This window comes from Benincasa hispida, chromosome 12 (genome assembly GCF_009727055.1).
Source record: "Benincasa hispida cultivar B227 chromosome 12, ASM972705v1, whole genome shotgun sequence".
In the NCBI taxonomy this organism is placed as follows: Eukaryota; Viridiplantae; Streptophyta; class Magnoliopsida; order Cucurbitales; family Cucurbitaceae; genus Benincasa; species Benincasa hispida.
This window is the reverse complement of record NC_052360.1, coordinates 7,979,345-8,042,347: the sequence shown is the minus strand read 5'-3', so window position 1 is coordinate 8,042,347 and position 63,003 is coordinate 7,979,345. Positions and strand designations below refer to the sequence as shown.

General features: G+C 33.5%; 3 protein-coding genes and 1 pseudogene across 3 annotated transcripts; 3 read left to right on the top strand and 1 right to left on the bottom strand.

The window, feature by feature from the left end:
* Positions 1 to 25,107: 25,107 nt before the first annotated feature.
* LOC120067270 lies at positions 25,108 to 30,893 on the top strand. The gene is made up of 6 exons (XM_039018801.1): positions 25,108 to 25,407; positions 26,247 to 26,344; positions 27,323 to 28,829; positions 28,909 to 29,072; positions 29,810 to 29,999; positions 30,099 to 30,893. The coding sequence occupies exons 3-6, from the start codon at positions 27,404 to 27,406 to the stop codon at positions 30,680 to 30,682; spliced, it is 2,364 nt and encodes a 787-aa protein (XP_038874729.1). The 5' UTR covers positions 25,108 to 25,407; positions 26,247 to 26,344; positions 27,323 to 27,403; the 3' UTR covers positions 30,683 to 30,893.
* Positions 30,894 to 30,997: 104 nt separating this feature from the next.
* LOC120067374 lies at positions 30,998 to 34,252 on the top strand (annotated as a pseudogene).
* A 10,299-nt stretch (positions 34,253 to 44,551) lies between these two features.
* On the top strand, positions 44,552 to 48,270 carry LOC120068221 (GMP synthase [glutamine-hydrolyzing]). The gene is made up of 6 exons (XM_039019928.1): positions 44,552 to 45,229; positions 45,927 to 46,177; positions 46,538 to 46,913; positions 47,007 to 47,138; positions 47,228 to 47,403; positions 47,985 to 48,270. Exons 1-6 carry the CDS (start codon positions 44,684 to 44,686, stop codon positions 48,106 to 48,108), a joined length of 1,605 nt encoding a protein of 534 aa, XP_038875856.1. The 5' UTR covers positions 44,552 to 44,683; the 3' UTR covers positions 48,109 to 48,270.
* Positions 48,271 to 48,897: 627 nt separating this feature from the next.
* On the bottom strand, positions 48,898 to 52,918 carry LOC120092433 (tyrosine--tRNA ligase 1, cytoplasmic). The gene is made up of 10 exons (XM_039050520.1): positions 52,560 to 52,918; positions 52,307 to 52,454; positions 51,716 to 52,005; positions 51,516 to 51,612; positions 51,201 to 51,306; positions 51,026 to 51,108; positions 50,622 to 50,767; positions 50,377 to 50,482; positions 49,790 to 49,849; positions 48,898 to 49,289 (listed from the first exon to the last, which is right to left on the bottom strand). Exons 1-10 carry the CDS (start codon positions 52,664 to 52,666, stop codon positions 49,269 to 49,271), a joined length of 1,164 nt encoding a protein of 387 aa, XP_038906448.1. The 5' UTR covers positions 52,667 to 52,918; the 3' UTR covers positions 48,898 to 49,268.
* Between the last annotated feature and the right edge of the window lie 10,085 nt (positions 52,919 to 63,003).

Genomic DNA, 63,003 nt, shown 5'->3' with positions numbered 1-63,003 from the left:
TGGTTTGTGGTAAAGCAAATAAAACATCCAATGTTCAAAGACAATAAGTGAAGAAAATATCATATATTATACATCACAAGCGTTTGTTCAAAACTGTGTTTATAAATTACAGGACACGAGAGTTTAGGGCATCATCCACAACAAACACTATTTCAAAATCCCCGTTTACTACAGTATTTACTAGTTGCTATAGTTTTTACTTTTTTACATTCATCATTTTTTTATTCTTTACTATAATGTTTATCATTTTATTTTCAAACTAAAATAGTATACACTCAAACACATACTATTATAACCTAGACTAAAATAATCTATATCCCAAACACAAACTATTATAATCCAACTATAATAACCTAGGAATATAAAACCAACTCTTTACCCCAAATACCCCCTTAAATGTTCAAGATCGAGGTCGAGGCTCAACCTTACCGATGGAAAGTTGAGTTACTCAAAATCTAGAGATAGTCTAAGGTTGAGGTTAGGTCAAAAAACACCATTGAGACCAAAAGGTCAATTAGAACCTTGAAAGATGATGAGACTGAATGATGTGTGAACACCCGTGCAGAAGCGGATCGTGTTTTACTTTTTATACAGAAACGTAAAATTCAAAGGACATGAACAATTGATATGCATCTAAATTATTGCATGTTTATACAAGAACAACGAGAAGAGAAATAAGAGTTTGGAATTACTTACTCTTGAAGACTAGATTCTTCACGTAATTCCCCTTCGATCATGATCCCAATCTTCTCCTTGGAACACGAATAGGCAAGAAACACAATAACCCCAATAGACTCCACCACAATGAAACCTTGGTATTATTCTCTATAGGGTGAGAACCACGAGAGTGTGCAGGCTTCGAGATAATTTTGGTAGGGAGGGAGGGCAAAAATTTTAAAAGGAAAAATAATTCACATAACTTTTCTGTGTTTTAATGAGGAAAAAAAAACTTTAGAAGCAAGAAACTAGGAATCCTTTCTTATAGTTTATGATATTGCATATAATATACTTATAGTTTATTAATCACTCAAATAACCTATAGAATTAATATGAATCATATTCAAATTAATTTTAATCTATAGTTTTTTATATGAATCACATTCATATAATTAATATTTGAATCATATTCAAATATTTTTTTACTCTCAAATAAAACTTCATATTACAGTGTATCAAATAGATTATTAATTATATCATATATAATTAATTTCCTCAGTTAATTTGAATTATTCAAATTAATCTAAAATTAATTTGATTCTCATTAATTCCATTGAGCTAACGAGAGGACCTTATGAACCTATCGGTTGAAGCTTCAATGGTACTTGTTTAATTAATTAAACTCTTTAATTAAATTAGCCAACTTCCATTAATCGTTGGTCACTCTAGACTGACAACTGTACTCTTCGCACTATATATATATTTTTTGTGTTCATTGAATAAAACCAATCAACGGTGCGATGACCCTTCACAAATTACTCGTAAGTACAGTTGGGTCAAAAATATTGTGTTGCCCCTGTAGTTACATTTAACTCTTTAAGTACCACTAATCCTTCTAATGAACAATAAGTTATAGTCCAACTATGACCAAACCCTTCTCGAGCCAGGAGAGGTTGTGGCACTACATTGTTCAAGGTCCAAAAATAGCTCTTAAGGGAACAATTTCTCTACTTTCTCTAACAATAGGGAATGAGTGAATTCCTTCTTGTAAAGTTGGGTTCCCAGCTCCCCAGTCATATGGATCCCCAAAATGGAAGGCATATTGAGTCGGCAATACAAGCCACTCTCACCTATGTAAATCTAATGATCGCCTTTATAGGCAGGAGTTAACAACTTATGTAAGATTCAGGTCAAGTCACCTATGGTCATCGTGGTGAAATGTAAGTCCCTTCTATCAACAATGTTATATAGTGGGACTATTTATTTCATGGTCCGGTCTTATACAAACTCTTCGTATAGAACACCTCTACTCGCATGTCTCTACATGGATGATCAGAATCAGATCATTTATAGCACTTTACAACAATTGTAACAACTACAAAGCGGGTTGTATACATAGTGTCACCAAGATAAGGTACCCAACCTTATTAATTTACTACAGACTATTTAGGTTATCACTTAAACACGATCCATCTGTATGTCTTCATGTACATGTTTAAGTTACAGAAGATAACCTTGGATCTTAATTTATTGGTTTTGTGTGTTAATGCTACTAAATATCAAATAAAATGTTTTAGATTTTATTAGATAAATAAATTGTTTGTAGAGTACAATTACAAACTACAAGACCCACGAGATTTAGGGCATTAACCCTAACAGAGACAATCGAAGACACATATGTGAAGCTTAATTGAATAAAAGCCGCCATCCAAGGTTGATAGCTCGAATTGAGGCCGAGGCCAAGCCGACCAACCAAGTTTCAAGCCAAGCCCATCTTAGGAGAATTGTTTTCTTCAAGATATTGAAGTATCATACTCGATAAAAAAATTTCTTTAAGTAAAATGTTTCTTGAGTAAGGGGCTACAAATTGGATATGCTTCCCTATCAAATAAAAAGCAAACAGGAGATATGCTTCCCTATCAAACAAAAAGCAGATTTACAGGGGATATGCTTCCGTATCAAACAAAAAGAAAATTTACAAAGTATATGCTTCCCTATCAAACAAAAAGCAAGAGTCACAAGGAATATGCTTCCCTATTGAACAAGATATCCAAGTCTAGCATCAAATAATTTCATTAAACTTCAAATCCAACAAAAGTTGGGGGCTTCTAAGGCAAATAAGCTAAAGCCAATGCCATCCAAAGAATGATAAGTAGATGTAACGATAAGCCACTTGACCAATATATAGATAGTTAAGGTCAAGCTCAGTCGAGGTCAAGGCAAAGATTGATTCATCCTTTTTTAGAAGTTATACACACATCATGCATTCAAGTGTTTTGTTGTAGTCTGAAAGCTCATCCTTGACAAAGAATAACAAATCATGAGACAGACATTGAATTAAAGCCTAGGCACACATGTCGAGGCCAATTTTTTCTAGATTCTTCTATTGCTAGTATGCACCCACACATTTTCCCACGTTACATGATCATTGTGCATTCTCTTAATCAGGATCATTATGCCTTTTTCAGTCACAATCTAACACATGTTCAAGAGTATCCAGAAAAGTTACGCAAATTGTCAAACAGTTACAACTAGAGCAAATCCAAATAATCAATATTAGAAGATCTTTACAAACATTTCAAACAAAAAGCAGATTTACAGGGATATACTTCCCTATCAACAAAAAGTAGCTTTACAGGGGATATGCTTCTATATCAAACAAAATGTAGCTTTACAAGGGATATGCTTCCGTATAAAAAAATTAAAAAAAAAACAAAAACAAAAACAAAAAAATAGCTTTGTAGGAGATATACTTCCCTAGCAAACAAAAAGCAACTTTATAGGGGATATGTTTCCTTTAAACAAAAAGCATGTACAGGAAATATACTTCTCTATCAAGCTCTAGAGATAGCCATTTACTAACCACCTTACCTCTCAGAAATCGAGAAAGTCTCAAGCTCCAAAAATGATCATGTGTTGACCGCCTCACCACTCAAAAATTGTTATTTTATCTTTCTTGAGAAAGGTGCTCATAATCTTAAGGAAACCGATTTTCACCTTTCTGAAAAGATTCAATACAAGGCTAATTCCTCAAAAGAAGATTGGCTTCAAAATTATAGCACCTGGGGGAACCATAAATCTCAACCCTATTGACAAGGTGCCATGGCTCATCCCCAAAATAATCTAGGAACCACCCTGGAACACTGCCGAGGTAACTTCAGGGCTTAAAGCACTGTCCAATGAAGTACCTAATATCAATTTTAAAGGTTTGATAGGTCACTCTGTGAGCACCTCATTGGACACCCGTGAGAAGCTCAACCTTACTGAGAGCCAACTGATAGAGTCACAAAGTATTACAAGTTAGAATAAATTATACTCTTAAGTTAGGCCTAGAATGTGTAGCTCAAAACTGTAGGTAGACAAACCTCGAGATCCAACATGAGTGGGGGCTAATGTTATGGGTGATTTTGGACCGAAGGGTATAATTGCATTTAGGAATACCAGAGTCAAGAAGAAACATGGTATGGCTTGAAAGTGTCAACTAAAGACTAAAATTGTCTTAGAAAAATGGGGCTGGTTTGGCCCTGGCCTAAGCTAGTAACCTTGGCCTCGAGCTGAGACCGACCCTCTCTAAATACCTAATAGGGCATGTTTTACGTATGCCCTGATAAAAAAAAATAGCATTTTAGGTCCAAGATATAGTCTAAGGGAAATACTTGGCCTTGAGCCTGAGCCAAACATGAAACTGGATGCACTACTTGGCCCGATTAGTAATTATCATAACGCAATTGGAAACCCTAGATAACACCCTAGGTCAACTTCTCTATAAATACATCATTATAACTTCATATGAGGTAACTTGAGTCTGACTCTTAAACTTTGTAGTTTCCACATTTTTTCACTCTTTGACTTAAGCATTAGAGTGTCTGTGGCAAGCATCACATCGGTGTGTAGGTTTTCTCTTTTGCTGGCCACGTTCTTCTCCCCTTCAAACAAATTCACTGTTAGTGTTACATGAAGGTTAGATATGTTCACTCCTGTCCAAAATTTGGCATCAACAGATATAATTGTACTTTTGTGACTCATAATTTGTTTGGTATGCAATTTTAATTTTCTTTTCAACAAATATTTATTTGGAATTTTTTATTTTGAGAACTTTTGTTAGATTATGCATTTCAAATTGCAAAAAATCTGAAAAGAACATTTTAGATTTTATAATTTAATTATATTCAGATTTTAAATTCGAAATTTAAGAATATATATTTGCATTAGGGAAAAAAAAAACTAAAGTCTAATTTCAGATTAAGAACTTATCACACTTTTTCTTAAAATAAAAATAGGTAAAACATTATATATTATATATAATATTCTAAAAAAAATAACAGTACAAAGTTTTCATGTTTATAACATGAAAGATGTTTAATGCTTTAAGATCCAACCAAATATTTTAGTTACTAACTACAAGTACTTTTACTATTTTATAAGTATACTGTCAAAAACCTTATGGACAACTTTTAAAATTGAAATCTATCTTCAAATTTACTATTATACGCATTACTCAAAAACATTAAAAAAGAGAAACGAAAACAATTATGTTTTTTTTTTTTTTTATTGAAATTTTATTTTCAAATCACTAACCAAAATGCAGCCTTCAGAGTTGTTGGCATGCTGCTCTCATCCAAGTTGTCCGTCTTAGGGCAAAACTCCTTCAATTTGAGAAATTTGTCTAACTTGCCCTACAAGAAAATTCGAATGAGTGTGTTGCTATGTTGGAATACACTCTAATATTTAAATTAGTATACGAAGTCTTTGGTTCGACTAAACATTTATAATATTGTCTAGCACTTGAGGTAAGGAAATGAGACAATTTATGGAGCCTGTTGTTGACATCCACTTGGGATATATGCAATGTTAACGATGTCAACATAGTTCTAGTCCCTAGATGTTAGAGGATTCTAGCCAGTGAGCTCGGTTAGATTATTATCCTCTTGGTGATATGAAGCGAATTCGACAAGACCGATCCAAAACTTGAGGATTTGACTCTCTTTTGGGATGCACTGACTCCCAAAGTATCTTGCCAAATTAGAAGAAATAGCAAAATTGGGGGGTGCCTTTTGATTTTTGTCAATGGAAATAATAAGATTTTTGACAAAAACGTGTCAGGCACATGACATATATTCTTTTAATCCCCAAATTGCCCATGGTATGTTGATTAACAATTTTACGAGTATTGTGTAATTGTTATACCGTGTATAAATTCTCAATAGAAATACAGTATAAATGGAATCATCTGTTATGAGACCTGTATCAATTTTCAATAGAAATACAATGTAAATGGAATCATCGGTTATGAGACTTCAACCTAACGGATTCAACAGATAAATATGTCGGATTTTTATCCCATTTTAAAATTTAAATTGGCGGTTTTATATCTGTTTGATTTGATTAACCACTTTTCAAAAATATCTGAATCTTTAATTTGTTTATCACCATTTTGATTTTAATTTATAATATATATTTAGATTTTCCATTATTTTATTCGTTTTTTTTATTATTTTAAGTTTGGATTAATTTTTTTTTATCCTAATTAGGATTTTACTTCATATTTTATACATATTATCATCTAATGAGCGGTATATTTCATTTAAATTTTATCATTTTTTTGTATTTTTTTAATTACCTTTTATTCCTTATCATCTTATTATATTAGTATACCATTAATTTGTTTTTTTTTACAAACAAAGTATTCACTTTTACCATCTTACTGTTTTTGTTATGTCTCTACAGCAATTTAGGCTTTTTTAGTAAGATTTATGGTCGATGGAGTTATAAATACGATGTAACTATTAAAGCTTGAATGAAAATAGAATTATGAATACCCTATAATTATAAATATTCGAGCTCCCTTCTTTATTTTTCTCCTCGAATTATATTTGAATTTATATTTTATTATCAAATTAGATTTTATCTAACTATTTATCGAATTAATCACAATAAACAAAAATTTCTTGATTTTTCTCTCCAATTTATATTTGAATTTATCTTTTATTATCAAATTTGATTTTATCTAACTAACTTTCTATTTGTTTAGATGTTTGTTACAAATTCAACTATCAAAATACTTTTTTCATTGTTTTATACATGTTGTTATCAAATTAATTTGATTTTTTTTTTTTCATATTTTCGATGTTTTCAATTTTTCATATAGAAACATATAAAAATGTCTTGTGCTTAAAAAGAAACATATAATTGGGAATTAAATGTTTGAAACATGTGCGTATATATATATACATACTTGTTCAGTCTCATCTTGTTCATCTCCTTCACTTAGTTGCCCCAAAATCTCTTTTTCTCCTGACTAATCTCATGTCTACGATTGTTGGTTCAGCAACTCATTCTTGAATTCCATCGTCTTGGCTAGCTTTTGATGACCACCCTCGCTAGGTCGCTGACCTTTTTCACTCGCACAAATGTTTCCAACTTTTATTTCTACTTTGAACATCTTTTTCAACAATGACGTTCTAGGATTGATATGTTTAAAGTTGGTTTTCAAGATCCTATGAACAAATAATGGTCACATGAAATGAAGATGATGAAACTCCCTACAACTGGTTTGGTGAAACGCAATTATATTTCCAGTAGTCACATTGTGTTGAAGTTGCAATTCCTTCAAATACTCACTTGCCAACGACAACTTTACTGGTACGATCAACTTTGCTCTTTCTCACCTTGAAAGAAGTCCATCGTTGTAGACATCCATATATTTCTAATGATCCCCACCGCCTGGTCATCATCTTCCCTTGCATACACGCATCCTATAGGCAGCTGGAAGCTTTAAGGATAAGTAGAGTGTATTTGTGGTGTTTGAGTTATTTTTGAAGTAGTGTATCTTTGCATTCTTGTTTGTACTTAATTTTGTTGTTTTAGGGTAATTTTGTGATTTACTCATTATATCTCCTATTATATAAATTCTTTTTGTTATTTTTATAATTTTGAAACCTTTCTGCCATTTTTCTAAATGAAACTTTAAAATTTATTATTTCTGAATTCAAATATCTTTGAGTTTGAGCTACTTGTGGGCCTAACCTTACATTTGACTTCCTTTAACCAGAGTAATCACCCCAAAGTGTCGTGTTGGCAAATTGAAGTTGATGTTGAAGAATAACATGAGTTTGATTTTTTTTTTTTTTTTTTTTTTTTTTTTTTTTTTGGTAAAACAATGACATTATTATTCCATTGGTAAGATGGCAAAGGACCATTAGTATTAAATTAATTGCTATAGCAATCCCACCAAATGAAGTAAGCCCATTGAAGAAGGGGAATGGAATCTTGGACTATAAATTGTAAGCATTTATTTGGTCATTAAAGACCAACCATTGTACCAACTAACCTAACATTCCACATCTTTCCCATCTCCGCACGCCAAGGGACTCAACAACTATGCCCTTCGACCCACACACATCTACACTTTTTTTCTTTTTGGTTGAACCCATGTGCATTTGTCTTCAAATCTCATGTGAGTATGCAAATGGAGATTGAGACTTCTTTTCTTTTTCTTTTTTGTGGAGATGGAAAGATAAGAACTTCTTCGACAATTGAAGATTTTCTTCTTCGTAATGAAGTTCATTAGTTCATATCATTATTTTTTCAAAACTATATCATATAAGTATTCCAATGAGAACAATTTTTGTGGGGGAACAAATTTTCTTCGAGGGTCAATGCATCGTAAGTCGTAACAGATCGGTTGTGTAAAGCCCCAGTTAAGAAGAGATACATAAATGAACCGAAATCACATCAGAATAAGAGAGATCCTGAAAATATGAAAGTTTGGCTAAGAAATGTATAAAAAAAATTGAAAGTTACTATCAATACGAACAAGATGCACCTTCTTTTTTTGGTGGCTCAATCATATGAACTCCAAAGTTAAGCATGCTTAGCCTAGGTTGAGTGATCTCTCAGGAAATTTCCTAGGAAACATGTGAGTGAAGATGAAGCAGGTTGAAAACACTCATGTTGGTTTATAGGGATAATTTTTACTCCTGAAAGCAGTTTAAAAAATAGATAGTGTGGCCAGATCGCATGGGATGTAGCAGAATGTCATACTTAAAACTTGTTTCTTACATGACTTGATCAAGTATACTAAAATTGATTTATGAGAATAACTTTTTTTAAGGTCTCTTACCATCTTTGTCCCTCTCATGTTAGTATTTCTACTAAACGTACTAATTTATCTGAGTGTTACATTTTTTCTCTTCTTCGCATTAGGCGTGTGTTTTAAGGCATACATCACTTGTATGTATAGGATATGAAGTTCAAAAAATCTCATAAAACAATCGTGAGGTGATACATGAGTCAACTTGAACATAACTTTGTTGGTTAAAATATTATATCATTGATCAACGGGATAGAAGTTCGAATTTCCATCTCCACGTATTAAACTCAAAGACAAAAATAATTGTGATGGGATACATCTATCTAATTTTTAGTATATTAAATTGTATTGAGTTGGTTGAATAATAACTAGTAGAATGAGATCGAACAACTTTAACAAATCTACACGGATAAACCTATTCATTTGCATATGGCTATCTTAGGCTTTAAATAGGTTTTCCCCCCTCTTTTTGTACCTTTAAATATGTTTTCTTGCCTTAAATATTTGTGTTGAAATTTTGTATAATGATTCATTTGTATAATATATTTTCATATTTCTATTTTTTGGTCTTTGATTTAATCTAAATTTTGAGTACTTGTCCCATAAACCAGTTCCCACAATTATCTGGTTTAAAACCGCCTTATTTATAATATTTATATTTATATAATAATGTAATTTCATTGTCAAGTCAGTAATAAGACAAAACTTGTAACTAGGCCCATCTAAAGATTTTCAAAGATCATAATAAATAACAAAATGTTATAATAGAATGATTAGTAATTATTATAATATAAGCATAGTTTAAGGTATAAAACTTGTATTATCAATCTCAAGATCCAAACTTATTTATGTAATCGAATAAATAAGTTTATTCGGATAACGTTATAAATTATTAGTTGAGTACATGCCCAATGTGTGGTAAAAAGATACATTTTACACCAATCATACAATTTTATAAATAAAAAAAAGAAGAAGTTAAATTTACAAATTTAGTCCTTAAACATTTAAATCTCTGTCTAATTAGTTCTCAAACTTTGAAAAATATATAATATAGTCAAGTACAATAGGTCATCCAACTCTTAATTTGTGTCCAATAAATAATTAACAAATTCAATATTTTTTTTTAAAAAAAATTATTCTATGACATAAATTAAATTTTGTGGATAACAAATTATTAAATTGCAACCTAGATTAATGATCTATAAGACATAAAATTTAAAATTTAGGCCTTATTCGATAACTATTTGGTATTTTATTTTTAGTTTTTAAAAATTAAGTCTATTAACATCAATAGGTTTTTATATTTTGAAAACTGAAAAAAAAAATTATAAACATGTTTTTTTAAAAAAATTGATTAAAAATTCAAATGTTTACATAATCAGGAGTAAAAAAATGTAAAAAATAAGTATAATTTTGAAAATTTGGACTAAACTTTATTTAACTAAAAATAATAATAATACAATTTAAAGTGCCATATGATTGTATTTATTTATGATTTATGGATGTGACATGTCGACCAATGTAGGTAGAGGGGCAATAACATGCTACTGGTTCCACTTTTCGTGCATGGGTTAGTAGTGAGATCGTGACCAATTTGAATTTAGCATTATATGTATCTTCTAAGCCTTTTGAGGATTTTTTTTATTACTATTATCATTATTTTGGTAACCACGCGATGGTAATAACGATTCAAACCTCTAATCTTTTAGTTTTGAATTGATCGAGATCATATATATTAATTAGTTTAGCTACATTGAAGTTGATATCTCTAAAAATTTTATGTGTATGTAATAAATGATTTCTTTATCTTATATGAGATATACATATACATCATAATCTTATATAGGTTAGAGGTAGGGGTATTCAAATGACTCGATATATAACTCGAACGACGACTGGACTATCCAACACAAACTATAAGATTACATTGGGTTAGTTTTGTTTTTTAGTTAGGTTAGGTTAAACTTTTTTTATTTTTGTCAGGTTGACTTGGATTTCGGATTGAATAAATTTTCTTTTCGAATTGACCCAACCCAAAGCCCAATTATATATATATATATACTGATAATTTGTGAATTTTTAACATTCTTCTTTTAGAAATGTTTGGCTTTCTTTAAAGTTTGTAATAGATAACATAAATATTTGATAATTAACATCTAAGTTTTATGAGATTTTAGTTATTAGACATGTGTTGTAAATAAATTTAAGTATTTTAAATTAATAAGAAAAAAGATAATAACTGATAACTAGCAGAAATTCCAGTTATTATAAGCCTTTTATTTAGAATTATGAGGGCTAACAGGTAGAAAACGCAGTGATAATACTTAGAATTTGTGAAAATTTGAGTTTTGCGTCGATAAGCACCTAAAACCTCACTGACCCAATATTATGCGTTATTTTGTGCCAAAGTGTCTATTTTTATAGCTATCGCAGGAATCAAACGCATGAGTTTGTAATAAGCAATCACAGACAAACGCATGCGCTGAAGCCAGGCGACCGTAAAAGACGAACGTAGACGGCAACCCTATGCGTCCAACGCATGGAGAATGCGGTGAACAAATAGAGATTGCGGCCACGGATTGACAACCATAATAGAAAATCGCAAGATGGGTAAAACGCGTTGATAACTTTAGCTAAATTCAGTTTCAGACGCATACCTTGGGAGTATCAACAAGATAAGGCAATGTGACAATGCCCATACCGTGACAAAAGCAACAGTGAGTCATACCTTCATCATTACAACTATCAGCGTCCTAATTCTATAAATAGCCCTTGAGACCTTCATTTTAAGACATCCGAGCTTATGCTTCAAGGCAGAAGTTTGTGATCACAGATGAGAGTTTGAAAGAGATTTCCAGTGAGAATTCTTCATCTCCACAACCCAGACCGAGTGACAATCGGAGCATTCGCCGGAGATAGAGCTCGAGAGAGACATCTCCACCATTCAACCCTGACACCACTGGCAGCCTTGACGTAGAGTCCTTCATCTCCCTTCTAATCTCTGTATTGTATTACATTTTAGCTTGTGATATTAAGATATTTTGTGATCAGTGCAAATATTAATTCCTTCATTACCGTCTTCTTCATCATCTTCATCTCTATCATAGTTTATCTTCAGCGTTTATTTATCAAAGTCAACGCATGCTTAATCGTGTAGCCTAGAGATAGAACACATGTAGCAACCCACCGAGAGGTGTGCGTTGTGCAAGTATAATGAGTTAATCCTCTTTGCTTGGTGAAAGGCTGTGGCACGCCTGTCTATGGGATGTTGCATTGTTTGTCTATAAGTTAAGTAGCCGCGTCTAACTGCCTAAGAAAGTACGGGATGGAACGCATTAAGCAAGGTTCATATTGTTCCTAGAGATAGGCACAATCTTATGCTCGACGCAACCATGCACTATAGATATATAGTCATGCAGCTGACCATCGAGAGGTGTGATGTGATGCATTAGTGCAACGAGCTGGGATTACTAGGGCGATTTAAGATAGTAAACATTACTTTGCGCTATTGGTTGTTGTGTCTCTACTTATTCTCATTGCAAGTCTTCTATTGTTGTTTAGTTAGGAGTAGGAGTAGTGTGTAAAACATTTAAATCTTCTTCGCTTTATTTTTATTCTTATTCATCGCCTCAAACGCATCACTTCACAAATATTATTGAGTGACAAGTCCCCGTGTTCGACCTCGGATTACCCGAGAAATTTGCGTTTGTGTTATACTTGGCACAAGCGTAAGAAAACTTGTGATAGGAACGTGTGATCATTGCATGCTAAGATTAACGCATCATCATTCGAACGCATGACCTCAGACGCATGGGAGCAAACACATCAGTTATGTCTAACGCATGATTTCATGTTCAAACCCATCCATCCTTAAATGATAAAAACAAAACAAAGCAAAACGCGTCCTTAAATTAAGACTCCGTTTTGGGTATTTCACATCGTCAATCTGACCAACCCAAATTTTTTAGTTAATTTAAAAAAAAAAAAAAAAAAAAAAAAAAAAAAAAAAGAACCTTTCAATCCAATCTTTACTCAAATCACTTAGGGTACGGTCTTCTTGATATCTTATATTCATTAAGCTATAACTATAACTAGCTTGGTTTACATAACTTCATAATCTAACTTTGGATTTGTACTATTAGATATTTATATTTAGTGAGTGTTTGATGTGTTTTTTTTATAGTGTATATGAATGACTAGGCGTGCTTAGGAAAAAATAAATAAAATTTTAGAGAATGGTAAAAAGTATTTTAGAGCAATTAAAAATATTTATAAATTTCGAGAAAATATCAATACATACTTTTACCCTTTTAGAGTTGTGTCAATTAAACCCCAAACAAATAAATTATTTAAACTTTGAACTTTCAAATGTAAATCTATTTAGTCCTTCGTTAATGAATTTTAACTATTTTTATTAGTTTTCATTTAAAATTAACTACAAATTACGTTAATAAAAATATTAAATAATTAAAAAAATTTTGAGGTGAGAAAATGAAAAATCACTCATGTTAATGAAAAGTGTTACTCTCTTTATTTGATTATAACATTCCTCTCTAATATTTAATTGATCATTACATTTCAATAAATCTCTACTCGTTGGATAATGATGTATTAACAATTTTCAAATTAATCCTAAAAGTTTATCAAAATTTGCTCCCTTGTTAAGTATAGAGATTTAAATAGATACAATATATTAAGTTTTGGTTTTAGTTGATATAACTACGAATATTTGATCTTGGGTATAAATTTATTTTTTATTTTTACATTTTTCAATAACAAAAATAGTCAGGAAATTCAAGAAAAATTGTAGAAAATAACAAGGTATTTAAGTGGGTTTTATTGAGTTTTTGGAAAAATTAATGGCCCAATGGCATTATCGTAATTATTGAGCAGTGGCATTTTTGCAATTATCTTTTCTTCTACACTTAGGGCAGCAAAATCATGGGTCTCTTTTTTTGCTAAAAGTGAGCAGCCGCAAGGGAGAAGAAATGGTCGCCTGGGAACAAGGCGCGCGCGACCGACTTGAGAAAAGGGAACTACGCCTGAAGCCGTCTGTAAGTAGCCATCCTTGAAGAGTCGCTCGGCTGGATCTTGGATGGCGGTTCGGAGAAGAGCAGCGTTGATTCGAGCATCGGCAACGGTCCGGTCTGGGAAGCTCAAGGCGTGGGTGTGGGTTTCTGTCAGTGCCGGGTTCAGGCGGTCTGGTCTGGAGAGGTTCGGTTTGAGCAGCGATTCGTCTGGCAGTGGTTGTTAGCAAGAGATACCCGCGGGTCTGCACGTGGTTCGTCAGTCAGAGGCGGATAACACACTGTTTTGGGCTGTTTTGCAGCGGGTTGTTCTCAGTTTTCAAAGGCGACGTTGTGTGCGGATCTCGGTATCAGTGGATACTAAAAGTACAGATTGGTGATTTCGTTGATTATCTATAATTTGTAAAATTCCTTTATTGCTTATTAATAAATTAATTCAAACTGGTTCTCAAAGTGGATGTAGACCAAACTGGTCGAACCACTATATATCTTGGTGTTCTTTACTACTTTCGATTTATTTCTGTTGCTTGTTTGCGTTCTGTTTGGCCATCTAAGTTAGGTTTAGAAACTCTCACAAGTGGTATCAGAGCTCCAGTTGATCCAAAGAGGGTGTGTGGTAGTGTGTGCTGGTATATTTTTTGTTCAGGATTTTTGTTGGAATTAATTTGACAGATGTCTTCGATGTCTACACGGTTCGAAGTTGTTAAATTTGATGGGAAAGGTGATTTCGGGTTATGGAGGAAAAAGATTAAGGCTATTCTGGTACAATAAAAGGTAGCCAAAATCTTAGACGAAGATAACCTTCCACCAACAATTACAGAAGCTGAAAAAATGGATATGGATGAGATGGCCTATTCGACGATAATTTTGTATCTATGGAGTGCTTAGGCTAGTAGATGAGGTCACTACTACAGCGGAGTTGTGGAAGAAACTGGAAAGTCTTTATTTGACTAAGTCCTTGCCAAATAAATTATATCTAAAGGAGAAATTCTTTGGATATAAGATAGACTCAAGTAAAGGCTTAAAAGACAACCTAGATGAATTCCAGAAGATTATAATTGATCTCAATAACATCGGTGAGAAGATGTCGGATGAAAATCAAGTAGTTATTCTTCTGAATTCTTTGCCAGAATCGTATCGAGAAGTTAAGGCAGCTATTAAATATGGACAGAATTCACTGTCCATGGATATAGTGTTGGATGCCTTAAGAACGAGAAATCTCGAGATTAAAAAGAAACGCAAGAATGGAGAGTTACTCATGGCTAGAGGCAGAAATGAGAAAAAGAACGGAAAAGGAAAAGAATTGAGATCCAGGTCGAAATCAAAGGGGAAAAGCAAAAAGTGTTTTCTATGTCATAAAGAATGACACTTTAGAAAAAATTTCCCTTTGAATAAGAGCAAAGAAGCATCAAGTAGCAAGCATGCAGGGGATTCTAGTGCAACAAATATTACTGATGGGTATGATTCAATAGAGGTTTTGATAGTGTCCAGCAGGGACATTCAGAATGCTTGGATCATGGATTCAGGGTGCACGTTTCACATGACTCCTAATCGGGATTTCTTGATTGACTTTTAGGAAAATGATGGGGGATCAGTTCTACTTGGTGATAATGGTTCTTGTGATGTAAAAGAAATTGGGTCAGTTCAAATTGCAACACATGATGGTATGATTAGAATTCTTACAAATGTAAGGTATGTTCCAAAACTCAAACGAAATCTAATTTCTCTGGGCGAATTAGATAGAGCAGGTTATTCTTATAAATCTGAGAATGGAGTTCTGAAGGTTATCAAGGGTTCATTGGTTAAACTGAAGGGGACCTTGAGGAATGGTCTTTATGTGTTGGAGGGTACCGCAGTTTCAGGTAGTGCTGCTATTGCATCTGGGAAAGAAACAGATAAATCTATGTTATGGCATAACAGATTGACTCATGTGAGTGAAAGAGGTCTGCAAGCTCTTTCACAACAAGGTTTGATTGGAGGAGTTAAAGATATTGAACTCCCATGTTGTGAACATTACATAATAGGAAAGTCTACCAGAGTGAAGTTTGGGAAAGGGAAGCATTCTACCAAAGGAATTTTGGATTATGTTCATTCAGATTTATGGGGTCCTACACAGGTACCTTCTATGGGAGGTTCGAGATACTTTATGTCTATCATTGATGACTTTTCAAGAAAGGTATGGATGTATCCACTAAAACAGAAGGATGATGCTTTTGGGAAATTTCTTGAATGGAAAAAGCAGGTTGAGAACCAGACAGGCAGGAAGGTAAAGTATCTAAGGACAGACAATGTTTTGGAATTTGTGAATCACAAATTTGATCAATTTTGCAAATCTGAGGGAATTACGAGGCATTTCACGGTTAGTACACTCCACAGCTGAATGGTTTAGCTGAGAGGTTCAACAGAACAATTATGGAGCGTACAAGATGTCTTTTGACAAATGCTTCATTACCCTTGAAATTTTGAGGGGAAGTTGCCCAAACAGCCTATTATCTTATTAATAGGAGTTCGTCTTCCGCTTTAGGCCTAAAGACTCCTCAGAAGTTATGAACAAAAAAAACTCCAAGCTTGGATCATCTTAGAGTGTTTGGATGTTCAGCTTATGCTCATGTTAAGGAAGGGAAGCTAAATAAGAGGGCACTGAAATGTATGTTTATTGGCTATCCTCAAGGTGTTAAAGGATACAAACTTTGGTGCTTGGAAGAGGGCAGAAATAAATGCATTATCTGTAGAGATGTGACCTTTAATGAAATAGAGATGCCTTTTCATGTCAAAGAGCAGTAGAAACAACAGACAGTTGATCAGGTTGAGGCAGAGGTTAGAATTGATTCTAAAGCACAACCATCAGTTAGTTCAGGTGATTCCAGTGGTTAGTCATCCAGTTCTGATGATAGACAGCCTCAACTGCAGAGGACTTTGATTGATGAGGGAGCTTTTGGTGAAAAAAGCTCGAGTGGCAGTGACCTACAAAACTATCAGCTTACACGTGACAAGCCTCAGCGGGTGAGGCATGCTTCTACAAGGTATGGTTATGTTGATTTAGTTGCTTATGCTCTTACTTGTGCAGCTGGCAGTATTGAAGCAGAGCCTCTTACTTTTGAGGAGGCTATTGTATCTGATTCGAAGGAACAGTGGAAGAATGCTATGGAAGCAGAATTGTTCTCATTGCAGAAGAATCAGACATGGTCATTGGTTCCAAGACCTCCTAATCAGAAACTCAATCAGTCAAAGTGGATTTATAAAATCAAGCCAGGTACTGGAGGTGAAAGCAAACCTAGGTATAAGGCTAGACTGGTAGCCAAGAGCTACACTCAAAAGAAGGGAGTTGACTTTCATGATATTTTCTCTCCGGTGGTGAGGCATTCGTTCATTATATTAATTTTATCTATTGTTGTTCACTTTGATATGTTTGTTGAACAAATGGACGTCACCACAGCTTTCCTTCATGGTGAATTTGAGGAAATGATCTACATGGCTCAACCTAAGGGCTATGAGGTGAAAGGAAAGGAAGACATGGTTTTTCATCTTCACAGGTCCATCTATGGACTGAAGTAATCGTCGAGACAGTGGTATATCATGTTTGACACCTTTATTCTGAAGCAGGGGTTTCACAAGAGCTCATATGATGCCTGCGTGTACTGGAAACTATCTCAGAAAGGTATATATACTTATCTACTTCTGTATGTAGATGATATGATTCTGGTGTCTAAGGATTATTCTGAAATCTGTGATCTCAAGAAACGATTGAGTAGTGAATTTAGAAAGATTTAAGTGAACTGAAAAGGATCCTAGGCATGGATGTGAAAAGAGATAGGGAGAAAGGTTTGTTAACTATCTCGCAGGAGAGTTATGTGCATAAACTACTTGAGAAATATAATATGTCTGGTTGTAAGGCAGTTTCGACACCCTTAGCATCTCATTTTAGGCTTTCTTAATCTCAATGTCCTGTTACTGAACAAGAAAGGTTAGATATGGTTAATATTCTCTATTGTAATGTTGTTGGAAGTATTATGTATTTGATGATTTGTACTAGGCCTGACTTGGGTTATGCTATGAGTATGATAAGTAGGTTTATGTCAAATCCTGGGAAGGAGCATTGGAATACAATTAAATGGGTGCTTCGATATTTGAAAGGTAGTGCCAGTGTATCATTGTATTTTAGCAGGGATTGTGATAAATCATCACTGTTGGAAGGCTTCACAGATGCAGATTATGCTGCAGACCTTGACAAAAGAAGGTTTCTATCAGGTCACATTTTTCGTTTGTTTGGTAATGTGGTCAGTTGGAAAGTGCTCTTTAGTCAGTTGTTGCTTTGTCTACTACTAAGTCAGAGTATATTTTAGTGGGTGAAGCTGTGAAAGAGGCAGTGTGGTTGAAAAGGATAGTTGGTGAGATGTTGTCGTTGGAGTTCATTCCTATCGTCCGTTGTGATAGCCAGAGTGCTATTCATCTTGCAAAGAATCCATCTCATCACGAATGATCTAAGCATATCGATGTCAAATTTCATTTTATTAGAGAAGTTGTGGCCCAGAAAGATATTGAACTAGTCAAGGTTCATACAGTTGAGAATTTGTCAGATATGTTAACCAAGGTTCTTCCAGCCCATAGGTTCAAATACCTATTAGAGATATATTAACCAAGGTTCTTCCAGCCCATAAATTCAAATACCTATTAGATGGGCTGAATATTAAATGTGGATGATAGGAAGATTGGAGAATCAACTTGACACTTAAATATTCTTGTTATGAAGGAGATTTGTAGAAAATAACAAGGTATTTAAGTGGGTATCATTAGGTTTTTGGAAAAATTAAAGGCCCAATGGCATTATCGTAATTATTGAGCAATGCATTTTTGCAATTATCTTTTCTTCTACACTTAAGGCAGTAAAATCGTGGGTCTCTTTTTTTTTGCTAAAAGTGAGCAGTCGCAAGGGAGAAGAAATAGCCGCCTGGGAGCAAGGCGCGCGTGGCAGACTTGAAAGAAGGGAACTACACCTGAAGCCGCCTGTGAGTAGCCATCCTTGAAGAGTCGGTTCGGCTGGATCTTGGGCGCGGTTCGGAGAAGAGAGCACCGGTTCGAGCGTCGGCGTGTGGTTCGGTCTGGGAAGCTCAAGGTGTGGCGTGGGTTTCCATCAGTGCTGGGTTCGGGCGGTCCGGTCTGGAGAGTTCAGTCTAAGCAACGATTTGTCTGGCAGCGTTGTTAGCGAGAATACGCGCGGGTCTGTGTGTGGTTCCCAGTCAAAGGCAGTAGCACACTGTTTGTGCTGTTTCTACACGGGTTGTTCTCAGTTTCAGATACGACGTCGTGTGCGGATCTCTCGTATCAGTGGATACTAAAATTACAGATTGGTGATTTCGTTTGATTATCTGTAATTTGTAAAATTTCCTTTATTGCTCATTATTAAATTAATTCAGCTAGTTCTCAAAGTGGATGTAGACCAAACTTGTCGAACATTATTCTTTACTACTTTCAATTTTTTCATACTGATTGTTTGCGTTCTTGTTTGGTCATCTAAGTTTGGTTTCAGAAACTCTCGCAAAAAATAAAAGATAAAAGATAAAAACATCATTGTGCTTTTAGATTGGAACATCTTTTTTAAACAAAAATACTTCTTAAATTGATTTCACCATTTTTTTATTTATTTTTTTTTGAGAAGCACACTTAAAGAAATACTATTTTAGAGTAGGGTTGGTATAACTTTCCAAATGGCCTGATTAAAAGTGCTTTTTTATTGCGACTGTGGTAACAAATAGAAAAAGTTTTAAAAGATTCATATCGATTTAAAAACTCCTTTTGAGAAGCAATAACCAGTAGATAATTATCTACAAAGTAATTTAAAGTGATGGATTGAAAATTTTCCAAAAGTATATCGTATGAAAAAAAAACTTCATTAATATAACACTTTTGAATGTCTTGCAATCACAATTTCACTATTAAAATGAACATTTAAATAGTATATATATATATATATATATATATATAAATACAGAGTGTTATTATTTCCATATCGTTTAATTTAAAAAATAAATCAATTTTAAAAGAAATCGAACTATTTGACAACTACTCAAATAGTTTTTCAATATATTTTATCTATTTTTATCGGGAGAGTTTGAATAAAAATAATTTTTTGGAAAAACATTTTTTCATAAGTCAATTCAAAAGGGTCCTAAATAAATACATTATTAAAAAAATCAGTAAAAAATTATTAAAATTGTCAACTTGAGTATAACCCAGACATAAAACTTATATTACCAATGTAAAGTTAGATATTTGATTTTTTCGCTCTCGTATTGTAAAATAATAATAATAAATTAAAAGGCATGTCAACTCATAGTATTTCATGAAAGAACATTAGGAAAACATATTAAAGACGTGTAATTGGTCAAATAGTTAATGTCTCGTTTGATGATCATTTAGTTCCCATTTGATTTTTTTTTGTTTTGAAATGTGTACTTCTTTCACACTAAACTTCCAAATGGTTTTCACCCATACAAACAATTAATTAAACATAAACTATTTTTTTAAAACTATTTTTTTAGTTTTCAAAACTTATTTTGATTTTTTAAAACGTTAATAAAAAATAAATTACATAACAAATAAAAAATACTATTTATAGACTTAATTTTCAAAAGTCAAATAATTATTGAACTAGCCCTTTTTTTTAATATTTACTTTCACCGCTAAATTTCTTGTTATACGTTGTCCACCTTTTATCAATGCTTCTAAAAATCAAATTCAATTTTGAAAAATAAATAATTTGGCCCCATTTATTAACCATTTGGTACTTGATTTTTTATTTTTTAAAATGAAGTCTACTTCATCTCAATTTCTTATAATAGTTTTCATCTATCTTAAGTAAAATAGTTAAATTTTAAACAAATTCTAAAAACAAAAACTATTTATTTATTTTTGTTTTTAAATTTTAGCTTAGCTTTTAAAAATATTTACGTAGAAAGTATATAACAATATACAAAATTTAGAAGTGAAATAAGTGTTCATGGATTCAATTTTTAAAAATTAAAATCAAATTATTAATAAATAGGACCCTAATTTTTAAATTTTAACTACAAATTTGAATGATTGTTTAGAATGAGTGGAAACTGAAATGAATAAATAGAAAGAAAATAAAGATAAATTTTAAAAAAAAATAAAAAAATAAAAACGAAGGGGTATAGTAGGTTGTTAGATTGGACAACCACCACCACACCTATTGTTTTCATTTTAAAAATCTCACCCTTTGACAATTATTGAAACCAGAACAGTAAATTTGAATAATTACGAAAAAGTTTTCCCTTAAAAAATAAATAATAATTACGGAAAAGTTTAAAAATAATTCCTTATTATTTCATTGATTGTAAAAGTAAACAACAAAGTTTTAATAATACACATCACCAAAAATTCATGATGGATGAGTTTTAAAATGATATTTAATATTTATCCCTAAATCCATGATATAAAAACTTATGAAGCAAACATACCTTAAATATTTATTACCGTGTGATGAGATATTTTGATTAGAAGTTTCAGGTTGACTCAAGAACAATTATGTGACTAGACAAATGTTGATTTGTTCTATCGATAAAGACTTGCATCGGTGTAGTATCGTATCCGATACATTTCGATGGTTAAGTCAACACTTAAGTCGAAATGATGTTGAGTTGAATTTAGGATAATTTACGTACCACATTAATGAGATAAGTCACATGTCCCTCTATTTATGCTTTTCTCTCCTATATGTGTGGTAAAGTGATACAGTGAGTCATTTAGAATGACAATGGGGGAAGGACATGTGCCTCGGCTTAATTATCACCTTAGCTCAATAGATCATGTTCTTCTTTTGATAGTCAGTCTCTCGAGGTAATTGAGAATACTTTTCTTTTTCGAGCTTTATAAGTTGAAGCATGATCTGACGAGCTTTAGCAATTTCTCTTATAACGATGATTATAATTATTATTTGATTATAACTTTAAGTATTTTATTTATTTACTTGAGTTCAACATCATGTGGATGAGGACTCAAACCTTTTGACCTTATTTGATGACCATTTGGGTCTTGGTTTTTAAAAATTGTGCTTCTTTATTACAACTTATTTGTTATGGTTTTCATCTATCATAACTAAACACCCGAATTCTTAGCCAAAATCTTAGATTTTTTTTTTTTAGTTTTCAAAACTTAGTTTGATTTTTGAAAACGCTCCTAAAAAATAGATAATATAACAAAAGAAATAATAGGTGGAAGTTGTGATTCTAAGCATAATTTTTAAAAACTGAAAATCAAAAACAAAAAACCAAACAATTATCAATTGAGGAATTAATCTCTTGATTGACTTATATCTTAACCAGTTCTCAACTATGTTAAAGATGTGTTTGGGATTGGTTTTTTAGGAGTTTAAAGTAGTTATGTGAAAATTTAACAATTTTTAGTGTTTGATGAAATTGACTATAGGATAATTTAAAGGAAATCACTTTTTCAAGTAGGTTTAGCTTTTGAGATTGACTTCTTAAAAAATCTCATACCCCTCTTATTAACCATTACAATTCCTATTTTATGTTCATTCTATAATACTTTTCACATTTAAATTTGAAATTTGCCAAACACTTATCTACTCTAATCATTCAATTTATAACTGACTTTTCAAGAAAGGTATAACTATTGGAGTTGTTTTAGACGTTGAGTTAAGGTATGATATTTGAAATTCATATGTTATGAAGTGTATATATTTCTGAAGTTTATATATTTGTAGAGTTCATATGTCTGTGTTTAGGGTATATAGTTATTTGATATGAGTCATATACTTATGTTTGGAATGCAGAATTGAGTTCATATGTATGGGGATTATTTTTATTTTGAAACTTTTTTATTTATAATTCTACTCATCTATGTGTTGAATAATATATGATTGTAATTTTTTCAATTAATTTTTAAAATTGTTCCTTTTTTATTTCTTTCTTTCTCTTTCTCTTTTGTTTTTTTGTTTTTTGTTTTTTTTGTAATGAACAATAATCAACCTACTATATTTCTCAAGAATAAAATTAAATAAAATGGGAAAACAAAGAGAAATCAAAACTTTTGATTCCTAATTTTTTTCTCCATGAATTTCATCATCACCTTCCTTTTTTTCATCTTCTTCTTGTTGCTTTGTATTTTACTATATCATGGTGAATTTTTTAATTGAATCTTCATCATCTTAATAACTAATAGAATGCTACCACATTCTTTCAACAATTTAACTTTCAATTCCTCGAAGTTTGGAGGATCATCAGAGAACAAATCTCCATTTTTTACTATTTCTAGCAAAAAAAATCTATATTTTATGATTTTTTGTTTTTTGTTATGTGTTACATACTATTCAACTACATACATACTTTTCCAAATATTATTAACACTCATTTTATATGTGAAATCAATATTGCACTTAATATAGACAAAATATTATCATTTATATAATCAACAATCCCACAGTGTATTTTAACCGTCATCAGTCTTATAATAGTCGAAAGTGGTTGTGGAAGTTGATTATTGAAGATGATTTTCGCTGGAGTTTGTAGTTGAAGGTGGTTTTCGGAGCATGAATTTGGTCTCATGAAGGTGGTATTGGAGTCGGTCGTCGGAGTTTGTCGGAGGAGGTGGTTTTTAGAGCTCAAAGTTTGGTCATCGAAGTTGATCGCGTGAAGGTGGTCGCTAAGTTTATCATCAAAGATGATTTTCATCAAAGTTTGTAATCGAGATGGTTGTCGGAACTCGAAATTTGTCGCATGAAGGTGGTATTAGAATTGATGTCGGAGTTTTGTCGTCGGAGGTGGTTGTCAAGCTCGGAGTTGGTCGTCGAAGTTGCTCACTCGAAAGTAGTCATCGAAGGCGATTTTCGTCGAAATTTGTTGTCGAAGGTGGTTGTCGGAGTTAGTCATCGGAGTTTGTTGTCGGAGCCTTAAATTAGTCATTGGAATTAGTCGCTCGAAGGTGGTCGTTGGAGTTGGATCACCAGAGTTGTCATCAAAGGTGGTTGTCGGAACCCGGAGTTGCTTTCTGAAGTGTGGTAGGGATAGTTGCTGACAGTGACTGATGTGTGGAGCCATTCAAAACATTGGAAGAAAAGAGAGTTGTGGTGAGTTGGTAAAGTATACCGACTCAACTCCATCAACATTTAAAATTGATGGGTCAAATATTAAATTAGTATATTATACCACTTCAACTTATGTTGGTGAGCCAAACACCCTCTTAATAATTATTTTAAAAGTTAACTCCATCCCAGATTGAGTCAAGTATTTTACTCCAAAGACCTTCTTTTGGTAAACCTTTTTCTCTCTCTTAGATATTTTTGTCAAGCATATTAAACAGATTTAATTGGCCCAAATAGTTTCTTAGTCCTAAAGTAGGGTTGTCAGATTTGCTATTCATAATTGTTTCCCATTTTTAAAATCTCACCTATTACAATTATAGAAATCAAAATAAGTAGATTGTAATAATTACGACAAAGTATAAAAAAGCATGACCAATTATCTCAATAATCCTGAAAGTAAGCAAACGCATTAAAAAAAATTAAATTATAAAAACGTCTTTTTGATTTTTTCCATTTATTTAAAAAGTATCTATATACTTTTAAAATTTATAACATTACTCTTGAGTATCCATAAACACTTAAAAAAATATAATTAAAATATTAAAAATTTGGACAAAAAATTGAAATATGATATGATGTAACGTAGTCTAACAATAAAATATAGAGCATCACATCATTTTAGGTCCTCACTACAAGTCTCAATTTCTTTGAAATTTTAGAGAAGTTCTATTTTTGTGAGTAGTTATGAAACAATTAGAAAAGTTGAGAGGTAAATTTATATTTTTTGAAAATATTAAATATTTTTTTAAAAAAGAATAAAGTTGAAGAGTATTTATAAAAAATAAAAAGCACCACCATACAAATCCTACAAAAATAAACAAATTTTCATGTAATTTCAATTTATATAAGGACTTGGACACAATTATGAGTTTGTAGAAAGTAGTTTTTTCAAAAAAACAAAAAAGTTGAATAGAAAAAAACAAAAAAAAAATTATAATATCGATTTTCAATTTTCAATTTACATCCCCCAATTTCAAAATTCAAAAACAGAGTAATAATAAAAAACTGAACCAATGGCCTACAAGCTTCCCCACTGGTCTTTGTCCTCACTCTAAATTGCTCATCAATGGTAGGTCTTGTAAGCAATAATACGACGCCGTTTCGACAAATACCGAGACCCTCTACACCCCAGTACGACGTCGTACGCAGCACAATCCAAGCCCAAAACTGCGATGAGTAACATGGAGTTGGGGCAGAGCGAGGGAAAGCAACCTTACAATTGCTTGAGTGTAAAGCTTTCTTCCTGCAATTTGGCAGTCCATTTCACCATTAATCAATCCAAAATCCAATACCCATAATTCAACTTTCTTCTCTTTTCGTTTTCTATATTTGTCCCATTTCATTTCGCTTTTGTTTCTCCTTCTCTCTCTTCTCCACCAGTTTCCTCTTCGTCTTCTTCGTCTTTCCCTGTTATTCCCTTCTTTCACTTAGCTGTTTTCACTGTTCATGTACGAGTAATGGGTCCATATCCATTTCCTCCTTTTGCTTCTTGTTGATTCAAGCAGACCCAGGTGACCCATTTGCCCCATTTCTCTGTTTCTTTTTGTATTGCATTATTTGCTATTTAGTTTGTTCTGCCATTGTAATAGTGCTTCACTTGTCACTAATATTCATTGGAAAAAGCTTATTCATCTTTCATTTTTGTAGCCCCATCAAACCCACTTTTCTTTGCTTTCCATAGAAACAAACAGAAACGGTCCCTTCTTGCCTTATCTTGACTTACTGTTCAATGGAGACTTGTGTTGTAGAGTGTAGTGTCATTTCGCCATTAAGATGGCCTACCCCTTTAGATTTTAAGTGGGGAAATGATATGAAGCCTCTTGAGAAAGCTTCCTCTTTGGTTGTTTGGCCAATGGCCACCATTTGTTTTGGAATTGATGGAAAAAGTTTCACTCATTGCTTAAAATATAGCTTGTTTGCTTTCTTTACTTTCTTTTATTTGCAAAAATACGTGAAGGGGAAAGCATTATCTGAGTTTTGTAAGAAAATAGAAGATATTAATACGTTTTGTTAACTTCTTCTTCCATCTTCTCGCTGCTATTGCTGTGTACTTGGAACTATTTGTCCATATGTATAAATTGATTTTAACTGGAGTCAGGGTTTCTTTTTCCCCTAAATAAATATTTTTTCTGATCTATCCTTAATCTAGTTTGCATTTTGTTTTACTTACCGATGGAATGTTTTTTAATGCTGAAAAAGTGTAGACCAAGATAAAGATTCTTTTTTTTGTTATTTTCTGATATGTGGGAAGACAATCTGTTTGTGCTTTCCTTTGTAAAAGTGGTTCCTTTCTGGGTTCTCCCTTTTTTAATCATCGAGAGCCATTGTTAATTATTCACCATGCCAATAGGGTCATCAACAAGACTAGTATCATGGGGAAAAGAACCGATTGGCATGAATCCGAGGAAGCTGTTCTTGGACCACATGTCCTTGAATTATTTTCATCTGGTAAGAAATCCTTAGAACTCAATGCTTCCGAATTCTGAATTGAACTTTTTGTTGATTTTCTTGGGTTTCAATAAATTTTTTCTTGTTTGTGACCTATGGATTTGAGTGAAACATTCATCCATAGATCTTATTTTGGGCTTCTCACCAGTGTACTATAACTATAGTTATGATTCTTTGTTTGCATACATGGAACTATTATTTGTATTGTGAAACATAGTTAAAACCCATTCTAATTTTTTTTTCCTTAATTAATGGTTTTAGATGTTACAAAAATATGGTATATCTGGGAATGAGAGTTCTTTCATCCATTCAAGAGATAAGTTTCATTTATTTGCATATATCTAGGGCCATAGCTCTTTGAAATATCAGTTACTCAACCCTTTTTTTCTCTTTTGTTATTCTCACTAGTTTGAAAAGAGAATTTCTCACTTCTTTCACTAATTCAAAACCTGGCATGAGACTTTCCTGCCTATTAATCTGGAAATTCTTGGCATATAAAAGCCAAAGATATTCTGCATTCATCTCCTTGCTGATGTTTTGTAACATTGCATCTCGTGTATCCCCTAAGACATGCCATTGATTTGAATTGAAATCGTCAAATGTTTTGGATCCAAAATGCTGAACATTTCCATTATTAATAAGCAGCTTAATTACAGGTACTAGGTAGTGTAGAACTTGGAGACATCAATTGCTTTAAATATTATGTGCGTTTGTTTTGATCATTATGCTGACCGATGGAACTGCTATCATAGATGGAGATTTTTTGAGAATTGTGATGGTCAAAATCCTTTCTCCCCCCCCCCTTTTTTTTTCAAGTTTTAGCCTAAGCTTTTAAGTTTATGAGGATACCTTTCTTTGGCTTTATTATCATAAATGATGAAATATGGCTGTCTTTGTTACATTATATTTTATCTATATGATGACGGTGGACCAGTTGTTGGATTATTTACTCTAGAGCTTTCTTGACAAAAATTTCAGGGCAATAGATTATGAAACAACCGCAGTTGGTCATACAAACGAGGGGTTTTTATAAAACAACACATAAATAAGACTTCTGCAATGGGAACAAAGCATATGCAGTCTAATTCTACCATGGTTGGAAGAGTCTCAAAAAGCCAAAAAATGCTGTGCAAAGCTGTTGGTAGACCGAGCAAAGAACTTCAACAGCCATCTCCTAAAAGTTTGGTGACTGCATCATCAAAGAAGCTAGATTCAACAGCATCAACAAGAGTAGCTTGCTGCAGAAGTCGAAGATTTTGTACTTGTAAAAGTTGTATGGAATATGGCCGACATAATGAGATTAGCCTAAAATTGGTTCAGAAGAATGAAGCGGCTGAGCCATTTTCAAGTAAAAAGTTTGTTGGTGTGGCAGATAAACAGTGTAAACAATTATTAGATGCATTGGGAATTTTCAATTCAAATAAGGAATTGTTTGTAAATTTACTACAAGACCCAAATTCTCTGTTAATTAAACGTATTGAAGACTCTACTGATTCAAGGAACAGAAAACAACAGATGATGACTTTCTTTGGTAGCAGGTTGTCTGAAAATAAGATAAGAGAAGTGGGGGAATATGAGGAGCCTGACTGCAGTCAAAACTTGAACCCCTGTGATAGATTACCCGCTGATGATAGTGATGATTCTCTATCTTTGGAAAGAATAGTAGTATTAAAGCCAAATCCAACTAGCTCACTACAGGCGGCTGTGGGAACCAATTATTGCACCTCTCTGAAATCTCATTCTAGTTTCATAAAGAATGGGCAGAGTGACAAGGGAACTCTTTTTTCTTTTAGACAAATAAAGGAGAAGATGAAGCAAGCAATGGGGGTACGGAAAAAAGAAAGTGAATGCCTATCAACTAATGGTGTGCCCAAGAAAACTTCACCAGTTTGTAGGGCCCCAAAAGATAATGGTAAACAGATGGTTATGGGGGCAACTGGAAGAAGTTCCTATAGTAATATTCAGACAGATGATAAAAGAATTTCTAGTTCATTTCAAGATTCCCTAGAAAGGGATCAACTAGATAAGGCATTTTACTCTAGAAATGGGGACAAGACGGCTTCAACCAGTGAAATTACTGACAAAAAGGTAGGCCAGTCGGCTGTGACAAGTAATCTCAAACGGCAGAAGTCTAAGAAGCATGAAGGGGACAGAGAGGTTTCAAGAAAAATGAAAGCAAAACCTTGGGGGTGGGTGATGTGCTTTTCTGATGATGACATATTGCCATCAAATAAACCTGGATGCCATACTGCAAGCCGTATGAGATATTCCTACCTTAGCAATAAGAAGTTTATTCACGAGAAGAAGTCAAAACCTCAGAATGACGAGGAGCAAAGTTGCAATACTTTACAAATGGTTAAAAAAGGAGCTTCGCTTGCAGGGGCAAGGAGAGATGATAACCAAGTGCATGCCTCAACTACAGAGTTGAATGTGTCACCCGTCATTTTTTCTGATGTCAAAGTAGATCAAGATCCAATTATTGAAGGTGTTAATATACTCTTGCTATATCTTATTTGGCTTGCAATTATCCCTTACTTAAACTAAGTGAGGTGAAACATATGCAGGGTCTGTGAAGATCATAAAAGACACTGCCACTATAGACCAGGAAAGAAATAATTTCTGTGAAGAGTCATCTAGATTTGATAACAATTGCAACGCTAGTTATTGTCAGAGAACCAACAAGATCAAGGGCTTAGGAGAGAAAGGAAATCCGGAGCTCTCTAAACTGGTGAGCTACACTCTTCCCCATGGAAGAACTATTAAGGAGCTATTATTCAAATTTGTTCTTGACTGTCCTAAATATGCAACATTTATTTGTTTGTTTCATTCAAGATTGTGTATTCCATATTTTGATGTTTAGCATCTGAAAGTACCCTCATCCATTTGTATTTGATACCCATCTTTGGATTGCTGCTTGATATTTCAGTTTACCATTTTTTTTGGCAATAGGGTATTTTTGGAAAACTCCTGAACTTTTCACTATGGCAATAGGGTATTTTTCGAATTTGTTCTTGACTGTCCTAAATATGCAACATTTATTTGTTTGTTTCGTTCAAGATTGTGTATTCCATATTTTGATTTTTAGCATCTGAAAGTACCCTCATCCATTTGTATTTGATACCCATCTTTGGATTGCTGCTTGATATTTCAGTTTACCATTTTTTATGGCAGTAGGGTATTTTTGGAAAACTCCTGAACTTTTCACTATGGCATTGTGTTTATGTGTCAATTTTTTAAACGCATGACTTTTCCATGTTTATCATGATATAACTTTGTTAAGCATTCTTTCTCAAGATTCTCATGTATGTCCAAATTTGCATAATTGTTTTTTAATCATTTCTTTCTCAAGCTTACTTTTAAAGTTTCTATTTGTGAAGTTACTTTCCTTGAATTCAACAGCCATACAGATGCTTTCTTTTCACTATTTAACGTTGTATTGTGCTAATAAATCCTGGCAACATGCAGAATTTTCCTTTGGAGGTTCAACCATTAGCTTTTTCAGTAAATACATTTCCATCCAGCTCATTACAATTTCAGACAGTGGAAGATCCTGATGGTTTGTGTGATAGAAAAGTGCAGCCTCTACCAGAAACTATTCATGGCCAACTTTTGGTAGATGCTACCTCTAGTAATCTTGCCTTCACTACAGGGACAGGTATAGTTAAATTACAAAGGCAGAGTTTCATTTTTCCTTTTCTTATCTATAAACCCATTCCCCAATCTTATACTAATGCAAGATAGTAAAACTTCACAGCTGAGCCATCTAGTGAAGCACTCCCCATTAATTTTGAAGAGGACCAGTGCACTGGTTTGGCAAGGTTGCAAGAGGTTCTCAATCCTGCCCTCGCTTCCTTTAATTGTTGTAGCTCCATCTCTCAGTTTGTACTTGAACTGCTGCAAGTCTCAAAACAGAATTGGAATGAATTGTCTTTGGATTGTCATTCTTCAACTTGGCTGCAGATATCATTTGTTGACAAAGTGAAGATGTTTAGTAGCCAGTTATGTGGTGATTGTGTGATTCTTTTTGACTATTTTAATGAGGTCCTTGAGGATGTTTTCCACTGTTATATTAGATGCTCCCCATGGTTATCATCTTATAAGGCACACATTCAAGCACCTGATAAAGAGAGTACTTTCTATCATGAGGTTATGCAACATGTGGATTGGTCACTTCTGCAGCAGCAGCCACCACAAACACTGGACCAACTTTGTTTAAGAGACTTGAGATCTAGAACATGGATCAATTATCCAACTGAAACTGAAGAGATTGTTACCATTATAGTGGAATCGGTTTTAAGAGAATTGATCGTTGAAAGTGTTGTTTACCTCGGTTTGTGAAGCTTCCCTTTACCATTGCACATCGTTCTGTGCAAATTCTGGGTAAACTTGTAATATCCAACATCAGGACCAGAATTCTAATGTAAAGTTCTGTTGTCCATTTGAATAGAATGTTAAAGCAGGCTTTTCACTTGCTTTTAGGGCAGGAAATTGTGTAATGTTTTGGCCTGATTCTATCATGCATTTTATTTGTATAGTTGAGTTTCAATTATATCGATGGACATCATCCAATTTTCTCTTACCTCATCTTGCATTAATCTTTGGTAAAAAAGAAATCCAATATTATATTTCCTCTTAGATTTTGATGTAAGAAGTATGGGGGCTAATTGGGTAAATAATAGGAGTGGAGGTAAAAAGAGAATCAACCTAGATTTTTACCCAATTACCCAATTAGCGTCGTTCTTCTTACATCAGATTTTCTCTCTCTCAGTGGCAAGTACTTGAAATTGTAGAAATAATTTAGCAGATACTTCTTCTGGATATTTATACTGTATATAGAAAAGAAAAAGAAAAAGAAAAAAGGATGAGAACTTAAGAACATCCAGGAAATCTACAGATATGGAAACCCGTTATTGTCATTAAAGAATGTAACAGAAACATTAGAATCTATGAACCAAACATTCCTGGAAACCTTGTTTGTCCAAAACTCAGTGAATCCTAAAAGGCAAGTTAGTTTTCTCAGACCACAACCAAGAATTCTTATGATTTTATCTCTAAAAACAAACATAATCCCACTTTTGGATTATCATTGAAATATCTGTTTTCTTGTGCTTTTACAATTGGTTGGTGAAGGTTTGAGAAAACTGAGGTTTCTAGTGCTTGTGGTGTCTGTTTCTGTTCTATGTGTAGATGATTTCAGAGAACCCCAAATGTTGTCTGAAAAAGAGCTGGAACTCAACACACAGCTCAAACAACTCAACAAACCTGCAATCAAGAGTTTCAAGGTAATTTTTCTTTTTATAAAAATAAAAACAAACAAACAAACATTTTTTGTACTTCACATATATAAATGGGGATGGAACTTTGGAAGTGTGATTTTAGTTCTCATTTTAGTCTTGCTGTCTAACAGTCCATTGGAAGGTCTAACTTTGTGTCAAGAACATACTTTTCAAAAGCAAACCAATTCCTTGAAGCTTTTGAGTCTTACATTGTATTAATACGGTATCAAAATAGGAGGCTTTGTGTCAACCCTGAAACCTAGTTGAATCCTTCTCGTGCAAGGTAAAAAACAACTAAGACCCCCTTTGATAACCAAAACCAAAATTTGAAGATGATAGTTTTTTAAAACTTGTTTTTAAATATTTTAAATAGCAAATACGAAAACCATGAGTAATAATTGGTGAGAAGACAAGCACAATTTTCAAACACTAAAAACTAAAAACTAAATGGTTACCAAACGGGTCCTCAGGTTTCGAATTTATTATGCTTCTATAGCGACCAAGAAGCAAGAGTTTGAACTCAACTAGCCATTGATAATCACTTTTCTGGTTCTTGTTCGAGACGAAAATTCAGTATGGTGTAAGGGATGTCATCCTTATAAATGAGTGGTTGCGTGTAGCTTATGTTGAGGAGATCCTTTTTTTTTTTTTTAGCTACTTCTCTCCATATTCTTCCCCTTACACTCATGAATTTGTAGCTTTCTAACTTTGACATGTTTTTGGGGTCAATAGATATGAAATTTGTTTAACCAAATTTGTCATCCTTTTCTCCTCTTTCATTATGCAGACAGAGTTTGGTGATATTATAGATTGAATTGACATCTACAAACAACCTTCTCTTGATCATCCTTTGCTCAAAACCCATGCAACCCAAGTGAAGCTGACAACAATTCCGAAAGGGCTGATAGGCGATACATCGAAATTCGAGAGGCTGCTGCAGATCTTCCAAACGTTAACAGCTGCCCACCAGGATCAGTGCCAATCAGAAGGACTACAAGGGCAGATCTGATGGCAGCTTGAAGTTTCAAGCCTTTGTGGTCAGATCAAACAACAGATAATCTCCGGCCAAGCACTACGATTGACACTGCCGGTTATCATGTAACGAAAACTCTCACCTAGCAAACATCTCTGCCTTATTGACGACATCGAGCCTCAAGTTTTACTGACATTGGTTTTGATTTGCTGGTTTTTCTAGCTTGCAACACTCAACTATAGGGCCAAAGTCTATGGAGCAAAATCACAAATCAATGTATGGAACCCAATTCCATCAATGGATCAATTTAGTTCTGCTAAAAAGACCGTACAAGTTGGTTGGGGAGTATGCAACTGTTTCTCAACATCTTTGATTCTTCATCTTTCTCTTTTAATTGATAAAAGATTCAATACAAAAATTTATACAATCAAGAGACTAAATTTACAATTTAACCTACAAAGTGTTTGTCTCATTCTTCTTTGTTTCTAAATCTGTTAACCTTTCTCTTACTTGTTTTCAGGTCCAACCAAAAGTCTTTCAGAATGTTACTAGACTGAGCACCTATTGGACAGTAAGTCCATTTTACCTTTTACCATCACTGTCTTGCAGCTTACTGCCTGTTTTAAATGACTTCTAAGTGCTTATAATATATTTTTTCACTTAAAAAGCACATTAAAGTCATTCCAAACAGGTTCTTATATATATACTTTTTTCTAATGAAAAACAACCAAACTCACAGGCTGATGGTTACCAAAACACCGGATGCTACAACCATGTCAAGGTTTCATACAAATCGATTCCAGGATCAGACCCGGCATCCCTATAAGACCAATTTCTATTTACAACGGACCCCAATATGGTATTCCAGTCAGCGTTCACCAGGTTTGACTATAGCTCTACTTAAAAATAACTCTAGACACACTTGTGTTCACAAGTCATTGAGCACTTAAGATGCTGGATTTTTACAAAGCTAGAGGTCTTTCTAGGATCCTTGCAAAGTCTCACAACTAAGACTAACTTAATGATTGATTCCAACCAAGAACTTAGTTAAAAGGATAAATAATCTTTAGATCAAACTAAGAATCTACGCATACATTTTGAATTTGTATACATATTCTTAACACTCCTCCCCCAGCTAACGATCCGCTCATAGGATGCAAACACGGGGAACTGGTTGTTCATGTTTGGAGACAAATACATTGGCTACTGGCCAAAGGGACTGCTGCCAGGGTTGGAAAATGGAGCAGCTATTGCAGCATGGGGAGTGGAAATATACAGCCCAACAACAGAAGCAGGGCCAGCCATGGGGAGTGGTCATTTTCCTGAAGAGGGCTTCAGCAAAAGTGCTTTTGTGAATCAGATTCAAGTGGTGGAGGATAGTACTCAAGGAGCTTTGTTGATCCAGTGGGTTCACAGCTAAGTATTGTTTTGGACAAACCTGTCTGTTTTGGGCTCATTAATAAGTTTACTGAAGATGGGAACTCGGGATATCTTATCTTCTTTGGAGGGCCAAGGGGATGTAGGTGAAGAAAAACCGATTCTATATAGAAAAAAAAAAAATTCTCTTAATTTGTGTAATGTGTGTTTTTGTTTGATATGTATTTACATACATCAGTTTGTGGATGTAAGCAGCTTGCTTCGGCTCGATTTCTTAAAATTGTGAACGAATCTATTAAAAGAAGAAAAAAAACACCAATGCACGTACAATTTAATGAGTTGCCATCAATGATCAATATATTAGGAACCATATGAATTTATGTGGAAAACTTTAGAATTAGAGAGAATCCACGACCTACCAGAAGAAAATCTACTATGGTTCGATCAATTAACAAGAGAAAAGGAAAGATATACATAATCATCTCCTTGAATTTACCAATAACCAAAATGGTACAAATCTCATCTTACTAACATAGAAACAATTTGTCATTAAGGAGAAATTCAAAGGAAATAAGAATCATTTTGATGAAATAATTTCCCTTATTCTTGAAGGGGTGATGTTTTTCGTGTTTATTTCGACTTATACTTTTACGTTTCAAGAGAAAACAAAATTACATATATATGTAGGATAAAATGGGAAAGTAGATATATTTTTTTTAAGTACAACAATTGGAGATAAGGAAAATCGAATTACGGATCTCGTGATTACAAACATAATCATATGCTAATTAAGCTATGCTCCTCGCTTTGACAAGTAGAGATTTTTCTCTCATAGCCTTTTTAATATGATACACATATAGATATAGATTAAATAGAAGTCGGAGATATGATATACATATATTTAAAAATGAAACATTCTCATCTAATTTTTTTAAAAAAAAAACGAACCGAACCCACCCATTCAATTCAGGGCTGTAACTGAAGCAAGCACTTGGCTTAATCTGTTTTTCTGTAAAAAAAATAGAAATTATCTTTTTTTGATTGTTTAATTTCCTATACGCTATGTCTAAATTTAACTTAAAAAAATAAATAAATAAAGCACGCACACACCCTAATCTAAATTTTAAAAAAATAAATCCAATTTTTTCAATATTTTTTCTTGAAAATTCGTTTTACTAATTTTTTTCCTCAGCTTTTTCTTCAAAATTCGTTCTAAAAAAATATTTATTGATGGTTGAGAATTTTAATAAATAAATATTAAATTTTATTTTGAGATAAAAGTGAGTCCTCGTGCTTTCAAAAAAAGAAAAAAGAAAGAAAAAGAGAAGATTCATGCTTGGGTTGAACATAACACCAATTAGACTCATTGAAGCAGAATTTATTATTACATCTGACTTTGTACCGGGTACACGATTCCCTGACCACCTGGCACGTCCAGTCTGCCGTGGCAGTCATGCAGGTTTGACTGAGGGAATTGTGTACCGGGTACACGATTACCCTAAGTTGTGTATCGGGTACACGATTCCCTCGCATTAAAACCTCCGTCCAACCCTTCTTCTTCCTCACCTAAACGACCATTCTTATTCCCTACCGCCATTTTCCCTCACCGAAACCATCGTTGATTTTCCTCACCGAAATCTTCCAAAATTTCGATTTTGCTCGACTTTCAGTCCTCCATTTGATCTTCACCGAATCTAGCGGTCGTGTTGCTCGATTTTCCTACATTTTTTGCTGGCGAATTTTGCTTGGTATATTTCTTTCTCTAGTTAGGTTGATGTATTTATATGTATGTTTTTGGGTTAAATTTTGCTTGGTATATTCCTACATTTTTGTATAGTTTATGTATGTTTAGTTTATGTATGTATAAATAGTTATAGTTTATGTATGTATAGTTTATGAATGTATAATTTATGTATGTATAGTTTATGTATGTATAATTTATGTATGTATAGTTTATGTATGTATAATTTATGTATAGTTTATATATAGTGTATTATATAGTTTATGTTGTATAGTTTTGTGTATGATTTAGTTTATATATAGTTTGTGTATCATGGGATGTTCGAAATCACAAAACTTCAAGGAGAACACTCATGTTTATTTTCAAAGTTGACACAGGATCATTCACAACTGGATTCAAATTTCATGAGTATCGAAATTCAGAATTTGGTTAGAGCTGATCCTGAAGTACCTGTGGCCCTACTTCAAGAAGCCATTAAAAGACAATATGGCTATAATGTCAATTATAGACGGGTGTGGCAAGCCAAGAGAAAAGCATTAATTGTTGTGTTTTGCGAATGGGAGAAATCATATTTGGAGCTTCCGTATTGGCTGAGTGTTGTTGTTCATTACAACCCAGGAACACGAACGGACCGATTTTTCCTTCCATCTGATGTACCAGGTACGACTGTTTTTGGACGAGTTTTTTGGTCTTTTGGTCCAGCAAGAGAAGGGTTCTAACCATTGTAGGTCATTGATCCAGATTGATGAAACTCATCTATACGGAAAGTATAAGGAGAAATTATTGACAGCCTTATCTGTTGATGCAAACGGACATATATTTTCCCTTACTTTTGCTATCGTAGAAGATGAGAATTCATCTAGTTGGTCATGGTTTTTGTGGGCATTGCGTGAATATGTTACCCAAAGAGAGGGTTTTGCTTGATTTCTGACAGACATAAGGGCATTCTTGCTACAATTAACAATGAAGAAATTGGTTGGAGTGAACCCAGAGCATATCACCAATATTGTCTTCGCTATGTTGCCAGTAATTTCAATACAAAATACAAATCGAAGCAACTAAAAAATTTGGTATTTAAGGCCAGAAATCAACACCAAAGGCGTAAGTTCATTCGGTGCATGAAATAATTGAAACAATTGCACCCTGAATGTCTTGAATTTTTTTTCAGACATTGACTTAGAAAAATGGACATAGTCACATGATTGTGGGTACCGCTCTGGGTGGATGACCAGCAATGTAGCTGAATGCATGAACGGCGTTTTTAAAGGTGCTAGAATGTTACCCATTACTTCTTTGGTTAGGCTAACATTCTATCGTACAATATTGTATTTTGAACGCCAGAGACAAGAAATTAGTGAAGCACTCGATAGTGAGGATATATATACAGAATATGCCCTAAAGAAACTGAAGAGGTGGGAAAAACGAGCATCGGCACATACGGTGACATCTATTGACAGGGAAAGTCAAACTTTCAAAGTACAAACTTGCATAAGTATGATTTTTCCCTACAAAGGACAACACACCCAAGTTTTAAACTTGAAAGAAGGGACATGTTCTTGCAATAAGTAGCAATCATTCAAGATTCCATGCTCTCATGTAATTGCAGTTTATAATTACATGTGTGTGACATATCTACCACTTATTGATGAATGCTATAAATTATCCAATTTCAAGTGTTGTTACGAAGGCCGCTTCCATCCAATTCAACACCCAGATTATTGGCCAGAATTATAATTTACAGAAGTTCGTCCAAATGCGGACTTACTCAGAGAATAAGGTCGGCCAAAAAGTATGTGAATTCATAATAAAATGGATTGGAGAGAAGCAAGCCAAAAAGTGCGATGTACAATTTGTAAAAGAGAAGGACATAACAGACGCACTTGTCCACACCGTACACTGGGTGCTTCGTCATTTATGGGTCATTAGGATTTTTATTTTTATTTTTATAATTTATGTATTCTTTATGTATTTATAATTTTCATGTAATTGTATTCTTTATGTATTTATAATTTTCATGTAATTGTATATTTCATGTATTTGTATTCTTTATGTATTTATAATGAATTTATGTAATGAATTTATTTAATAAACTTATTTTATGTAATTGTATTTTCTTATGTACTTTTTATGTATCTTTTATGTTATCGATTCTATTATGTAATATAATTTAAACTTTTTAGGTAATGGAGTCTGTCCTTCTAATCCTGTCCAATTGTACCAAAAAAACACGCATCGTTCACAGGCAATATGGGATAGTTCGTCCACTATAGTGTTGAGTTGTCGAAGGAGGGAGGCGACTGCATAGAGTACTATCCCATTTGATCGTCGCATTATTCCATACGTTCAGGAGGCGGGTTTTCTTGGGGTTGCACAGATTGGTTTCATCCAGCTTGATTGGCACCCAATTACTGCTTTAGTTGAGCGCTGGAGACCAGAGACCCACACATTTTACCTGCCCTATGGGAAATGCACTATTACGTTGCAGGATGTTGTCGTACAATTTGGGTTAAGAGTGGACGGACAACCACTAACAGGCTCACTACAGTATGACTGGAAGAACGTCTGTGAAGAGCCCTTAGGCGTTCTACCAAAGGATTTGAAGGGATCAAGATTGAGTATCCCTTGGTTAGCGTCTCAGTTTCCCGAATTATCTCTCGATGCCGACGACATCAGCATACGTAGGTACGCACAAGCATACATCTTGTAGATTATTGGAGGATTTTTATTTATCGACAAGTCAAATACTCTGGTGCATCTCATGTTCCTCCCATTATTGTCTGATTTTGAGCACGCTGGTACGTACTCGTGGGGTGGTGCATGTCTTGTATTGTTGTACAGAGAACTTTGTCGGGCTTCCAATGCACAAGCGTTGGAAATAGCGGGGCCACTGATACTATTACAGTGTGGGCTTATGATCGATTTCTAATTGTAGCACCACAAGTCCAACTACAGGCCTCAGATCATCGGCCACTTAATGCCAGGTATTATTTTATTTATATATTTATTTTGTTACCATTTTATGTAAGAATATGAATTAATTATATTTTTTATAATTTTAGATGGAGTGGTGTATTAGCTGCCTCTGAACAGTCAGCAAATATGTTGCTCCTGTACAGAAAAACATTCGACATGCCGACACCCAATCAGGTAGTAAATATGTATATAAATGAATATTTAAAAAAATTTATATGTATACTTATTTTTATTTATTTTTTTTTTTTCAGGTTATTTGGACGCTATACTCACAGATTTGGTCATCCTTACCTGAATATTGTCGTGATGGTGAAGACATCTAGTTGACTGTTAGCCCACTTATATGCTTCCATATAGTAGAGTGGCATCATCCAGATCGTGTGCTAAGACAGTTCGGGATGCGACAAACGATACCTTCGTTGTCCTATACACTCCCAGAACTACACCATATCGATTTAAGAGGTAAACACGACCAAGACTGGTGTCGAATCCATGCGAAGTATTTATCCTACTGGCATGGACGACATGATCATTATGCACAGGGAGAATTAACAGATGAGCCAACTATATCAGACGACTACTTTCCCTGGTACAATTCGATCACGAAGCGATTTATCTCACAGACGACGCTTATTATTACTACATGGTAAGAGATTTCAAATCAGACATTTTCCATATATATAATATGAACATTGTTTAATATTTTTTTTTATTCTTCAGAATAATTTTATCGGCGATGTTCAATAATATTCAGTGCAGAACAACTTACCAGAATTGGTTTCAATGTGTCAACAAACATTGATGAACATAGAAAGTATTATTCAACAAACAAGACGACTCAATGTTGCTGACACCGATCGAAGATGTATTCGTCGTAGACAAGGTGACAATGAGGTGAACCTAATTTAGAGGGGCACGAAGACAACCCCATGAGGAGTAAGGGCTGGGAGGTCGTTTTTAAATCCCACATTGTATCAGTTTCTTATTGCAAATCTCAAAAGAACTAATTGTAAATATTATTTAATATCATGGTTTTTTTTTTTTAATATGAGTGCAAGATGTTTTCATTGTAGATTAAATATATAATTAAGTTTAATAATGAAAGAATTAAGTTTTAATAATTAAAAAATATATACAAATTTGGCATCAACATAGTCAAAAGTACAAATTTTATGTCCGTTGAGTTATACTAATTTTAGCATTGTTTGTCCAACACATAAATTAGAATATTTGATTATAAATTTTTCATTCATGATTTTAGTTTTGTAATCCAAATATAATTTTGTATTTTACATAAACTAGTAATTTGAAATAATAGAAGTTCAAAAGGATTCAAAACTCATCTCAAAGATTTTTTACATTCGAATATTTACAAATTTCAAGCTTGTAAATTATGCAAACCTTCTAAAACTCATTCTTCTAAATAATACAAACATAAATCATAAGAATCTAAGGGCTTCCCAATTCCAAAGTAATTTTTAGACTTTAAACCAAAAAAATTTATAAGCGAACTCGTGTACCAGGTACACGAGTTCGCTTGACCGGTCAACCAGTCAGCTGACTGGATTAAATGGTACTCGTGTACCCGGTACACTAGTATGCCAAAACACCTATTTTTGAAAATACTTCACCCCAACCCTATTTTTGTCATTATTTATTAAAAACCATTATTTAAAAAAAAAAAAAAAAAAAAAAAAAAAAAAAAAAAACCCATAGAATTGACATCAGATATGTGTGATGATTCGACATTTTCATTATATTATATAGTGTTATTGAGAAAATATTAGGTAAAGTATTAATTTATTAAAGTTTTGTTTGGTAAACCATTTTGTTTTTTTTTTTTTATTTTTGAAAATTAAACTTATTTCATCCATATTTTTTACCGTAATTGCATATTTTTTAAGTACAATGATTAAATTCTTGGTCAAATTTCAAATTTCAAAAACACTTGAAAGTTATTTCTTTTTAGTTCTCACAATTTGGTTTCGGTTTTTAAACCATTGGTAAAAAATAGATAAAAAATGAATAATTTTAGAGATGAAAGTAGTATACATAGGTTGAATTTTTAAAAATAAAGACTAGAAACAAAATGATTACTAAATGATACCTAATTTAAACATTTTTCTATAATTGTGATTTAAAATAAAAATATATGCATATGTATATACAATTATGTTTGGGAAATTATTTCAAATGATAAAACTATTGAAAAATTTTACAAGACACCAATAGAAGTCTATTAGTGTCCATAAGCATCTATCATTAATAGTTTTAAAATTTTGTCATATTTTGTAAATATTTTGGTTTATTTTTCTACATTTAGAAACAACTCATTATGTTTTGCTAATGTACTTGTGAAAATGAAGAGTGTTCCACAAAGATAGATAAACATTGAGATGGTATAAAATCATGTTGGGTTGTCTTGGGGCCCAACATGAGATAGTATAACATGGGTTGATATATCATCTCAGTGTTTTAGGGTTTATTATCTTATCTCACTGATTTGAATTGTTTGTGGGCCCATTTTCCTTTCGTGTTTCATATCTCAATGTTTCATTTTCCTTCCACTTCACACGTATTGGTAGTCCTCTCTCTCACATCTCTCGCAACCATACTCGATCGTTCATACTTGATCATACCCGATCCATGCTCGATCATATTTGTTCATACTCGATCATATTTGTTCATACTCGATCATAGTAGAATTGAATTCGATGCTTTTTGTTCCTCGATTAAGATATATTTATACATCATATAATAATGTAAAAAGATCACAATGGGCATAACAGAAACTTCAATAACAGAATGGTATAACTAATATCTAACTAATCAGTTTTATATCTAATACCAGTCATGTTTACTTTTTCTAAACATGCAACCTATTGATGAGACTGTTTTGTTTCTTATTTTATTTTTAATATGGTGTCTTATTCTATGTATTTTTCTTCAAATATTTAACGATACTGTCATGTTTTGATTTTCCAGCCATGTTTAATTTCAATTTTTTTTTTATTTCATACCTTTTTTTAAAAAAAAAATTCCAATCATGTTTAATTTCAATTTTTTCTAAAAAGGCAATCTATTGTTTCGTTTTTAATATTGTTATGTGTTGTTCTAATCCTAATGCCCCGATGAATCTTGAATTGCGTTAGTCCTATTTATTAATTTTTTGTACAGCATCATGCATTATTAGTTACTTCATTTATTAAATTGCCCACCAATTTCAGTAATGACTGTTCTGATTGTTTGCTGATTTTATTCTACATGCGTAGTTCCACTACCTATTCAACCACTTCATTAATGACTAAACTAATTTATTAATTGGATTTTAGTTCATTTGCCCATGATGGATGCAATTTTTTCTAAGCAAGTTGTAAAATGGTCATGTATAAGGTCATCAAGTTATGTAAGATCTCCCTATTCTAAAAAAAAAGTTATGTAAAATCTTTCGAGGGGAATGATTTTAATGTATTTCATATCTAGTATAAATTAACACTATTTTGTAAAATCATGTGCCTTTCTTTAGTGAGAAGTTTTGAATGAATAATATAAAGTTGAACTGTATACCATATATTGAGATTAGAAAGAATTAAAAAAAAAAAATCAATGTTTTATTCCAAATAGGATAGATACAGTAATTGGATTATACGATTTTTTAAAAAAAATATATATAGTGTTCATACAGACAAATTATTATAGAATACAAAAACTGAACTAGATATCATTGTCCACTGACATATGAATTTTGCACACCCAAATACAGACATATAAACTTAGACATAAGACTTTGCACACTCAAACACATATATATGAACTCAAACATAAGAACTCTGCACACCCAAACGCAGATATCAGAACTCTCCGTATATCAAAACTTCTCATACATCAAAATTTCAGACATCCTATATCATTTCAGCATCCCAAACCATCCTTAAAATTTTTGGAACATGATCTATGCCTTGGCACGTGACAAATTGTCCCATGGATGCATGATGAAAGGTTGTTTTTTAAAGCACAAAGTCACATCATTGTTACATTCCTCATGCCTCCCACCTCTCATGTTCAAAGATTCGCATCATCTTCCTTTTTTTTTCCAAAAAAATAAAATAAAAATAATTAATATATATATATATATATATTTAAAAAACTTGAACTTAAAAAGGAAAAAAAAAATAGATTCACGCGTTTTTCTACATTATAAAAAAATTGAAAATTAAATCCTCTAAACTTAGAGGACGTGACTTAAAGCTTATCTTTGATTGAGCATGAATAATGCACTTTGTATATTTATTAGACTTTTGCTACATTGACTCGTTTCTTGTTTGGTAAGATTCTCCAATAACTCTACTAATTTCAACAATAAAAATAAATAATAAAAAAAAATTAATATGAAAGATGACCATTAGTTTTGTTTTTGAAAAATATCAATTCACATTCCAAGTATATCAATTTACCCCTTCTATGACGTTCTACTTGAGAAAACCTAATGGTGAAACTTATAATTGTATCAATCAAACCTCTAAACTTTCATAAATGGATCAACTTAGACTCTTAACCAGAATTTCCTTTGAAACGTTCATATTTTTACTCTAATTGTTCATTTTGTAAAACCAACATATGAGAAATAAGTCTACGCACGTTTGAGAATCAATGTATGGACAATTTTTAAAGGTAATCACAATGAAATGTCTAAATTAGTTTATTTATGAAAATTTAAGAGTTTTATTTACTCAAATCATAAATCTCATATTGGTTTGACGAATTTAGAGGAATGTGTAAATTGATACACTTACGAGAGTGTAGGGTTTTAATTGAAATGATTATTAGTTCAAGTTTTTTATTGATACAATCCTCAAATTATAGAGATGTAGAGTGATATTTACACTTTTTTTTAGAGTCGATGAATCTTAATTAATTTATTCCCTAAAAACTCATTAATTGAAATGAAATATCACCTGTTTGTTTTCTTCTAAAGTTTCATTAATTTACTTGAGGTTAAAGTAAATTCAAATTTGTGTACTTAATAAGCTCTTATCATATTTAGAAAGTTAAAATTATCATAGAAAAATTATCTTTTTAGTCTTTAAAATTTGAAAAATAAGTTCATTTAGTTCACGAGCTTTCAAAATATATATTTTTAGTCTTGAGTTCTGTATGATAGGTATATTGGTCCATAAATTTTCAAAATGTAAATTTTTACTCTAGAATTTTTAAGAATATTTTTAAAAGGTCCCTAAAGTAATTTTATTATTTTAAATAATTATATTACATTCTGAATTCAAAAAATAATTTTGAAGAGAATAGACCCTTTTTTAAAAATTATTTTTCTAATTTTAAAAAATATATTGTAAGAACTTTTCAATAGACCTATTTTTAAAATGCAAGGGATTAAAAATGTATATTCTGAAATTTTAGAAAAATGTACATTTTCTATATTTTAAAAACTCACGAACCAAACATAATGGAAAAAAATAATTTCTCTAATTATAAACTCAATATTAAAAAATTAGAGACTAATATTTTATATAATCTTAGTTTCAAATTTAAAAATATTAAACCCTTAAATCCCTCCCATTTAACATATAAATATAATTCCCAAATCCAACCATTCTACTTTATTATTATTATTATTATTTTATGAACATTTTATTTTGAATTAATACCATCCAAAAAATAAAATTCTCCACTTTTATTATTCTGGAGGGGAAATGACCTCCATTGAACAAATATAGGAAACCAAACCAAACCGCATTTTCCGGAAAAAATCAACAGATAAATAAATAATAATATTCCCATCCAAATTACCACATTGCCCTTCACCTCAACACTTTAACCAACAGTCATATTGGACCCCGCTTCCCGCCAAACCCAAACCCCATTAAACCCTAATTTTATTTTCCTCTGCTTTTCTTCAACCGTTAGCCTTTCGCTTCCTTCTCACAACTCTCTGCTACAGCAGCCACCACCTTCTTCAACCTCTCTGAATTCATCTCCCATCAATGGACCCCAAAGAAGTCAAGTCCGATTTGGTCTTGATTCTTGACTTTGGTTCACAATACACCCACCTTATCACTCGCCGGATTCGTAGCCTCTCTGTTTTTTCTCTTTGCATTTCGGGTACTTCCCCGCTTAAAGCCATCACTGATCTCAACCCACGAGTTGTTATTCTCTCCGGCGGGCCTCATTCTGTCCACGCTAGCGACTCGCCCAGTTTCGCTTCCGGGTTCGTCGAGTGGGCGGAGGCGAATGGGGTTTTTGTTTTGGGTATTTGTTATGGGCTTCAGTTGATTGTGCAGAGGTTGGGGGGTGTGGTGAAGGTTGGGGAGAAGCAGGAGTATGGGAGAATGGAGATTGAGGTGGAGAAGGTTAATGGGTTGTATGGGACTAAGAAGGTCCGGGACCGGCAAGTTGTTTGGATGAGCCATGGAGATGAGGTGGCGAAACTTCCTGAGGGTTTTGAAGTGGTGGCAAGGAGTCAACAAGGGTCAGTCGCGGCTGTGGAAAATCACTCCAAGAAGTTTTATGGGTTGCAGTATCATCCGGAGGTAATGGGGTTCATTTTTTTTAGAACTCTGTACTCTGTGTTTTGTTATTTGACTATTAGAATTCTGCTTTCTTTTTTTTGTGCGTTTTTTGTTTTGCTTTAATATTCATTTTTCAGGTTGAAGTTTGACCACGGGTTTGTTTTGATTCTGGAGAGTTCCACCTCGACTCTATTTGTGTTTTTTTTTTTTTTTTTTAACTTCGGCTTTTGTGCATGTGTGATAGCTTGTCCATAACAAAACTAGTTCGAGTATGAACCTGCGTTATGTTTATGAAATGGACGACCTGTTTGAGTTTCACCTAAAATATAAACTTCTTCCCGGAGCTACCCTTTCGAAACATTCTGATACGGGAGATTTTTGTGGCTTTTGTGGATTTGTAAACAGATTTCAAGTAATCATCTTGAACCCATGTTTTTGTTTCCTCAGTTTTTTGCAATTCCTGGGTGTGTGGTTGTGGCTTATGTAAAGTAATTCTGCTGGGCCAACATATCGCCGGTTTAAGAATAGTATTTTTTATGTATAATCATGTGTAGCACTTATTATTGTAGGCTTTAGACGCATAATGCAATGTTTGAATGGGAAAGGGGATTGGCAGAATCTAATATTGCTAAGTGATGAACTGATGGGGAATCATTTGTAGCGCGTAGTGATCAGATATTGTCAATATGAGAAGTTGAACTTGTTGTATCTTGTGTAGGTGACACATTCACCCGAAGGAATGGAGACGTTACGTTATTTTCTCTTTGATGTCTGTGGAATTACTGCTAACTGGAAGATGGAGAATATACTAGATGAAGAAATTAAAGTAATCAAAGAAACTGTGGGTCCAGACGATCATGTCATATGTGCATTATCAGGAGGTGTGGATTCAACAGTTGCTGCAACTCTTGTTCATAAGGCAATTGGGGATAGGCTTCACTGTGTTTTTGTCGACAATGGTTTATTGAGGTACAAAATTAGACGTTATGTCCTGAATGATGACTTTGGTTGACTTTTACTTATGACTTTACTTGAATAGGATTTGTTCTATAGGTTGTACAACTGTGTTCTTGAGTTCTAAGGTTGACTTTTACTTATATAGTTTTGCTATAATAAAAGTGGAAGATCTATCCTCTGTAGCTCTATAGAAGTAAAACTACATGATACATACTTTGGCCTGTTTTTAAACTCTGGGATGACCAGCCCAGTGGTCATTTCTCCATGAAGTTAAAGTCACTGGATCCCATGTTTCACTTATATAGTATAATCACTATAAGTAGCAACCTTGATTGCTGTGTTTTTTACTATTCCTTTGTGATTATGGGGCAGGTATAAAGAAAGAGAACGTGTTATGGAAACCTTTGAAAGAGATCTTCATCTGCCTGTTACTTGTGTTGATGCAGTCGACCAATTTCTTAGCAAGCTTAAAGGTGTAATAGATCCTGAGGTTAAAAGAAAAATAATTGGAAAGGAGTTCATTTCTATATTTGATGCATTTGGCCATGAGTTGGAGCTTAAAATTGGTAAGAAGCCATCATACTTGGTCCAAGGCACATTGTATCCTGATGTAATTGAATCTTGTCCACCACCTGGATCTGGAAGAACTCATTCCCACACAATCAAAAGTCATCATAACGTTGGAGGACTTCCCAAGGACATGAAACTGAAACTTATTGAGCCACTTAAACTCCTCTTTAAGGATGAGGTCATAATCTTGACCTTTGTACTGAAATGCTTATGTCTGGGTTATATCACATTTTGTATTTATTGATATTTAAATCATAAATCATATTTAAAGGTACGCCAACTTGGGAGAATATTGAATGTTCCTGAGGCGTTTCTAAAGCGTCATCCTTTTCCTGGGCCTGGTCTTGCTGTACGGGTGCTGGGCGATGTAACAGAAGGCAATGCATTGGAAGTTCTTCGCCAGGTAAGACACAACTTGGAGTTGTGCAGAGTCGGAACTGTTACTTTTCCTGTTTGTGAATAATATTTAGTTTCATGTAATTATCCTTGCAGGTTGATGAGATTTTTATTCAGTCAATCAAGGATGCTGGACTTTATGATTCGATATGGCAAGCATTTGCAGTGTTTTTACCTATAAAATCAGTTGGAGTTCAAGGTGATCAAAGGACGCATTCTCATGTTGTTGCTCTGAGAGCTGTTACAAGTCAAGATGGAATGACAGCAGATTGGTAAATCCTTGTCAACTTGCTCATTGTATGAAACTAAGTTGAATTCCTATATTTTGCTCCGAGTTTACTTCAAGTAGGGTTGCTAAGTTAAGACCCAAAAAATGACGAAATTAATGCAGCCATGTAGTTTCGGTGTGGTAGCTTTTGTTAGTTTCTTTTAGTTGGCTGTTTTGGTTTTTAACTTTTTACAGTAAGTTTGATTTTTATTATTTAAAAACTGAAAATGTTTATTTTTGGCCAAAAAATTGTTTGAACAGACAGGCTTACACTTTTATCGACTTTGAGCATTATCTGGTTTTGCTATGTGTTCGGTTGGCCTGTAGCCTAACATGAAATTAAAATAGTCATGCCATGTCCAACTATGTTGAAAAGGCATTACTATGATTAAAAACTAGGAAAATTAACTAAATTCTTTGCATTTTTATAATCATGGTGGTATTTTCATTTCTTGTGTTTCCTGTCCTGACTATGTTTCCACACTTGCTCAAAATATTTTAAGATTGTGTTCAACTCCATGGTATATATGAACTGGCCAGACCACCTTTAATCTTTTATGAATTTTATGGGATGTTGATCTTCAGGTTTAATTTTGAGCACCAATTCCTGGATAATGTGGCAAGAAAAATTTGCAACAGTGTTCGAGGCGTAAACCGGGTTGTTCAGGACATTACATCAAAGCCTCCATCAACAATCGAATGGGAATGAGTTCCTCTCAACTTGAAGTTTTGCTCTTGATCATGAATCACTCGATCGAATGTGATCGTTTAATTAATTGATTCTATGTTTGGTTGTCTTGTGGTAATGTAGCTGAATTCTGTCGATGTTATCATTTTACAGATAAATAAAAACGACCCTCTCTCTCTCTCTCATGCGGTGTCTATTGAACAGACCGACAAACAGATAGCAGGATTGAGCCACCATTAATCATCTAATACCGAACTGTTCAAAGAAAAACAGGACCAAGTTAAGGTTGCATTGCATGACTACATCTGTTGAAGTGAGGATCGATCTGTGAATGCAATTGTTTCTTGGTTGTAGCAGCTCTTTGCCACTGAATTTTGATGTGAGAAGTAATTTTAGTTATGATTCTGCTTACATAACCTTTGTTCATCAAGAGGATTTGTCGATTTGTTATTTTCATTATTATAACTATTTGATGTCGCTAATCTTAAACATAACCCACCTAAAAGTCAAAAGATTAAGACCTCTCACTTATCAATGTCATGTTGAGTTTATGTACGCTGCACCACAAAAATTTACCTTTTGTTAGCAAACATGTCACACTATCACTTATTTATTCATAGTTATGACAAATCATAGAAAATCACAATTTGTTAATTTGAACCCGTGTAGACAGGCCTAACCTTAAATCAAAGGTTTAAATCTCCGCTCCGACTGTGTTTGAATTTTGAACAGGAAAATTGCAATCCAAAATTTACAAATATGCCAAGTCAAAGAACTAGAATAGCCACCAACTTGAGTGAACAACAAATATAATTTTAACCGTCTTCTATCGCCAAAATCACAAATTTATTGAGTCAAAGTACAGCACTTCAAGTACTTCAAAATTTATGCCCAGTTTTTGTCTATTAAGTAGTGAGCTACAAATTAATTTGAGGTGGAACCATCCACAAGCCCTTTTTTATCATTCAATAGGAACTTCTCATTTGCTTGTTGCTCAAGAATTAACATGACATTTGGACCTTGACATATCTATCCTCATTCGAATTTAAATGCAGCTTAAAAATTTGTAGGTTGACCATAAAAGGGCAAAAATAAAACAAAATCCGTAATAATTTCACTGCTGAAATTGGTTGGAAGATGTTCCCATCCACAAATTGGGCAGGAGATAATGGGACCATTCTTCACCTAGTGACTCGGTAAGCCTGCATAACAGGATAGAAAGCCCCAAGTCAATTTTCATACATCTCGAGAAATAATTTATAAGGGCATTGGTGACCATGAGCATAATAATGCACCGTGATGATGCTCTCAAATTCTCGGTTATAAGAAAAATAAGTGGTTAAATTATTTATAAAGAAAAATATCCCTCAACTTTGCCCTTTAATTCTTCGAACCATTGCAATATTACCATTGACCTTTCAAACAAAAGGTATCTTTGTAGTGAAAATCCTTTAGAATGTTGGATGGAAATTGGAGCTTGAAATGATGACGGCGACCTAGAATAGTGACAATCCAAATTTCTATTCCAAGTCACATCCAAACCATTCCAATATCTAATTTTCATCCAAAATTCTAATGGATACATTTGTGAAACGAGGGTAATATTGCAACTTTTGAAAACAATCCAACAAAGGACAAAGTTCCAGGATGACTTCGTAATTTAGCCAAAATAATTCTGAGAGCCGTAAAGTCAAACACATACCTTGACCCTCTTCAATAAATCTTTGGCATTGCTATCATTTTTGAAGTGCTCTCGTACAGGCTGCAGGTGGATGGATACAGATCTTAGCTTTACAAGTAACATGGGTAGATAAAATCAAGCAAATATCCTAGCTTTATCATTATCCTTTCACTGAAAAACTGTTTGTATTTTCATGAAAAAAATGAAGCTTCTTAAGTAATGCTTAGATGTTTAATGTTCTATCACATGAAATTGCAAGAACATGAATAGATGCTAAAGAAAACGTACATGTCAGGATGAGAAGACGCAATGGCTAATTTAGTACTAGCCAGGCCAAGGTTAACAAGATGTTGGTCACTTTGTGTAAGTTTAAATAACTCTGGTTATTTATGGCTTTGTAGTTTCTAAATTCTACCAACGGCATCATGGACCAATTTGCATTTTGTAATTAGGTTTTCATGTTAATATAAGATAAGAAATTGGGATATATTTTCACATGCACCATAATAGTGAATTACTATAATCAAGAAGTACTTCATGGAATCAAATTCCCAGATCCGGGAGCCATAATGGAGTATTGGGAGATACAGTGCAGAAATGAAACATACCTCCAATATCTTATTCAAAGCCTTAGACAAAGCTGGTTTGAGATCACCCGGATGCAGTACTCCTGTTGCGTAGTCCGCAACCAGTTCTTCAAAGGTTGCGAATGTCCTGCAATATTTTAAAACAATAAATGAATAGGGGGGCATGATAAATATTATAACTAACATCTAGGATCATGACATAGGTGAAAGAAAAAAGAAGATTTATAACTATTAAAGTGAGCAACTAAATCTCCTCAGAAACTTACTTATTTCCACCATGATCTGCATTTCGTTCCACAGTGAACTCCTTGAACCAAGGGAAAATGAGATACTTTATGTACTCTAAGCATGGATTCCCTTCCACGATCAATGGAGGACAGTAGGCTTTCTTTATCTTTAAATTCACTTCCGCCTAATATAGACAGATGAACAAGTTAGACAACTGATCCAGAACATCACACATTCAGAAGTTAGCCCAGAATCGAACACTTCGGTCAAGACAACCTAAAACCATACACAAAACATGAAAATAATAAAGGCAATTTAATCCCCCTCCTCACATGAGAATCTTTATTATAGTTGTGAGACATGCACGCTAGCCATACTGCACACCACCACCCCAACTTCCTCCTCACATGGCATTCTTAATTTCCCCTATATGACGCCTTACCTCATCGTCTTCCATAAATATGGAGGATGATGGATCACTTTTAGACATCTTCTCCTGACCCTGCTGTAAGCCTGGCAACATGTCTGCAACCACCATTGACATCACATTAATTTGCTTATATTACAAGCATCGGCAAGATTAATAAGAACCGATGTCAACGCATTTAAGAGCATACGATGGGATAGGATGATAGGCTTGTTTTTCCTCTTGATGTCATCACAATACTCTCTTGCAAGTACATTTACTTTCCGTTGATCCATTCCCAGTTGACAGATGTCAGCCTGTTGCAATGGAATGGAACAACTAGTTAACAAAAAAAATCATTAAAATCTCTCCATACCTTCCAGCATATAACGAAATGGATAACCTATATCACCATGAAATTTTCATTGCCAGACAAATATATTATGCAGCACTCCTACCACATCTTTGTCTCCTTAATGAGAAAATGCATATCAACAAACTATAGGAAAGTCCAAAGAGAGAGAACCTTCAGGAAAAAAATGTCAGCACATTGCATGCATGGGTAGAGAATTTGGGCAGCAGTCAACTCATCCTGTTCATTTCTTCCCATAATTTGGCTACACCTGCAGGAGGGGGGTGGAGGGCAGGAAGCAAACCGGGAGTCAATATCGTTGCAGACTGCAGATTAAACATAAATACACTACGACACCTTTCACAAATATATACCTAATTATCCTTGGAAGCTTGTTTTTCCTAGCAATATCCATTACAAGGGGCCAGTATTCTGCTGCCCTAGAGTTAATTTCCTTTGACGACCACAAAAATTCAACCTTACCTCCTTCCAGATCCATCCCAACTGCTTTCCATATCTCAATTAAGTAGCGGCCAACAGTCTCAATTTTCTTCAGATCACCCCCCATTTTGTTGTTAAGCTGAGCAAACCAATCTGCAATCCATATTTTCACTCTGCACCCAGCCGATGTAAGCTTGTTGACATTTATTGTCTTCATCACTCCCTGTACAAGGGAACAAGAACGCAGAAATCAGCAATTCATGTTCATGGGACCCTTCGGTGGGGGAAACTCACTGGGGAATAGTTTAATTTGCATTACATTTTAGATTAACCTAACAATTACTTGGACTCCCATTTTTTTCCTGCTGAAATCCACATTGTAAACAGAATAGATTGACACGGAAAATTAAAACCCAATTCACTTACTTTAGAGCTTCCATTACGCCTTGAAATGCCAACACAATTCATCGAGGAAAGTAAACTACTATTTAAAAACTCAACTCAAAGATTCCTGTAAACTTCACCTGAGCAATGTGCATTCTCCCAGATGGTTCGAACCCATCATAGCAAACTGGTTCCGGCTTCTTATCAAGCAAGTTCCGCAGCTCATCTTCTTGGATACACTCTTCCCCAACACTTCTAACAATTTGATACTTCTCCTCCAAACTCAATCTACAGAAAAATACATTGCAAATCAAGTAAATTCCGATTCAGATGCAAATCAAGGGCGAAAAGGATACGAAAACAACAAGTATATCAAACCAAAAACTGTCATACTGATTTGAAAAGTTCGATGAACAAGCCGGCTCTTGAACTTTAGCGTCTGAGATTGAGAGGGACTGTAAATCCTCAGATAGAGCTTGTGAAGGTGCCTCCGTCGCCATTGAAGCCGTGTGAGAAAAAATGGATCAGAATTTCAAGCTTCCTACTTTACTCGGAACTACTTGATTTAAAAGAATTTCAAATCAAAATGAATTTGGAATATTATTTTGATCCAAAATACTTCCAAAGTCGGATTTGGGTGTGGCTGCCGCAGAGAGGGTGGCGATGTGCGGCTGCGATGGGAGAAGTAAAGAAACTTGGAAAGGGTGTAGAAGGAACGATTAACGAAAATGACAGGCCCTCTAGGGTTTTTTTTTTCTTTTTTTCTTTTTTTCTTTCTTTTCCTTTTTTCTTTAGTTTATATCTTATTTTGACCACTTAATTTTGAATCTCATTTTATCCCTAAACTTAAAAAAAAAAAAAAAAAAAAAAAAAAAAAAAAAAAAAAAAAAGTCTATTATAATTTTTAAACTTATTTTGATATCTGTCATTACGATTTTATTAACTTTTTAATGGGAGATTGAATTCGAATTAGAGGGTAAATTGGTTTTTTATGGATAACATGAACTTTATCTTTCATATTTTAGTCGTTCGTAAGGTATTTTTCTCTCTTCATTTCAATCCCTTCTTCCTCATCTTTTTTAGTTATGTGATTCATTGAGGTAATATTTATTTGCAATTTCTTAGAGTTTATTTTTTTACATAGGTTGTATTTACTTGCATTTTCTTAGTTTATTTTACCTTGTCATGGGATGTTTTATTCTTGAGTTTAAAAGTTCTCATAACAAGATAAAGTGGAGAAGAATACATGGAAAATAAAAATATTGATAATTGAGACAAAAAAAAAAAAAAACTTTTACATGAAAAATGGACAGATCTTAAAAAAAAAAAACTTCTACAATAATATGACAGTTTATAATTTGATTCTACTATATTTTCTTCTAATTTGCTTGGAGATTCCAATTAGAAAGAAAGAAAGAAAAAGGAAAAAAAAAAAAAAAAAAAAAAAAAAAACATTAGGACTTGTAGCTTTTTTCTATGGGCATAAAAAACAGTGGGACTTAAATCATAATAGTTAAAAATATATATATGTAAAAATATTCATTTTTTTTACATAAAAAATTTATACAACTGGAAAATAAATGTAAGCTGCATTAACCTTCAGTTCAAAAGTTAATGAAACCTAACGGCAGATGTCGCAACGTCATCGTGACGCGGAGTCGCCGACGTTCTTCCCTAAGAGTCTCTTTCAAGGTGAAAGATTTTGAGTCGCCACCAATCATTTTAAGGTGTGATTGGTCACCCATTAAAAAATTTGAAAATGAAAACTGTCTACTTCTCCAAAGATAGGTTCGGGTCATTGAGCGTAGAGAAGGTAATAGCACCCTACGATACCCGTTTAAAAACATTTATTACGGCTATCCATTTTTTAAAAAAAAAAATGGTTCTTATTTGTAAAAACAAAAGTTTATTTTATTAAAAATGCTAATGAAATTAAACAAAATATAACTAATGAATAGTTCTCAAGTAAAGGTGTTCCCTTATTATCAACTTAAGTACCTCAATCTAGACATAACTCATTGCGTATAGTTGATTTTATTTAAAATTCATGATCGAATTTTGTATTATTTTAATAATCAAAATTAGAAGATGAGCATTTGATTAACACATAAATATCAAAAGTTAATTTGAATAGTATCTCACTAAATCAAAACACGGTGTCTATATTTTGACTAGCATATCAAACTTCATTTTGCGCAACTTCTGCCTCACTGGTTTACAGTCATGCCTGAGTGGAAAATGATGCACTACGATATCCATATCTAGACTTGGCATGTCTTGATATGACCAAGCGAAGACATCACCATACTCATGAAGTAAATCTATCAACTTTTGACAACTTTCAAATGACATATTAGCACCAATTTTAACTTCTTTTTTCACCACCTGGGACCCTAAATTAACTGTCTCTATTGGTTATGTTGGGATTGATGCCTTAAATCCCGTAGGGTTCTATAGTTTGCAAATATTATTAGACAAACTCATTGTTTATTTAATAAAATTTATGACATTTTATTCAAATTCATTGTCTATTTAATAAAATATGTGATATTTTAGTTGCATTAACTACAAACCAATAAACCAACATCCAAGGTTATCTTGTAACTTAAACATGTATGTAGAGATATACGGATGAATCATGTTTAAATGATAACCTAAATGATTTGTAGTAGATGGATAAGGTTGGGTACCTTGTCCTTGTGACACTACGAGTACGACCTACTTTGTAGGTATTACAATTGTTTTAAAGTGCTATAAATGATCTGATCATGATCATTCATGTATAGATATGTGAGGGGGAATATTCTGTACAAAGAATTTTGTATAAGACCAGACCACGAAATGTTTAGTCTCATTATATAACGCTATTCATAATAGAGACTTACATTTCACCAGGATGACCATAGGTAACATGACCTGAATCCTGAGTGAGTTGTGAACTCCTGCCTATAAGGACGATCCTTTGATTTGTATGGGTAAGAGTGGCCAGATCAACGAACAATATGGCACCACACCCTTTCCTGGTCCGATAGGGGTTTAGTCATAATTAGACTACGATCTATTGTTCATTAGAGGGATTAGTGGTACTTAAGGAGTTAGATGTAACTACGAGAGCAAAATGGTAATTTAGCCTAACTGTGTTTATGAGCAATTTGTGAAGGGTTATCATACTATTGATTGGTTATATCCAATGCACATAGAAATATATTTGAAGTATGGAGAGTGCAACTGTCGGTCTTTAGTGGAGTGCCCGACAATTAATGGATGGTGAACAATATAATTAAAGAGTTTAATTAATTATTTATGTACTGTTGGAACTTCAAGCTACAGGTCCATGAGGTCCCCTTGGTAACTAAATAGAATTAATTGAGAATCAGTTTTTGGATTAATTTGAATCGTTCAAATTAGTAGAGAGATTTAATTATATATGATATAATTAAGTTGTTTCAATTATATGTGATATAATTATTATAATGTATTTGATACATTATAGCTTAACGAGAAGAAATAAATATATGAATAAGATTCAAATGTAGATTCTATGAATTGGATTTATAGTTGTTAAATTTAATATAAATGTGATTTATATTAAATGTCATAAAAGAGAGAAAAGAAACAATAAGTTATATTGTATGTGATACAATATTAAATCCATAGGTTATATGTTATATTTGATATAACATATAATTATATATATATATACTATGATAAGTTAGTTATTATAATTATATTTATATTTATTAAATATCATTTTTATTTTATTTTAAATAAAAATGAGGGAGTTGTAACTCCCTCCCCCTCTTTTCTCTCCACCTAAAAATACCAAGGAAGCCTTTATGGTCGTGTTCGTTATTGTTCGAAGGTTTCTTGAAGAAAGTCTTCAAGGAGTTCGTATGCAGTTTGAGGGAACCTTGAAGAAAGGTCTTCGAAGGTAAAGTTTCTAAAACCTTTTGATAGCATGCTGTAATTTATATATAAATGCATATCTTGTTATTGTTTTGCTATAAAATTTACATTAAATGAAAAATAAAATTTGGGTCGATCTTGCATCCGCTTACGGTTCCCTTCAGTTTGGGTTTCTTCAAGTTTTTCATAAGGTCCTAACATTTTTTCATATTTTTCAATCATTTTTTATAACTCAAGGGAAAGTTCAAGATCTTCTTCATCATTACTTATTCCTTCACTAAATTCAACATCGTGTGCAAGAGAACCAAGTTCGTATCTAAGATCATTTTCACTTTCACTTTCAATATCAATGTTCAAAATGATGATTATTTGGTGTAATGAACAGGAAAATAAAGAAATAATATAACCAAAAAGAAGATGGGAAAGAAACAACGACTTTTATTGAGAGGAGAAATGAATAATAAATAACATAAAATATTCAAATAATAACAAAAGCAAATAATTACTTTGATAAATCGTTAACAATTGATGGTAGTTCCAATACAGTCTAATTATTTAATTCAAAGTTCTTCGGGCATAAGTAGACTAGAGGATCTTCTTCATTTTTATCTTCTATTACTGCCATCACTTTAAATTTTTTACTTTCTGGATGAATTGTGCCAGCGAACTTGAATGATTCATAAAGGTGGAAAATGTTGTTTAACTGCCTTCGAGGCTCATGATGCTCGAATTTCGCCATTCAATTTTCCCTTTCTCATTTTCGTGCTCTAATCATCTCTTCCTTGCTTGGTTTATATACCAAACCAAACTTTTTCATGGTTTTCAACACCCTCAACAAATCATCTAAACTCTTGCCATTTCACTCTAAAGGTAACTTTGCAAACCGTAACTTCTTTCTTCCTATCCTTCCATACAAAGTGGTGGTATTTGCAACCTTGAAATATTGAAACAAGGATTCAAAAGCCTCTTCTGCTGCTTCTATGTATGACATTGAGGAAGACCTTGACACAAAAATGTCTTCTTGTCCAGATACAATTACCAGCTTGCAAACGATTACAAATTTAAGTTGTTGGTGCAATGATGAAAAGACTACTCCAATTGAATAAATCCATGGATGCCCTAACAAAAAACTGTAAGTCGAGTTGATATTCATGACTTGAAAAGTTATGTCAAAGGTAGATGGGCCTATTTGAATAGGGATTTCTATGTGCTCCATCAAAAGCTCTTACTATCATGGTGCTTGGTTTGAGGTGTGGCATATCGACATGTAACTTTTTCAATGTGGACATAGGCATTATGTTCAATGAATAGCCATTATCAACCAAAACTTTTGCCACGACAAATTTCTTACACTTTACTGTGATGTGCAAGGCCTTCGTGTGACCTGTGACTTCAGGAGGTATCTCATCATCGATGAAAGTTATAGAACTTTATGTTGTTATGCTTTCAACAATGTTGTCTAGATGAACTATTGTAATATCTCATGGAATATAAGTCTGGTTTAGGATATCCATTAGAGTTTTGCAATGTAGGTCTGAGGTTAATAATAAGACCAAGATGGAAATTCTAGCATGTGTTTTGCCCAACTGCTTAACCATTTTATAATCGTTCTGCTTTACAAGTATTAAAAACTATTGGATATCATCTTCAGATGCTAGCTCTTTTGCTTCTGAACTTCTTACCACTACAAGTTCCTCTACCTTATAATCAATAGCATTGTTGATCTTGGTTTTTCCCTTATCCTTGTGCTTCAATAGTTCTTCTGGTGTATAACACCTTCCACTACGTGTTATACCTCCAATTTCATCAACATTGTCAATAGGGACTGGTCTAGATTCAACAAGTACTCTGTACTCATAATTTCATGGTATTGCTTTTGAACTTTATACTCGAAGGGAGACAGAACCTGTATGGTAATTGGTTTTGGATTGGAATAGGTGGTATTAGACTTCTCTCGGTAGAAGATTGTTTATGGTTTTTTAAGGATCTCATTGAAGAGAACCTCGAGCGGAAGCGGGACCATCCCAATTTCTATTTTTAGAGAAAGTGATTTTTACAAAAAAGAAAGAACAAATTATGCATTTACATAAATTATAACATGCTTAATTAAAAGGAAACTTAGGGTTTTAAAAACCCTTAACTTTGAAGAACTTCTTCAAGAATTCCTCGATCGAGAAACGGATACTACCACGAAGGTGACCTTGGTATTCTCAGGCAAGAAAACCAGGCTGACTACTTTGGAATGAGGGAATGATTGAGAGTATAGAGTAGGATGAGGAATCGTGATTGGTCTCCTAGAACAACAGCTCTCATAGAACGTTTCTGTCTCTCTACTTTGTCATAATGATTAAGGAGACTCTCTTCTATCCAAAAATAAAATAACACTATCCATCCACATAAACTATTGTTTTAATATCGTATCATATACAATATAACCTATACTTTATTTTCTCTCTCATATGACATTTAATATAAATCACATTTATATCAAATTTAACAATTATGAATCCAATTCATATAATAAATATTTGAATCTTGTTCAAATATTTATTTCCTCTCATAATGTATAAAATACATTATACCAATTATATCATATATAATTAAAATAACTTAATTATATCATATGTAATTAAATCCCTTTATTAATTTGAACAATTCAAATTAATCCAAAAACTGATTTTCATTTAATCCTATCGAGTTACCAAGGGGACCTCATGGACCTGTAGCTTGAAGCTCCAACGGTACATGAATAATTAATCAAATTATTTAACTAAATTATTCACCATTCGTTAACTGTCGGGCACTCTACTAAAGACCGACAGTTGCATTCTTTATACCACATATATATTTTTGTGTCTGTTGGATATAACCAATCAACATTAAAATGACTCTCCACAAATTTCTCGTAAGTACAACTGGAGAATTACCATTTTACCCATGTAGTTACATCTTACTCCTTAAATACCACTGATCTCTCTAATAAACAATAGATCATAGTCCAACTATGACTAAACCCCTATCGGGCCAGGAGAGGGTATTGCGCCACATTATTCAAGCACCAGAATCAGCCCTTAAGGGAGCAAATTATCTACTTACCCCGACCTCGGGGAAGGAGTGAATTCCTTATTGTGTAGCTGTGTTCCCAGCTCCCCAATCAGACAAATCCTTAAAATCGTAGGCTTATTAAGTCGGTTGTTTGACCACTCTCACATATACAAATTAAAGGACTAGCCTCATAGGTAGGAGTTCACAACTTATTCAGGATTTAGGTCATGTAACCTATGGTTATCCTGGTGAAATTTAAGTCTCTATTATGAACGACAATATATAATGAGATTAAACATTTCGTGGTCCGGTCTTATACAAACTCTTATGTATAGAATATCCCCGCTCACATGTCTATACATGAATGATCAAGATCAGATCATTTGTAGCACTTTATAATAACTGTAACACCTACAACATCGACCATACTCGTAATGTCACCAGGATAAGGTACCAAGCCTTATCCATGTACTGTGGACCGTTTAGGTTATCACTTATGAAGGAACTCTGAAAACAGAGAACCAATGAGTGGAAGCAGATCGTTCCAAACCCCATTGTGAAAGAACAACAACATTTATAATCTAACACAGGACAGTTATGCATCAAGTAAATTACAGCATACTTCAAGGATTAAAAACAAAGGGATCGAGTGAATCATACATTTGAAGAACTTTTTCTTCTCATACTTCCTCGATCCAACAGCAACGTTCAACATGACGAACGTAACGCCTCTGGAATATCCTCGAATACAATCGAGTAACACTCGATCCTTGACCCTCGAACAACAAACTTGACACTACCAAGAGGCTACCTTGGTATTCTCGATGTGAGAATTCAAGAGTTGTGGGCTCTGTATGGATTTTGCATAGGGAAAGAGGAATTAAACGATCAAGTAAGTGGGAGAAGGGAGAACGTCTATCGTATAGACTTGGATACTCGATCGTTGAGTGGCGAGGAGCTATCTTCTGGCAAACTCGATGCTTGATCGTTTTCTCTCTCAAAGCTATCGTATAGCTTTTTCTCTTTTCGCAATTAGAATGCGTTGGTTTTTGAAAAAAAAAAATGAAAACCATTTTCATTTTATCCATCGGTTATCAAAACTGAATAAATCTCCCACTCACTCCGTTAATAGAAAAAAATAACCAACAACAATTATCTCATAATTATTTTGTTATAAATAAATATAATAACTAATTTATCATATTATATTTATAACCTATGGTTTTAATATCACCTCTCATGCAATATATAAACCACAGTTCTTTTTCTTATTTATGGAATTTAATATAAATCATATTTATATTAATTCCTCCAAATAATGTATCTAATACATCAAACCAATTATATCACATATAATTGAATCGATTTAATTATATTATATATAATCAAATTCCCTCTCGTTAATTTGAACACTTCAAACTAACCCAAAAACTTATTATCAACATGAATCCATTGAGCTACCAAGGGGACCTTATAAACTTTTAACTTGAAGCTTCAACGGTACGTGAATAACTGACTAAATTTTTTAATCACAATATCCACCATCCGTTAACTGTCGAACATTCCACTAAAGACCGACAGTTACACTGTTCGTACTACAAATATATTTCTGTATCCATTGGATATAACCAATCAATAGTACGATGACCCTTCACAAATCGCTCGTAAGCACAGTTGGACCATTTTACCGTTTTGCCCCTGTAGTTACATCTAACTCCTTAAGTACCATTGATTCCTCTAATGAACAATACATCATAGTCCCACTATGAGTAAATACTCCTCGAGCCATGAGAAGGTGTGGCGTCACATTGTTCAAGCCCCGGAATTAGCTCTTAAGGGAGCAATTTATCTAATTACCCTTGCTTTGGGGAAGGAGTGAATTCCATCTTGTGTAGCTGAGTACCCAGCTCCTCAATCAGACGAATTCTTAAAGTGGTAAGTTTGAGTCGGCGATCTGGCCACTCATACCCATATAAATCCAAGGACCGTTCTCATAGGCAGAAGTTCACAATTCACTCTGGATTAAGGTCATGTTATCTATGGTCATCATAGTGAAATGAAAGTCTCTGTCATGAACGACGTTATATAACAGGACTAAACATTTCGTGGTCTGGTCTTATACAAACTCTTTTGTATAGGATACCCTCGATTGCATGTCTCCACATGAATGACCAAGATCAGATCATTTGTAGCACTTTACAACACTTGTAACATTTATAAAACAGGTTGTATCTGTAGTGTCACCAAGATAAGGTTTCCCTCATTTATCCATATACTACAGACTATTTCGGTTATCACTTAAAGCACAATTCACTTGTATGTCTCCACATACATGCTTAAGTTACAACGATAACCAAAGATCTTAGTTTATTGGTTTGTGATTAACGCAAATAAAATAACTCATATTTCATAGACAAAAGTGAATAAAATATCTCATATTATTACATCACAAAGAGTTTGTTCATACATGTGTTTACAAACTATAGGACCCTACGAGATTTAGGGTATCAACCCTAACAACTTAAACATGATCCACCCGTATGTCTCTACATACATGTTTAATATATAAGATAACCTTGGATGTTAGTTTATTAGATTGTGGTTAGTGCAACTAAAATATGTAATAAAATATCATATATTTTATTAAATAAACAATAAGTTTGTTCAAAACATTTATAAACTATAAGACCCTGCGAGATTTAGGACATTAATCCCAACAGTTTTTACTTTAGAGAAATCTTCGAGCATTCACCTGCTGAGATGCGTCTATTTAATGAAGAAAATCGGAAATGAGATTTCCATGAGCAGTGGAAGCAAGACCATTCCAAATTATAATCATGAATCAACAAATCATTTACAGTCGACTTCAATACAAGTGGTTATATAATTTACAGAGAAATTATAACATGAAACAATAAATGTACTAAGGGAAATACTGTACTAACGTATGCAGAAACGTCTCCACGCTCCGATGCGCGACTCTGATCGAACAACTGCACTCACGAGCGCTCGATCTACACGATTGCAACAACGCACGAACACAACACGAACACTTCGCGCTCATCCTCAACGATCTCCTCCGCAACAACGAACGACCTATGCAGCACCACGAACGGCCTCCAAAAAACCTCGATGGTGTCGAGTTGAGTCTAACACCACCAACAAGCGACCTTGTTATTCTCGGTGTGAGAATCCAGAGGGCGGGCTCTGTTCAAACTTGGTGTAAGGCAGACAAGCGAAGGAAACAACGATCGCGTACACGACTGGGCAAGTGGGAAAAGTCGGAGACCTATCGTATAGGTCGATGTCTAATCGTTTAGATAAAACTATGCGATCGTCTAGTAAAAGCTATGCGATCGTTTAACTCTAACGTTTAGCTCGGTCAATTCTACACGATCGTTTACCTTGGGCCAGTGATCATTTAGCAAAGCTATGCGATTGTTTAGTAAACACTGCACAATCGTTTAGCTAGCACCTGCGCGATCGTTTAGCTCGCTCAACCATCGTTTAATAAATCTGTATTTACTTGACGACTTCTGTGAGTTTCTTTTCGCCGGAGAGAAAACTCAAATTCTTTTCAAACTTTTTTTTTTTGTGAAAATTCTGAAAAAACTCTTTTTCAAAATAGGAAACCGATTTTCTTTTAAACTCACGGTTACCATGATCAATAACCACCCACTACTTTGGTTATTTAAAAGAAAAAGTAATAATTATCTAATAATTAATATTATTGTATACATAAATGATAACCAACTTATCATACTATATTTATAACCTATAGTTTTAATATTTCATCTCATGAAACATATAAACTATAGTTCTTTTCCTATTCCATGGTACTTAATGTAAATCTCATTTACATCAATCATCCACTAGATGTATCTCA

What these genes read in the sequence shown, in the direction of transcription:
- LOC120068221 (XM_039019928.1), top strand. Translation starts at nt 44,684, where the DNA reads ATGGACCCCAAAGAAGTCAAGTCCGATTTGGTCTTGATTCTTGACTTT. An exon ending in AACTCCTCTTTAAGGATGAG is followed by an intron (nt 46,914 to 47,006) that starts GTCATAATCTTG and finishes TCATATTTAAAG; the next exon opens with GTACGCCAACTTGGGAGAAT. An exon ending in CATTGGAAGTTCTTCGCCAG is followed by an intron (nt 47,139 to 47,227) that starts GTAAGACACAAC and finishes TTATCCTTGCAG; the next exon opens with GTTGATGAGATTTTTATTCA.
- LOC120092433 (XM_039050520.1), bottom strand. Translation starts at nt 52,666, where the DNA reads ATGGCGACGGAGGCACCTTCACAAGCTCTATCTGAGGATTTACAGTCC. An exon ending in AAGCTTCCAAGGATAATTAG is followed by an intron (nt 51,613 to 51,715) that starts GTATATATTTGT and finishes CCCCTCCTGCAG; the next exon opens with GTGTAGCCAAATTATGGGAA. An exon ending in ATTTATTGAAGAGGGTCAAG is followed by an intron (nt 49,290 to 49,789) that starts GTATGTGTTTGA and finishes CCTGTTATGCAG; the next exon opens with GCTTACCGAGTCACTAGGTG.
- LOC120067270 (XM_039018801.1), top strand. Translation starts at nt 27,404, where the DNA reads ATGGGAACAAAGCATATGCAGTCTAATTCTACCATGGTTGGAAGAGTC. An exon ending in TCAAGATCCAATTATTGAAG is followed by an intron (nt 28,830 to 28,908) that starts GTGTTAATATAC and finishes AAACATATGCAG; the next exon opens with GGTCTGTGAAGATCATAAAA. An exon ending in ATCCGGAGCTCTCTAAACTG is followed by an intron (nt 29,073 to 29,809) that starts GTGAGCTACACT and finishes GGCAACATGCAG; the next exon opens with AATTTTCCTTTGGAGGTTCA.